The sequence below is a fragment of the Rhipicephalus microplus genome, chromosome 5 (assembly GCF_043290135.1).
Source record: "Rhipicephalus microplus isolate Deutch F79 chromosome 5, USDA_Rmic, whole genome shotgun sequence".
NCBI classification, from domain to species: domain Eukaryota; kingdom Metazoa; phylum Arthropoda; class Arachnida; order Ixodida; family Ixodidae; genus Rhipicephalus; species Rhipicephalus microplus.
Window position 1 is genome coordinate 163,407,237 of NC_134704.1, and position 70,586 is coordinate 163,477,822.

At 46.1% G+C, this 70,586-nt stretch overlaps 25 non-coding genes across 25 annotated transcripts; all 25 read right to left on the minus strand.

Moving 5' to 3' along the window:
• Positions 1-5,537: 5,537 nt before the first annotated feature.
• TRNAW-CCA (transfer RNA tryptophan (anticodon CCA)) lies at positions 5,538-5,609 on the minus strand. Its single transcript has one exon. It is a non-coding gene; the product is annotated as a tRNA-Trp (tRNA).
• Positions 5,610-5,964: 355 nt separating this feature from the next.
• On the minus strand, positions 5,965-6,036 carry TRNAW-CCA (transfer RNA tryptophan (anticodon CCA)). Its single transcript has one exon. It is a non-coding gene; the product is annotated as a tRNA-Trp (tRNA).
• Positions 6,037-7,022: 986 nt separating this feature from the next.
• TRNAW-CCA (transfer RNA tryptophan (anticodon CCA)) lies at positions 7,023-7,094 on the minus strand. Its single transcript has one exon. It is a non-coding gene; the product is annotated as a tRNA-Trp (tRNA).
• Positions 7,095-8,938: 1,844 nt separating this feature from the next.
• On the minus strand, positions 8,939-9,010 carry TRNAW-CCA (transfer RNA tryptophan (anticodon CCA)). Its single transcript has one exon. It is a non-coding gene; the product is annotated as a tRNA-Trp (tRNA).
• A 1,630-nt stretch (positions 9,011-10,640) lies between these two features.
• On the minus strand, positions 10,641-10,712 carry TRNAW-CCA (transfer RNA tryptophan (anticodon CCA)). Its single transcript has one exon. It is a non-coding gene; the product is annotated as a tRNA-Trp (tRNA).
• Positions 10,713-10,861: 149 nt separating this feature from the next.
• Positions 10,862-10,933, minus strand: TRNAW-CCA (transfer RNA tryptophan (anticodon CCA)). Its single transcript has one exon. It is a non-coding gene; the product is annotated as a tRNA-Trp (tRNA).
• Positions 10,934-19,895: 8,962 nt separating this feature from the next.
• On the minus strand, positions 19,896-19,967 carry TRNAW-CCA (transfer RNA tryptophan (anticodon CCA)). Its single transcript has one exon. It is a non-coding gene; the product is annotated as a tRNA-Trp (tRNA).
• A 7,295-nt stretch (positions 19,968-27,262) lies between these two features.
• On the minus strand, positions 27,263-27,334 carry TRNAW-CCA (transfer RNA tryptophan (anticodon CCA)). Its single transcript has one exon. It is a non-coding gene; the product is annotated as a tRNA-Trp (tRNA).
• A 4,690-nt stretch (positions 27,335-32,024) lies between these two features.
• TRNAW-CCA (transfer RNA tryptophan (anticodon CCA)) lies at positions 32,025-32,096 on the minus strand. The gene has a single exon. It is a non-coding gene; the product is annotated as a tRNA-Trp (tRNA).
• A 5,369-nt stretch (positions 32,097-37,465) lies between these two features.
• TRNAW-CCA (transfer RNA tryptophan (anticodon CCA)) lies at positions 37,466-37,537 on the minus strand. Its single transcript has one exon. It is a non-coding gene; the product is annotated as a tRNA-Trp (tRNA).
• A 1,623-nt stretch (positions 37,538-39,160) lies between these two features.
• TRNAW-CCA (transfer RNA tryptophan (anticodon CCA)) lies at positions 39,161-39,232 on the minus strand. The gene has a single exon. It is a non-coding gene; the product is annotated as a tRNA-Trp (tRNA).
• A 3,537-nt stretch (positions 39,233-42,769) lies between these two features.
• TRNAR-ACG (transfer RNA arginine (anticodon ACG)) lies at positions 42,770-42,841 on the minus strand. The gene has a single exon. It is a non-coding gene; the product is annotated as a tRNA-Arg (tRNA).
• Positions 42,842-45,302: 2,461 nt separating this feature from the next.
• On the minus strand, positions 45,303-45,374 carry TRNAW-CCA (transfer RNA tryptophan (anticodon CCA)). Its single transcript has one exon. It is a non-coding gene; the product is annotated as a tRNA-Trp (tRNA).
• Positions 45,375-46,621: 1,247 nt separating this feature from the next.
• Positions 46,622-46,693, minus strand: TRNAW-CCA (transfer RNA tryptophan (anticodon CCA)). Its single transcript has one exon. It is a non-coding gene; the product is annotated as a tRNA-Trp (tRNA).
• A 5,171-nt stretch (positions 46,694-51,864) lies between these two features.
• Positions 51,865-51,936, minus strand: TRNAW-CCA (transfer RNA tryptophan (anticodon CCA)). The gene has a single exon. It is a non-coding gene; the product is annotated as a tRNA-Trp (tRNA).
• Positions 51,937-52,933: 997 nt separating this feature from the next.
• TRNAR-ACG (transfer RNA arginine (anticodon ACG)) lies at positions 52,934-53,005 on the minus strand. The gene has a single exon. It is a non-coding gene; the product is annotated as a tRNA-Arg (tRNA).
• A 2,676-nt stretch (positions 53,006-55,681) lies between these two features.
• TRNAW-CCA (transfer RNA tryptophan (anticodon CCA)) lies at positions 55,682-55,753 on the minus strand. Its single transcript has one exon. It is a non-coding gene; the product is annotated as a tRNA-Trp (tRNA).
• Positions 55,754-58,026: 2,273 nt separating this feature from the next.
• Positions 58,027-58,098, minus strand: TRNAC-ACA (transfer RNA cysteine (anticodon ACA)). The gene has a single exon. It is a non-coding gene; the product is annotated as a tRNA-Cys (tRNA).
• Positions 58,099-59,086: 988 nt separating this feature from the next.
• TRNAW-CCA (transfer RNA tryptophan (anticodon CCA)) lies at positions 59,087-59,158 on the minus strand. Its single transcript has one exon. It is a non-coding gene; the product is annotated as a tRNA-Trp (tRNA).
• Positions 59,159-60,154: 996 nt separating this feature from the next.
• On the minus strand, positions 60,155-60,226 carry TRNAW-CCA (transfer RNA tryptophan (anticodon CCA)). Its single transcript has one exon. It is a non-coding gene; the product is annotated as a tRNA-Trp (tRNA).
• A 1,847-nt stretch (positions 60,227-62,073) lies between these two features.
• Positions 62,074-62,145, minus strand: TRNAC-ACA (transfer RNA cysteine (anticodon ACA)). The gene has a single exon. It is a non-coding gene; the product is annotated as a tRNA-Cys (tRNA).
• Positions 62,146-62,496: 351 nt separating this feature from the next.
• TRNAC-ACA (transfer RNA cysteine (anticodon ACA)) lies at positions 62,497-62,568 on the minus strand. Its single transcript has one exon. It is a non-coding gene; the product is annotated as a tRNA-Cys (tRNA).
• A 3,538-nt stretch (positions 62,569-66,106) lies between these two features.
• TRNAW-CCA (transfer RNA tryptophan (anticodon CCA)) lies at positions 66,107-66,178 on the minus strand. Its single transcript has one exon. It is a non-coding gene; the product is annotated as a tRNA-Trp (tRNA).
• Positions 66,179-67,172: 994 nt separating this feature from the next.
• On the minus strand, positions 67,173-67,244 carry TRNAW-CCA (transfer RNA tryptophan (anticodon CCA)). The gene has a single exon. It is a non-coding gene; the product is annotated as a tRNA-Trp (tRNA).
• A 781-nt stretch (positions 67,245-68,025) lies between these two features.
• On the minus strand, positions 68,026-68,097 carry TRNAC-ACA (transfer RNA cysteine (anticodon ACA)). Its single transcript has one exon. It is a non-coding gene; the product is annotated as a tRNA-Cys (tRNA).
• Between the last annotated feature and the right edge of the window lie 2,489 nt (positions 68,098-70,586).

Here is a 70,586-nt window from a genome sequence, read left to right on the forward strand (position 1 = left end):
GGATATGATGAGAACACGCAACCTTCTGATCTGGAGTCAGACGTGCTAACGTTGCGCCACCGAGTCCGCTTAGGGTAGCCGTTCGCAAACACGCGGTAGCATGTTTTGCGCGGCCTTCTGTCGATGAAGCACAGGTAAAGGGACAAGTCATTGCAGACAGACAAATAAGTAGATAGGCAGATAGATGAAAATAATAAAAAGAGAATTTGACCCAGATGTGATTAGAACAAGCAACCTTCTGCTCTGGAGTCAGACGTGCTAAAGTTGCGCCAGCGAGTCCGGTTAGGGTAGCCGTTCGCACAAACGTGGTAGCATGTTTTGCACGACCTTATGTCGATGAAGCACAGGTAAAGAGACAAGTCATTGTAGGCAGACAAATAAGTAGACAGACAGATAGATGAAAATAATAAAAAGAGAATTTGACCCAGACGTGATTAGAACACGGACCCTTCTGATCGGGAGTCAGACGCGCTACAGTTGCACCACCGAGTGCGCTTTGGGCAGACGTTCGCACACACGTGGTAGCATGTTTTGCACGGCCTTCTGTCGATGAAGCACAGGTAAAGAGACAAGTCATTGTGGACAGGCAAATAAGTAGGTAGACAGATAGATGAAAATAATAGAAAAGAGAACTCGACCTGGACGTGATTCGAACATGCAACTTTCTAAACTGGAGTCAGACGTGCTACCGGGTCGCCACCGACTCCACTTATAGTAGCCATTCGCACACACGCGGTAGCATGTTTTGCTCGCCCTTCTGTCGATGAAGCACAGGAAAAAGGCAATTCATTGTAGACAGACAAATAGGTACACAGACAGATAGATGAAAATAATCAAAAAGCGAATTTGACCCGGACGTGATTCAAACTCGCAACCTTCTGATCTGGAGTCAGGCATGCTACCGTGTCGCCACCACGTCGTTTAGGGTAGTCGTTCACACACACGTGGTAGCATGTTTTGCTCGGCCTTCTGTCAATGAAGCACAGGTAAAGAGACAAGTCATTGTAGACAGACAAATAAGTAGATAGACAGATAGTTGAAAATAATAAAAAAGAGGATTTGACCCAGACGCGATTCGAAGACGCAACCTTCCGATCTGGAGTCAGACGCGCTACTGTTGCGCCACCGAGTCCGTTTAGGGTAGCCGTTCGCACACACGCGGTAGCATGTTTTGCACGGCCTTCAGTCGAGGAAGCACAGGTAAAGAGACAAGTCATTGTAGACAGACGAATAAGTCGATAGACAGATAGTTGAAAAGTATAAAAGAAAGAATTTCACTCAGACGTGATTCGAACACGCAACCTTCTGATCTGGAGTCTAACGCGCTCTCGATGCGCCTCAGAGTCCGCTTAGGGTAGCCGTTCGCACAAACGTGGTAGCATGTTTTGCATGGCCTTCTGTTGATGAAGCACAGGTAAAGAGACAAGTCATTGTGGACAGACAAATGAGTAGATATACAGATAGATGAAAATAATAGAAAAGAGAACTTGACCCAGACGTGATTCGAACACGCAACTTTCTGATCTGGAGTCAGACGTGCTACCGGGTCCCCACCGAGTCCACTTATAGTAGCCGTTCGCACAAACGTGGTAGCATGTTTTGCTCGGCCTTCTGTCGATGAATCCCAAGTAAAAGGAAAAGTCATTGTAGACAGACAAATAAGCAGATATCAAGATAGATAAAAATAATTGAAAGAGAATTTGACCCAAACGTGATTCGAACACACAACCTTCTGATCTGGAGTCAGACGTGGTACCGTTGCGCCACCAAGTCTGCTTATAGGGTTGCCCTTCGCAAACACGCGGTAGCATGTTTTGCTCGGCCTTCTATCGATGAAGCACAGGTGAAGAGAGAAGTCATTGTAGACAGACAAATAAGTAGATAGACAGATAGATGAAAATAATAAAAAAGAGAACTTGACCCGGACATGGTTCGAACACGCAACCTTCTGATATGGAGTCAGACGTGCTACCGTGTCGCCACCGAGTCCACTTAGTGTAGGCGTTTTCACACACGCGGTAGCATGCTTTGCTCGGCCTTCTGTCGATGAAGCACAGGTAAATAGACAAGTCATGAACACAGACAAATAAGTAGAGAGACAGATGAAAATAATAAAAGAGAGAATTTGACCCGGACGTCATTCGAACACGCAACTTTCTTATCTGGTGTCAGACGCGCTACCGGTTCGCCACAGAGTCCGCTTAGGATTGCCGTTCACACACACGTGGTAGAATGTTTTGGTCGGCCTTCTATCGATGAAGCAAAGGTAAAGAGACAAGTCATTGTAGACAGACCAATAAATAGATAGACAGATAGATGAAAATAATAAAAAACAGAATTTGACCCGAACGTGATTCGAAGACGCAACCTTCCGATCTGGAGTCAGACGCGCTACTGTTCCGCCACCGAGTCCGTTTAGGCTAGCCGTTCGAACACACGCGGTAGCATGTTTTGCACGGCCTTCAGTCGAGGAAGCACCGGTAAAGAGACAAGTCATTGTAGACAGACGAATAAGTAGATAGACAGATAGTTGAAAATTATAAAAGAAAGAATTTCACCCAGACGTGATTCGAACACGCAACCTTCTGATCTGGAGGCTGACGCGCTATTGTTGCGCCTCAGAGTCCGCTTAGGGTAGCCGTTCGCACACACGTGGTAGCATGTTTTGCTTTGCCTTCTGTCGATGAAGCACAGGTAAAGAGACAAGTCATTGTAGACAGACAAAAGAGTAGCTAGACAGATAGATGAAAATGATAAAGAAGAGAATTTGACTTGGACGTGATTCGAACCCTTAACCTTCTCATCTAGAGTCAGACGCGCTACCGTTTCGCCACCAAGTCCGCTTAGTGTAGCCGTTCGTACACACGTGGTAGCATGTTTTTCTCGGCCTTCTGTCGATGAACCCCTGGTAAAGAGACAAGTCATTGTAGACAGACAAAAGAGTAGATAGACAGATTGATGAAAATAATAAAAAGAGAATTTGACCCTGACGTGATTCAAACACGCAACCTTCTGAATGGAGTCAGACGTGGTACAGTTGCGCCCTTGAGTCCGCTTAGGGTAGCCGTTCGCACAAACGCGGTAGCATGTTTTGCACGGCCTTCTGTCGACGAAACACAGGTAAAGGGACAAGTCATAGTAGAAGGACAAATAAGTAGATAGACAGATAGATGAAAAAAATAAAAAAGATAATTTACACGGACGTGATTCGAACACTTATACTTCTGATCTGGAGTCAGACGTGCTAATGTTGCGCCACCGAGTCCGCTTTGTGTAGCCGTTCGTACACACGTGGTAGCATGTTTTTCCCGGCCTTCTGTAGATGAATCCTAGGTAAAGAGACAAGTCATTGTAGACAAACAAAGGAGTAGATAGACAAATAGATGAAAATAATAAAAAGAGAATTTGACACGGACGTGATTCGAACACACAACCTTTGATCTGGAGTCAGCCGTGGTACCGTTGCACCACCGAGTTTGCTCAGGGCAGCCGTTTGCACACACGTGGAAGCATGTATTGCTCGGCCTTCTTTCGATGAAGCACTGGTAAAGAGTTAAGTCATTGTAGAAAGAGAAATAAGTAGATAGACAGATAGATGAAAAAAATAAAAAAGAGAACTTGACCCGGACGTGATTGGAACACGCAACTTTCTGATCTGGAGTCAGACATGCTACCGTGTCGCCACAGAGTCCACTTAGTCTAGCCGGTCGCACAAACTTGGTAGCACGATTTGCACGGCCTTATGTCGATGAACCACAGGTAAAGAGACAAGTCATTGTAGACAGACAAATAAGTAGACAGACAGATAGATGAAAATAATAAAAAGAGAATTTGACCCAGACGTGATTAGAACACGCTACCTTCTGATCGGGAGTCAGACGCACTACAGTTGCGCCACCGAGTGCGCTTTGGGCAGACGTTCGCACACACGTGGTAGCATGTTTTGCACGGCCTTCTGTCGATGAAGCACAGGTAAAGAGACAAGTCATTGTGGACAGACAAATAAGTAGATAGACAGATAGCTGAAAACAATAAAAATGAGAAATTGACCCGGACGGGATTCGAACATGCAACCTACTGAACTGGAGTCAGACGCGCTACCGTTGCGCATCCGAGTTTGCTCAGGGCAGCCGTTCGCACACGCGTGGTACCATGTATTGCTCGGCCTTCTGTCGATGAAGCACAGGTAAAGAGACAAGTCACTGTAGAAAGACAAATAAGTAGATAGACATATAGATGAAAATAATAGGAAAGAGAACTTAACCCGGACGTGATTCGAACACGGAACCTTCTGATCTGGAGTCAGACGTGCCACCGGGTAGCCACCGAGTCCACTCATAGTAGCCATTCGCACACACGTGGTAGCATGTTTTGCTCGCCTTTCTGTCGATGAAGCACAGGTAAAAAGACAATTCATTGTAGGCAGACAAATAGGTACATAGACAGATAGATGAAAATAATCAAAAAGCGAATTTGACCCGGACGTGATTCAAACTCGCAACCTTCTGATCTGTAGTCGGACGCGCTACCAGTTTGCCACAGAGTCCGCTTAGGGTGGCCGTTCGCACACATGTGGTAGCACGTTTTGCTCGGCCTTCTATCAATGAACCACAGGTGAAGAGACAAGTCATTGTAGACAGACAAATGGGTAGATAGACAGATAAAAATAACAAAAAAGAGAATTTGACCCGCACATGGCTCGAACACGCAACCTTCTGATTTGGAGTATGACCCGCTAAAGTTGCGCCACCAAGTCCGCTTAGGGTAGCCGTTCGCACACACGCGGTAGCATGTTTTGCACGGCCTTCTATCGACGAAGCACATGTAAAGGAACAAGTCATTGTAGAATGACAAATAAGTAGATAGACAGATAAAAATAACAAAAAAGAGAATTTGACCCAGATGTGATTCGAACACGCAAGCTTCTGACCGGAGTCAGACGTGGTAGCGTTGCGCAACCGAGTCCGCCTATAGGGTAGCCCTTCGCACACAGGCGGTAGCATGTTTTGCTCGGCTTTCTGTCGATGAAGCACAGGTAAAGAGACAAGTCATTGTAGACAGACAAGTAAGTAGATAGACAGATAGATGAAAATAATAAAATAGAGAACTTAACACGGACGTGATTCGAACACGCAAACTTCTGATCTGGAGTCAGACGTGCTACTGTGTAGCCACCGAGTCCACTGAGCGCAGCCGTTCGCACACACGCGGTGGCATGATTTGCTCGGCCTTCTGTCGATGAAGCACAGGTAAAGAGACAAGTTATTTAAGACAGACAAATAAGTAGATAGACAGATAGTTGAAAATAAAAAAAGAAAGACTTTCACCCAGACGTCATTTGAACACGCAACCTTCTTATCTGGAGACTGACGCGCTACCATTGCGCCTGAGAGTTCGCTTAGGGTAGCCGTTCGCACACACGTGGTAGCATGTTTTGCTTGGCCTTCTGTCGGTGAAGCACAGGTAAAGAGACAAGTAATTGTAGAGAGACAAAAGAGTAGATAGACAGATAGACGAAAATAATAAGAAAGAGAATTTGACTTGGACGTGATTCGAACACGCATCCTTCTGATCTGGAGTCAGACGCGCTACCGTTGCGCCACCGAGTCCGCTCAGGGCAGCCGTTCGCACACACGTGGTAACATGTTTATCTCGGCCTTCTGTCGATGAAGCACAGGTAAAGGGACAAGTCATTGTAGAAGGACAAATGAGTAGATAGACAGATAGATGAAAATAATAAAAAGAGAATTTGATCCGGACGTGATTAGAACACGAAACCTTCTGATCTGGAGTCAGACGTGCTAAAGTGGCGCCACCGAGTCCGCTTAGAGTAGCCGCTCGCACACACGCAGTAGCATGTTTTGCTCGGCCTTCTGTCGATGAAGCACAGGTAAAGAGACAAGTCATTGTAGACACACAAAAGAGTAGATAGGCAGATAGATGAAAATTATTAAAAAGAGAATTTGACTTGGACGTGATTAGAACACGCATCCTTCTGATCTGGAGTCAGACGCGCTACCGTTGCGCCACCGAGTCCGCTCAGGGCAGCCGTTCGCACACACGTGGTAACATGTTTATCTCGACCTTCTGTCGATGAAAAACAGGTGAAGAGACAAGTCATTGTAGAATGACAAATAAGTAGATAGACAGATGAAAATAACAAAAAAGAGAATTTGACCCGCACTTGGTTCGAACACGCAACCTTCTCATCTCGAGTCGGACGCGCTACCAGTTGGCCACCGAGTGCGCTTCTAGGGCGTCCCTTCGCACACACGTGGTAGCATCTTTTGCTCGGCCTTCTATCGATGAACCACAGGCGAAGAGACAAGTCATTGTAGACAGAAAAGTGTGTAGATAGACAGATAAAAATAACAAAAAAAATTTCACCCGCACAAGGCTCAAACACGCAACCTTCTGATGGGGAGTATGACGCGCTAAAGTTGCGCCACCAAGTCCGCTTAGGGTATCCGTTCGCACACACGCGGTAGCATGTTTTGCACGGCCTTCTATCGACGAAGCACAGGTAAAGGAACAAGTCATTGTAGAATGACAAATATGTAGATAGACAGATAAAAATAACAAAAAAGAAAATTTGACCCTGACGTGATTCAAACACGCAACCTTCTGAATGGAGTCAGACGTGGTACCGTTGCGCAACCGAGTCCGCCTAAAGGGTAGCCCTTCGCACACCAGCGGTAGCATGTTTTGCTCGGCCTTCTGTCAATGAAGCACAGGTAAAGAGACAAGTCATTGTAGAGAGACAAATAAGTAGATAGACAGATAGATGAAAATAATAAAAAAGAGAACTTAACACGGACGTGATTTGAACAGGCAAACTTCTGATCTTGAGTCAGATGTGCTTCTGTGTCGCCACCGAGTCCACTGAGCGCAGCCGTTCGCACACACGCGGTAGCATGTTTTGCTCGGCCATCTGTCAATGAAGCACAGGTAAAGAGACAAGTCATTGTAGACAGACAAATAAGTAGATAGACAGATAGTTTAAAATGATAAAAAAGAGAATTTGACCCAGACGTGATTCGAACACGCAACCTTCTGATCTGGAGTCAGCCGCGCTACCGTTTCGCCACCGAGTCCGCATAGGGTAGCCGTTCACACACACGCGGTAGCATGTTTTGCACGGCCTTCTGTCGACGAAACACAGGTAAAGGAACAAGTCATAGTAGAAGGACAAATAAGTAGATAAACAGACAAATGAAAATCATAAAAAGAGAATTTGACCCGGATGTGATTAGAACACGCAACCTTCTGATCTGGAGTCACACGTGCTAAAGTTGCACCACCGAGTCCACTTAAGGTAGCCGTTCGCACACATACGGTACCATGTTTCGCTCGGCCTTCTGTCGATGAAACACAGGTAAAGAGGCAAGTCATTGTAGACAGACAAATAAGTAGATAGATAGATAGATAGATGAAAAAATTAAAAAAGAGAACATGACCCGGACGTGATTGGAACACGCAACTTTCTGATCTGGAGTCAGACATGCTACCGTGCCGCCACCGAGTCCACTTAGTCTAGCCGTTCGCACAAACTTGGTAGCATGTTTTGCACGGCCTTATGTCGATGAAGCACAGGTAAAGAGACAAGTCATTGTAGACAGACAAATAAGTAGACAGACAGATAGATGAAAATAATAAAAAGAGAATTTGCCCCAGACGTGATGAGAACACGCAACCTTCTGATCGGGAGTCAGACGCGCTACAGTTGCGCCACCGAGTGCGCTTTGGGCAGACGTTCGCACACACGCGGTAGCATGTTTTGCACGGCCTTCTATTGACAAAGCACAGGTAAAGGAACAAGTCATTGTAGAATGACAAATAAGTAGAAAGACAGATAGTTGAAAATAATTAAGAAGAAAATTTGACCCAGATGTGATTCGAACACGCAACCTTGTGATCTGGAGTCAGACGTGCTACCGTATCGCCATTGAGTCCACTTAGTGTAGGCGTTAGCACACAATCGGTAGCATGTTTTGCTCGGCCTTCTGTCGATGAAGCACAGGTAAAGAGACAAGTCATTGTAGACAGACAAATAAGTAGATAGAAAGATGAAAATGATAAAAAAGAGAACTTGACACGGACGTGATTCGAACGCGCAACCTCCTGATATGAAGTCAGACGTGTTACCGTGTCGCCACCGAGTCCACCTATTGTAGCCGTTTTCACACACGCGGTAGCATGTTCTGCTCGGCCTTCTGTCGATGAAGCACACGTAAAGGGACAAGTCATTGTAGACAGACAAATAGGTAGATAGACAGATAGATGAAAATAATAAAAAAGAGAATTTGACCCGAACGTGATTCGAACACGCAACCATGTGATCTGGAGTCAGACGTGCTACCGTATCGCCACCGAGTCCACTTAGTGTAGGCGTTCGCACACAATCGGTGGCATGTTTTGCTCCGCCTTCTGTCTATGAAGCACAGGTAAAGAAACAAGTCATTGTAGACAGACAAATAGGTAGATAGACAAATGAAAATATTAAAAAAGAGAATTTGACCCGGATGGGATTTAAACTCGCAAGCTTCTCATCTGGAGTCAGACGTGCTACCATGTCGCCACCGCGTCCATTTAGGGTAGCCGTTCGCACACAATCGGTAGCATGTTTTGCTCGGCCTTCTGTCGATGAAGCACAGGTAAAGAGACAAGTCATTGTAGACAGATAAATAAGTAGATAGACAGATCAAAATGATAAAAAAGAGAACTTGAGACGGAAGTGATTCGAACTCGCAACCTTCTGATATGAAGTCAGACGTGTTACCGTGTCGCCACCGAGTCCACTCGTTGTAGCCGTTTTCACACACGCGGTAGCATGTTCTGCTCGGCCTTGTGTCGATGAAGCACAGGTAAAGGGACAAGTCATTGTAGACAGACAAATAAGTAGATAGACAGATAGATGAAAATAATAAAAAAGAGAATTTCACCCGAACGTGATTCGAACACGTAACCTTCTGATCTGGAGTCAGACGCGCTACCGTTGCGCCACCGAGTCCGTTTAGGGTAGCCATTCACACAAACGCGGTAGCATGTTTTGCACGGCCTTCTGTCGACGAAGCACAGGTAAAGGGACAAGTCATTGTAGAAGGACAAATAGGTAGATAGACAGATAGTTGAAAATAATAAAAGAGAATTTGACCCAGACGTGATTCGAACACGCAACCATGTGATCTGGAGTCAGACGTGCTACAGTTGCGTCACCGAGTGCGCTTTGGGCAGACGTTCGCACACACGTGGTAGCATGTTTTGCACGGCCTTCTGTCGACGAAGCACAGGTAAAGAGACAAGTCATTGTGGACAGACAAAAAAGTAGATAGACAGATAGCTGAAAACAATAAAAATGAGAAATTGACCCGGACGTGATTCGAACATGCAACCTACTGAACTGGAGTCAGACGCGCTACCGTTGCGCATCCGAGTTTGCTCAGGGCAGCCGTTCGCACACACGTGGTAGCATGGTTTGCTCGGCCTTCTGTCGATGAAGCACAGGTAAAGAGACAATTCATTGTAGGCAGACAAATAGGTACATAGACAGATAGATGAAAATAATCAAAAAGCGAATTTGACCCGGACGTGATTCAAACACGCAACCTTCTGATCTGGAGTCGGACGCGCTAGCAGTTCGCCACCGAGTCCGCTTAGGGTGGCCGTTCGCACACACGTGGTAGCACGTTTTGCTCGGCCTTCTATCAATGAACCACAGGTGAAGAGACAAGTCATTGTAGATAGACAAATGGGTAGATAGAGAGATAAAAATAACAAAAAAGAGAATTTGACCCGCACATGGCTCGAACACGCAACCTTCTGATCTGGAGTATGACGCGCTAAAGTTGCGCCACCAAGTCCGCTTAGGGTAGTCGTTCGCACACACGCGGTAGCATGTTTTGCACGGCCTTCAATCGACGAAGCACAGGTAAAGGAACAAGTCGTTGTAGAATGAAAATAAGTAGATAGACAGATAAAAATAACAAAAAAGAGAATTTGACCCAGACGTGATTCGAACACGCAACCTTCTGACCGGAGTCAGACGTGGTAGCAATGCGCAACCGAGTCCGCCTATAGGGTAGCCCTTCGCACACACGCGGTAGCATGTTTTGCTCGGCCTTCTGTCGATGAAGCACAGGTATAGAGACAAGTCATTGTAGACAGACAAGTAAGTAGATAGACAGATAGATGAAAATAATAAAAAAGAGAACTTAACACGGACGTGATTCGAACACGCAAACTTCTGATCTGGTGTCAGACGTGCTACTGTGTCGCCACCGAGTCCACTGAGCGCCACCGTTCGCACACACGCGTTAGCATGTTTTGCTCGGCCTTCTGTCGATGAAGCACAGGTAGAGAGACAAGTCATTGTAGACAGACAAATAAGTAGATAGACAGATAGCTGAAAATAATAAAAGAAAGAATTTCACCCAGACGTGATTTGAACACGCAACCTTCTGATCTGGAGACTGACGCGCTACCATTGCGCCTGAGAGTTCGCTTAGGGTAGCCGTTCGCACACACGTGGTAGCATGTTTTGCTTGGCCTTCTGTCGGTGAACCACAGGTAAAGATACAAGCCACTGCAGACAGACAAAAGAGTAGATAGACAGATAGATGAAAATAATAAAAAAAATAATTTGACTTGGACGTGATTCGAACACTTATACTTCTGAACTGGAGTCAGACGCGCTACCGTTGCGCCACCGAGTCCGCTTAGTGTAGCCGTTCGTACACACGTGGTAGCGTGTTTTTCTCGGCCTCCTGCCGATGAATCCCACGTAAAGAGACAAGTCATTGTAGACAGACAAATACGTAGATAGACAGACAGATGAAAATAATAAAAAATAAAAAAGAGAATTTGACCCGAACGTGATCCGAACACGCAACCTTCTGATCTGGAGTCAGACGCGCTACCGTTGCGCCACCGAGTCCGTTTACGGTAGCCGTTCGTACAAACGCGGTAGCATGTTTTGCACGGCCTTCTGTCGACGAAGTACAGGTAAAGGGACAAGTCATTGTAGAAGGACAAATAGGTAGATAGACAGATAGATGAAAATAGTAAAAAAGAGAACTTGACCTAGACGTGATTCGAACCCGCAACCTTCCGATCTGGAGTCAGACGTGCTACTGTGTCGCCACCGAGTCCACTTAGTGTAGCGGTTCACACACACGCGGTAGCATGTTTTGCTCGGCCTTCTGTCGATGCAGAAAAGTAAAGAGACAAGTCATTGTAGAAAAACAAATAAGTATATAGACAGATGAAAATAATAAAAAAGAGAATTTGACCCGAACGCGCTTCGAACACGCAACCTTCTGATCAGGAGTCGGACCCGCTACCGGTTCGCCACCGAGTCCGTTTAGGGCAGGCGTTCGCACACACGCGGTAGCAAGTTTTGCACGGCCTTCTGTCGACGAAGCACAGGTAAAGGGACAAGTCATTGTAGAAGGACAAATAGGTAGATAAACAGATAGATGAAAATCATAAAAAGAGAATGTGACCCGGAGGTGATTAGAACACGCAACCTTCTGATCTGGAGTCAGACGTGCTAAAGTGTCACCACCGAGTCCGCTTAAGGTAGCCGTTCGCACACACGCGGTAGCATGTTTTGCTCAGCCTTCTGTTGATGAAACACAGGTAAAGAGACAAGTCATTGTAGACAGACAAATAAGTAGAAAGACAGATAGTTGAAAATAATAAAAAAAAGAATGTGACCCAGATGTGATTCGAACACGCAACCTTGTGATCTGGAGTCATATGTGCTACCGTATCGCCATCGAGTCCACTTAGTGTAGGCGTTAGCACACAATCGGTAGCATGTTGTGCTAGGCCTTCTGTCGATGAAGCACAGGTAAAGAGACAAGTCATTGTAGACAGACAAATAAGTAGATAGACAGATGAAAATGATAAAAAAGAGAACTTGACACGGACGTGATTCGAACGCGCAGCCTTCTGATATGAAGTCAGACGTGTTACCGTGTCGCCACCCAGTCCACCTATTGTAGCCGTTTTCACACACGCGGTAGCATGTTCTGCTCGGCCTTCTGTCGATGAAGCACACGTAAAGGGACAAGTCATTGTAGACAGACAAATAGGTAGATAGACAGATAGATGAAAATAATAAAAAAGAGAATTTGACCCGAACGTGATTCAAACTCGCAAGCTTCTCATCTGGAGTCAGACATGCTACCATGTCGCCACCGCGTCCATTTAGGGTAGCCGTTCGCACACACGTGGTAGCATGTTTTGTACGGCCTTCTGCCGATGAAGCACAGGCAAAGAGACAAGTCATTGTAGACAGACAAATAAGTAGATAGACAGATAGATGAAAATAATAAAAATGCGAATTTGACCCAGACGTGATTCAAACTCACAACCTTCTGATCTGGAGTCAGACGTGCTACCGTGTCGCCACCGCGTCCGTTTAGGGAAGCCGTTGGCACACACGTGGTAGCATGATTTGCTCGGCCTTCTGTCGATGAGGCACAGCTAAAGAGAAGAGTCATTGTAGACAGACAAATAAGTAGATAGACAGATAGATGAAAATAGTAAGAAAAAGAACTTGACCCGGAAGTGATTCGAACCCGCAACCTTCCGATCTGGAGTCAGACGTGCTACTGTGTCGCCGCCGAGTCCACTTAGTGTAGCGGTTCACACACACGTGGTAGCATGTTCTGCTCGGCCTTCTGTCGATGCAGCACAAGTAAAGAGACAAGTCATTGTAGACAAACAAATAAGTATATAGACAGATGAAAATAATAAAAAAGAGAATTTGACCCGAACGCGATTCGAACACGCAACCTTCTGATCAGGAGTCGGACCCGCTACCTGTTCGCCACCGAGTCCGTTTTGGACAGGCGTTCGCACACACGCGGTAGCATGTTTTGCACGGCCTTCTGTCGACGAAGCACAGGTAAAATGACAAGTCACTGTAGAAGGACAAATGAGTAGATAGGCAGATAGATGAAAATAATATAAAGACAATTCGACCCGGACGTGATTAGAACACGAAACCTTCTGATCTGGAGTCAGACGTGCTAAAGTTGCGCCACCGAGTCCGCTTAGAGTAGCCGTTCGCACACACGTGGTAGCATGTTTTGCTCGGCCTTCTATCGATGAAGCACAGGTGAAGAGACAAGTCATTGAACACAGACAAATGAGTATATGGACGGATAAATGAAAATAATTGAATCTGATCCGGACGTGATTCGAACACGCAACCTTCTTATCTGGAGTCAGACGTGCTAAAGTTGCGCCACCGAGTCCGTTTAGGGTAGCCATTCGCACACACGTGGTAGCATGTTTTGCTTAGCCTTCTATCGATGAAACACAGGTAAGAAGACAAGTCATTGTTGACAAACAAATAGGTAGATAGACAGGTAGATAAAAATAATAAAAAAAAAAGAATTTGACCTGAACGTGATTTGAACACGCAACCTTCTGATCTGGAGTCAGACGTGCTACCGTGTCGCCATCAAGTCCACTTAGGGTAGCCGTTCGCACACACGCGGTAGCATGTTTTGCTCGGCCTTCTGTCGATGAAGCACAGGTAAAGAGACAAGTCATTGTCAACAGACCAATAGGTAGATAGACATGAAAATAATAAACAAGAGAATTTTAGCCGGACATGATTCGAACACGCAACCTTCTGATCTGGAGTTCGACGCGCTACCGTTGCGCCACCGAGTCCACTTAGGGTAGCCGTTCTCACACACACGGTAGCATGTTTCGCTCGGCCTTCTTTCGATGAATCAGAGGTAAATTGATTGATTTGTGGGGTTTACCATTTCAAAACCACCATATGATTACGAGAGACGCCGCAGTGGAGGGCTCCGAAAATTTTGAACACATAGGGTTCTTTACCGTGCACCCAATTCTGAGCGCACGGACCCACAACATTTCTGCCCCCATTGGAAATGCAGCCGCCGCAGCCGGGATTTGATCCCGTGACTGCGGGTTAGCACCCGAGAACCTTAGCCACTAGACCACCACGGCGGGGCGAATCACAGTTAAAGAGACAAGTCATTGTAGACAGACAAATAAGTAGATAGGCAGATAGATGAAAATAATAAAAAGAGAATTTGACCCAGACATGATTCGAACACACAACCTTCTGGTCTGGAGTCAGACGTGGTACCGTTGCGCCACCGAGTCCGCCTTTAGGGTAGCCCTTCGCACACACGCGGTAGCATGTTTTGCTCGGCCTTCTGTCGATGAAGCACAGGTAAAGAGACAAGCCATTGTAGACAGACAAATAAGTAGATAGACAGATAGATGAAAATAATAAAAAATAGAACTTAACACGGATGTGATTCGAACACGCAAACTTCTGATCTGGAGTCAGACGTGCTACCGTGTCGCCACCGCGTTCGTTTAGGGTAGCCGTTCGCACGCACGTGGTAGCATGATTTGTTCGGCCTTATGTCGATGAAGCACAGGTAAAGAGACAAGTCATTGTAGAATGAAAAATAAGTAGATAGACAGATGAAAATAACAAAAAGAGAATTTGAACCGCACGTGGTTCGAACACGCAACCTTCTGATGTGTAGTCAGACGCGCTACCAGTTCGCCACCGAGTGCGCTTAGGGTAGCTGTTGCACACACGTGGTAGCATGTTTTGCCCGGCCTTCGGTCGAAGAAGCACAGGTAAATCGACAACTCATTGTAGACAGACAAATACGTAGATAGACAGATAGATGAAAATAATAAAAAAGCGAATTTGACCCGGGCGTGATTTAAACTCGCAACCTTCTGATCTGGAGTCAGACGTGCTACCGTGTTGCCGCCGCGTCCGTTTAGGGTAGCCGTTCGCACACACGTGGTAGCATGATTTGCTCGGCCTTCTGTAGAAGAAGCACAGCTCAAGAGAACAGTCATTGTAGACAGACAAAAGAGTAGTTAGACAGATAGATGAAAATAGTAAAAAAGAGAACTTGACCCGGACGTGATTCGAACCCGCAACCTTCTGATCTGGAGTCAGACGTGCCACTGTGTCGCCACCGAGTCCACTTAGTGTAGCGGTTCACACACATGCGGTAGCATGTTTTGCTCGGCCTTCTGTCGATGCAGCACAAGTAAAGAGACAAGTCATTGTAGACAAAGAAATAACTATATAGACAAATGAAAATAATAAAAAAGAGAATTTGACCCGAACGCAATTCGAACACGCAACCTTCTGATCAGGAGTCGGACGCGCTACCGGTTCGCCACCGAGTCCGTTTAGGGCAGGCGTTCGCACACACGTGGTAGCATGTTTTGCTCGGCCTTCTATCGATGAAGCACGGGTAAAGAGACAAGTCTTGCAGAAAGACAAACAGGTGGATAGACAGATAGATGAAAATAATAAAAAAGAGAATTTCACTCGAACGTGACTCGAACACGCAACCTTCTAAACTGGAGTCAGACGCGCTACCGTTGCGGCACCGAGTCCATTTAGGGTAGCCATTCGCGCACACTTGGTAGCATGTTTTGCACGGCCTTCTGGCGACAAAGCACAGCTAAAAGGACAAGTCACTGTAGAAGGACAAATGAGTAGATAGTCGGATAGATGAAAATAATAAAACGAAAATTTGACCCGGACGTGATTAGAACACGAAACCTTCTGATCTCGAGTCAGACGTGCTAAAGTTGCGCCACCGAGTCCGCTTAGAGTAGCCGTTCGCACACACGTGGTAGCACGTTTTGCTGGGCCTTCTATCGATGAAGCACAGGTGAAAAGACAAGTCATTGTAGACAGACAAATAAGTATATAGACAGATAGATGAAAATAATAAAAGAGAGAAGTTGACCCGGACGTGATTTGAACACGCAACCTTCTGATCTGGAGTCAGACGTGCTACCGCGTCGCCATCAAGTCCACATAGGGTGGCCGTTCGCACACACGCGGTAGCATGTTTTGCTCGGCCTTCTGTCGATGAAGCACAGGTAAAGAGACAAGTCATTGTCAACAGACCAATAGGTAGATAGACATGAAAATAATAAAAAAGAGACTTTGACCCGGACATGATTCGAACACGCAACCTTCTGATTTGGAGTCCGACGCGCTTCCCTTGCGCCAGCGAGTCCGCTTAGGTAGCCGTTCTCACACACGCGGTAGCATGTTTCGCTCGGCCTTCTTTCGATGAATCACAGGTAAATTGATTGATTTGTGGGGTTTACCATCTCAAAACCACCATATGAATACGAGAGACGCCGCAGTGGAGGGCTCCGGAAATTTTAAACACATAGGGTTCTTTACCGTGCACCGAAATCTGAGCACACGGGCCTACAAGATTTCCGCCTCCATCGAAAATGCAGCCGCCGCAGGCGGAATTTGATCCCGTGACTGCGGGTCAGCACCCGAGAACCTTAGCCACTAGACCACCAAGGCGGGGCGAATCACAGGTAAAGAGACAAGTCATTGTAGACAGACAAACAAGTAGATAGGCAGATAGATGAAAATATTAAAAAGAGAATTTTACCCAGACGTGATTCGAACACACAACCTTCTGGTCTGGAGTCAGACGTGGTACCGTTGCGCCACCGAGTCCGCCTTTAGGGTAGCTCTTCGCACACACGCGGTAGCATGTTTTGCTCGGCCTTCTGTCGATGAAGCACAGGTAAAGAGACAAGTCATTGTAGACAGACAAATAAGTAGATAGACAGATAGATGAAAATAATAAAAAAAAGAATTTGACCAGAACCTGATTCCAACACGCAACCTTCTGATCTGGAGTTGGACGCGCTACCAGTTCGCCACCGAGTGCGCTTAGGGTAGCCGTTGCACACACGTGGTAGCATGTTTTGCTCGGCCTTCTATCGACGAAGCACAGGTAAAGAGAGAAGTCATTGTAGACAGACAAATAGGTGGATAGACAGACAGATGAAAATATTAAAAAAGAAAATTTTACCCGGACGTGATTAGAACACGAAACCTTCTGATCTGGAGTAAGACTTGCTAAAGTTGCGCCACCGAGTCCGCTTAGAGTAGCCGTTCACACACACGTGGCAGCATGTTTTGCTCGGCCTTCTATCGATGAAGCACAGGTGAAGAGACAAGTCATTGTAGACAGACAAATAAGTATATAGGCAGATAGTTGAAAATAATAAAAAGAGAATTTGGCCCAGACGTGATTCGAACACGCAACCTTCTAATCTGGAGTCAGAGGTGCTACCGTGTCGCCACCGAGTCCGTTTAGGGTAGGCGTTCGCACACAAGTGGTAGCATGTTTTGCTCGGCCTTTCATCGATGAAGCACAGGTAAGGAGACAAGTCATTGTAGACAGACAAATAGGTGGATAGACAGATAGATGAAAATATTAAAAAAGGAGAATTTGACCCGAACGTCATTCGAACACGCAACCTTCTAATCTGGAGTCAGACGCGCTAGCGGTTCGCCACCGAGTCCGTTTAGGGCAGGCGTTCGCACACACGTGGTAGCATGTTTTGCTCGGCCTTCTATCGATGAAGCACGGGTAAAGAGACAAGTCTTGCAGAAAGACAAACAGGTGGATAGACAGATAGATGAAAATAATAAAAAAGAGAATTTCACTCGAACGTGACTCGAACACGCAACCTTCTGAACTGGAGTCAGACGCGCTAAATTGCGGCACCGAGTCCATTTAGGGTAGCCATTCGCGCACACTTGGTAGCATGTTTTGCACGGCCTTCTGGCGACAAAGCACAGCTAAAAGGACAAGTCACTGTAGAAGGACAAATGAGTAGATAGTCGGATAAATGAAAATAATAAAAAGAAAATTTGACCCGGACGTGATTAGAACACGAAACCTTCTGATCTCGAGACAGACGTGCTAAAGTTGCGCCACCGAGTCCGCTTAGAGTAGCCGTTCGCACACACGTGGTAGCACGTTTTGCTGCGCCTTCTATCGATGAAGCACAGGTGAAAAGACAAGTCATTGTAGACAGACAAATAAGTATATAGACAGATAGATGAAAATAATAAAAAAGAGAAGTTGACCCGGACGTGATTTGAACACGCAACCTTCTGATCTGGAGTCAGACGTGCTACCGTGTCGCCATCAAGTCCACATAGGGTGGCCGTTCGCACACACGCGGTAGCATGTTTTGCTCGGCCTTGTGTCGATGAAGCACAGGTAAAGAGACAAGTCATTGTCAACAGACCAATAGGTAGATAGACATGAAAATAATAAAAAAGAGACTTTGACCCGGACATGATTCGAACACGCAACCTTCTTATTTGGAGTCCGACGCGCTACCCTTGCGCCAGCGAGTCCGCTTAGGTAGCCGTTCTCACACACGCGGTAGCATGTTTCGCTCGGCATTCTTTCGATGAATCACAGGTAAATTGATTGATTTGTGGGGTTTACCATCTCAAAACCACCATATGAATACGAGAGACGCCGCAGTGGAGGGCTCCGGAAATTTTAAACACATAGGGTTTTTTACCGTGCACCCAAATCCGAGCACACGGGCCTACAAGATTGCCGCCTCCATCGAAAATGCAGCCGCCGCAGGCGGAATTTGATCCCGTGACTGCGGGTCAGCACCCGAGAACCTTAGCCACTAGACCACCACGGCGGGGCGAATCACAGGTAAAGAGACAAGTCATTGTAGACAGAAAAATAAGTAGATAGGCAGATAGATGAAAATATTAAAAAGAGAATTTTACCCAGACGTGATTCGAACACACAACCTTCTGGTCTGGAGTCAGACGTGGTACCGTTGCGCCACCGAGTCCGCCTTTAGGGTAGCTCTTCGCACACACGTGGTAGCATGTTTTGCTCGGCCTTCTGTCGATGAAGCACAGGTAAAGAGACAAGTCATTGTAGACAGACAAATAAGTAGATAGATAGATAGATGAAAATAATAAAAAAGAGAACTTAACATGAACGTGATTCGAACACGCGAACTTCTGATCTGGAGTCAGACGTGCTACTGTGTCGCCACCGAGTCCACTTAGCGCAGCCGTTCGCTCACATGCGGTAGCATGTTTTGCTCGGCCTTCTGTCGATGAAGCACAGGTAAAGAGACAAGTCATTGTAGAATGAAAAATAAGTACATAGATGAAAATAACAAAAAAGAGAATTTGACCCGCACGTGGTTCGAACACCAACCTTCTGATCTGGAGTCGGACGCGCTACCAGTTCGCCACCGAGTGCGCTTAGGGTAGCCGTTGCACACAAGAGGTAGCATGTTTTGCCCGGCCTTCTGTCGACAAAGCACAAGTAAACAGACAAGTCATGGTAGACAAACAAATAAGTATATAGACAGATGGAAATAATAAAAAAGAGAATTTGACCCGAACGTGATTAGTACACGAATTCTACTGATCTGGAGTCAGACGTGCTAAAGTTGCGCCACCGAGTCCGCTTAGAGTAGCCGTTCGCACACACGCGGTAGCATGTTTTGCTCGGCCTTCTATCGATGAAACACAGGTAACGAGACAAGTCATCGTAGACAGACAAATAGGTAGATAGACAGATAGACAAAAATAATAAAAAAAGAATTTGACCAGAACGTGATTCGAACACGCAAACTTCTGATCTGGAGTCAGACGCGCTACCGGTTCGCCAATGAGTCTGTTTAGGGCAGCCGTTCGCACACACGTTGTGGCATGTTTTGCTCGGCCTTCTATTGACGAAGCACAGGTAAAGAGACAAGTCATTGTAGACAGACAAAAAGGTGGATAGACAGATAGATGAAAATATTAAAAAAGAGAATTTGACCCGAACGTGATTCGAACACGCAACCTTCTAATCTGGAGTCAGACGTGCTACCGTGTCGCCCCCGAGTCCGTTTAGGGTAGGCGTTCACACACAAGTGGTAGCTTGTTTCGCTCGGCCTTCTATCGATAAAGCACAGGTAAAAAGACAAGTCATTGTAGAAAGACAAACAGGTGGATAGACAGATAGATGAAAATAATAAAAAAGAGAATTTGACTCGAACGTGATTCGAACACGCACCCTTCTGATCTGGAGTCAGACGCGCTACCGTTGCGGCACCGAGTCCATTTAGGGTAGCCGTTCGCACAGACGCGGTAGCATGTTTTGCACGGCCTTCTGGCGACGAAGCACAGGTAAAAGGACAAGTCACTGTAGAAGGACAAATGAGTAGATAGTCAGATAGATGAAAATAATAAAAAGAGAATTTGATCCGGACGTGATTAGAACACGAAACCTTCTGATCTGGAGTCAGACGTGCTAAAGTTGCGCCACCGAGTCCGCTTAGAGTAGCCGTTCGCACACACGTGGTAGCATGTTTTGCTCGGCCTTTTATCGATGAAGCACAGGTGAAAAGACAAGTCATTGTAGACAGACAAATAAGTATATAGACCGATAGATGAAAATAATAAAAAAAGAGAATTTGACCCGGACTTGATTTGAACACGCAACCTTCTGATCTGCAGTCAGACGTGCTACCGTGTCGCCATCAAGTCCACTTAGGGTAGCCGTTCGCACACACGCGGTAGCATGTTTTGCTCGGCCTTCTGTCGATGAAGCACAAATAAAGAGACAAGTCATTGTCAACAGAACAATAGGTAGATAGACATGAAAATAATAAAAAAGAGAATTTTACCCAGACATAATTCAAACACGCAACCTTCTGATCTGGAGTCCGACGCGCTACCGTTGCGCCGCCGAGTCCGCTTAGGGTAGCCGTTCTCACACACGCGGTAGCATGTTTCGCTCGGCCTTCTTTCGATGAATCACAGGTAAATTGATTGATTTGTGGGGTTTACCATCCCAAAACCACCATATGAGAACGAGAGACGCCGCAGTGGAGGGTTCCGGAAATTTTGAACACATAGGGTTCTTTACCGTGCACCCAAATCTGAGCACACGGGCCTACAACATTTCCGCCTCCATCTAAAATGCAGCCGCCGCAGGCGGGATTTGATGCCGTGACTGCGGGTCAGCACCTGAGAACCTTAGCCACTAGACCACCACGGCGGGGCGAATCACAGGTAAAGAGACAAGTCATTTTAGACAGACAAATAAGTAGATAGGCAGATAGATGAAAATATTAAAAAGAGAATTTGACCCAGAAGTGATTCGAACACACAACCTTCTGGTCTGGAGTCAGACGTGGTAAAGTTGCGCCACCGAGTCCACCTTTAGGGTAGCCCTTCGCACACACGTGGTAGCATGTTTTGCTCGGCCTTCTATCGATGAAACACAGGTAACGAGACAAGTCATTGTAGACAGACAAATAGGTAGATAGACAGATAGATAAAAATAATAAAAAGAGAATTTGACCCACACGTGGTTCGAACACGCAACCTTCTGATCTGGAGTCGGACGCGCTACCAGTTCGCCACCGAGTGCGCTTAGGGTAGCCGTTGCACACACGTGGTAGCATGTTTTGCCCGGCCTTCTGTCGACGAAGCACAGGTAAAGCGACAAGTCATTGTAGAAGGACAAATAAGTAGATAGACGGATAGATGAAAATAATAAAAAAAGAATTTGACCCGGACGTGATTCAAACTCGCATCCTTCTGATCTGGAGTCAGACGTGCTACCGTATTGCCACCGAATCCACTTAGTGTAGGAGTTCGCACACTAGTGGTAGCATGTTTTGCTCGGACTTCTGTCGATGAAGCACAGGTAAAGAGACAAGTAATGTAGACAGACAAATAAATAGATAGACAGATGAAACTAATAAAAAGAGAATTTGACCCGGACGAGATTCGATTACGCAACCTTCTCATCTGGAGTCAGACGTGCTAAAGTTGCGCCACCGAGTCCGCTTAGGGTAGCCGTTCGCACACACGCGGTAGCATGTTTTGCTCGGCCTTCTGTCGATGAAGCGCAGGTAAAGAGACAAGTCATTGTAGACAGACAAATAAGTAGATAGACAGATAGTTGAAAATAGTAAAATAGAGAACTTGACCTTGATGTGATTCAAACCCGCAACCTTTTGATCTGGAGTCAGATGTGCTACTGTGTCGCCCCCGAGTCCACTTAGTGTAGCCGTTCACACACACGCGGTAGCATGTTTTGCTCGGCCTTCTGTCGATGCAGCACAAGAGACAAGTCATTGTAGACAGACAAATAAGTAGAAAGACAGATCATAATAATAAAAAAGAGAATTTGACCCGGACGCAATTCGAACACGCAACCTTCTGATCTGGAGTACGACGCGCTACCGTTGCGCCGCCGAGTCCGCTTAGGGTAGCCATTCTCACACACGCGGTAGCGTGTTTCGCTCGGCCTTCTTTCGATGAATCAGAGGTAAATTGATTGATTTGTGGGGTTTACCATTTCAAAACCACCATATGATTACGAGAGACGCCGCAGTGGAGGGCTCCGAAAATTTTGAACACATAGGGTTCTTTACCGTGCACCCAATTCTGAGCGCACGGGCCCACAACATTTCCGCCTCCATTGTAAATGCAGCCGCCGCAGCCGGGATTTGATCCCGTGACTGCGGGTTAGCACCCGAGAACCTTAGCCACTAGACCACCACGGCGGGGCGAATCACAGTTAAAGAGACAAGTCTTGTAGACAGACAAATAAGTAGATAGGCAGATAGATGAAAATAATAAAAAGAGAATTTGACCCAGACATGATTCGAACACACAACCTTCTGGTCTGGAGTCAGACGTGGTACCGTTGCGCCACCGAGTCCGCCTTTAGGGTAGCCCTTCGCACACACGCGGTAGCATGTTTTGCTCGGCCTTCTGTCGATGAAGCACAGGTAAAGAGACAAGCCATTGTAGACAGACAAATAAGTAGATAGACAGATAGATGAAAATAATAAAAAAAAGAACTTAACACGTACGTGATTCGAACACGCAAACTTCTGATCTGGAGTCAGACGTGCTACCGTGTCGCCACCACGTTCGTTTAGGGTAGCCGTTCGCACACACGTGGTAGCATGATTTGCTCGGCCTTCTGTCGATGAAGCACAGGTAAAGAGACAAGTCATTGTAGAATGAAAAATAAGTAGATAGACAGATGAAAATAACAAAAAGAGAATTTGAACCGCACGTGGTTCGAACACGCAACCTTCTGATCTGTAGTCAGACGCGCTACCAGTTCGCCACCGAGTGCGCTTAGGGTAGCTGTTGCACACACGTGGTAGCATGTTTTGCCCGGCCTTCTGTCGAAGAAGCACAGGTAAATCGACAACTCATTGTAGACAGACAAATAGGTAGATAGACAGATAGATGAAAATAATAAAAAAGCGAATTTTACCCGGGCGTGATTTAAACTCGCAACCTTCTGATCTGGAGTCAGACGTGCTACCGTGTCGCCGCCGCGTCCGTTTAGGGTAGCCGTTCTCACACACGCGGTAGCGTGTTTCGCTCGGCCTTCTTTCGATGAATCAGAGGTAAATTGATTGATTTGTGGGGTTTACCATTTCAAAACCACCATATGATTACGAGAGACGCCGCAGTGGAGGGCTCCGAAAATTTTGAACACATAGGGTTCTTTACCGTGCACCCAATTCTGAGCGCACGGGCCCACAACATTTCCGCCTCCATTGTAAATGCAGCCGCCGCAGCCGGGATTTGATCCCGTGACTGCGGGTTAGCACCCGAGAACCTTAGCCACTAGACCACCACGGCGGGGCGAATCACAGTTAAAGAGACAAGTCTTGTAGACAGACAAATAAGTAGATAGGCAGATAGATGAAAATAATAAAAAGAGAATTTGACCCAGACATGATTCGAACACACAACCTTCTGGTCTGGAGTCAGACGTGGTACCGTTGCGCCACCGAGTCCGCCTTTAGGGTAGCCCTTCGCACACACGCGGTAGCATGTTTTGCTCGGCCTTCTGTCGATGAAGCACAGGTAAAGAGACAAGCCATTGTAGACAGACAAATAAGTAGATAGACAGATAGATGAAAATAATAAAAAAAAGAACTTAACACGTACGTGATTCGAACACGCAAACTTCTGATCTGGAGTCAGACGTGCTACCGTGTCGCCACCACGTTCGTGTAGGGTAGCCGTTCGCACACACGTGGTAGCATGATTTGCTCGGCCTTCTGTCGATGAAGCACAGGTAAAGAGACAAGTCATTGTAGAATGAAAAATAAGTAGATAGACAGATGAAAATAACAAAAAGAGAATTTGAACCGCACGTGGTTCGAACACGCAACCTTCTGATCTGTAGTCAGACGCGCTACCAGTTCGCCACCGAGTGCGCTTAGGGTAGCTGTTGCACACACGTGGTAGCATGTTTTGCCCGGCCTTCTGTCGAAGAAGCACAGGTAAATCGACAACTCATTGTAGACAGACAAATAGGTAGATAGACAGATAGATGAAAATAATAAAAAAGCGAATTTTACCCGGGCGTGATTTAAACTCGCAACCTTCTGATCTGGAGTCAGACGTGCTACCGTGTCGCCGCCGCGTCCGTTTAGGGTAGCCGTTCGCACACACGTGGTAGCATGATTTGCTCGGCCTTCTGTAGAAGAAGCACAGCTCAAGAGAACAGTCATTGTAGACAGACAAAAGAGTAGATAGACAGATAGATGAACATAGTAAAAAAAATAACTTGACCCGGACGTGATTCGAACCCGCAACCTTCTGATCTGGAGTCAGACGTGCCACTATGTCGCCACCGAGTCCACTTAGTGTAGCGGTTCACACACATGCGGTAGCATGTTTTGCTCGGCCTTCTGTCGATGCAGCACAAATAAAGAGACAAGTCATTGTAGACAAACAAATAACTATATAGACAGATGAAAATAATGAAAAAGAGAATTTGACCCGAACGCAATTCGAACACGCAACCTTCTGATCAGGAGTCGGACGCGCTACCGGTTCGCCACCGAGTCCGTTTAGGGCAGGCGTTCGCACACACGTGGTAGCATGTTTTGCTCGGCCTTCTATCGATGAAGCACGGGTAAAGAGACAAGTCTTGCAGAAAGACAAACAGGTGGATAGACAGATAGATGAAAATAATAAAAAAGAGAATTTCACTCGAACGTGATTCGAACACGCTACCTTCTGAACTGGAGTCAGACGCGCTACCGTTGCGGCACCGAGTCCATTTAGGGTAGCCATTCGCGCACACTTGGTAGCATGTTTTGCACGGCCTTCTGGCGACAAAGCACAGCTAAAAGGACAAGTCACTGTAGAAGGACAAATGAGTAGATAGTCGGATAGATGAAAAGAATAAAAAGAAAATTTGACCCGGACGTGATTAGAACACGAAACCTTCTGATCTCGAGTCAGACGTGCTAAAGTTGCGCCACCGAGTCCGCTTAGAGTAGCCGTTCGCACACACGTGGTAGCACGTTTTGCTGGGCCTTCTATCGATGAAGCACAGGTGAAAAGACAAGTCATTGTAGACAGACAAATAAGTATATAGACAGATAGATGAAAATAATAAAAATGAGAAGTTGACCCGGACGTGATTTGAACACGCAACCTTCTGATCTGGAGTCAGACGTGCTACCGTGTCGCCATCAAGTCCACATAGGGTGGCCGTTCGCACACACGCGGTAGCATGTTTTGCTCGGCCTTGTGTCGATGAAGCACAGGTAAAGAGACAAGTCATTGTCAACAGACCAATAGGTAGATAGACATGAAAATAATAAAAAAGAGACTTTGACCTGGACATGATTCGAACACGCAACCTTCTGATTTGGAGTCCGACGCGCTACCCTTGCGCCAGCGAGTCCGCTTAGGTAGCCGTTCTCACACACGCGGTAGCATGTTTCGCTCGGCATTCTTTCGATGAATCACAGGTAAATTGATTGATTTGTGGGGTTTACCATCTCAAAACCACCATATGAATACGAGAGACGCCGCAGTGGAGGGCTCCGGAAATTTTAAACACATAGGGTTCTTTACCGTGCACCCAAATCTGAGCACACGGGCCTACAAGATTTCCGCCTCCATCGAAAATGCAGCCGCCGCAGGCGGAATTTGATCCCGTGACTGCGGGTCAGCACCCGAGAACCTTAGCCACTAGACCACCACGGCGGGGCGAATCACAGGTAAAGAGACAAGTCATTGCAGACAGACAAATAAGTAGATAGGCAGATAGATGAAAATATTAAAAAGAGAATTTTACCCAGACGTGATTCGAACACACAACCTTCTGGTCTGGAGTCAGACGTGGTACCGTTGCGCCACCGAGTCCGCCTTTAGGGTAGCTCTTCGCACACACGTGGTAGCATGTTTTGCTCGGCCTTCTGTCGATGAAGCACAGGTAAAGAGACAAGTCATTGTAGACAGACAAATAAGTAGACAGATAGATAGATGAAAATAATAAAAAAGAGAACTTAACATGAACGTGATTCGAACACGCGAACTTCTGATCTGGAGTCAGACGTGCCACTGTGTCGCCACCGAGTCCACTTAGCGCAGCCGTTCGCTCACATGCGGTAGCATGTTTTGCTCGGCCTTCTGTCGATGAAGCACAGGTAAAGAGACAAGTCATTGTAGAATGAAAAATAAGTACATAGATGAAAATAACAAAAAAGAGAATTTGACCCGCACGTGGTTTGAACACGCAACCTTCTGATCTGGAGTCGGACGCGCTACCAGTTCGCCACCGAGTGCGCTTAGGGTAGCCGTTGCACACAAGTGGTAGCATGTTTTGCCCGGCCTTCTGTCGACAAAGCACAAGTAAACAGACAAGTCATGGTACACAAACAAATAAGTATATAGACAGATGAAAATAATAAAAAAGAGAATTTGACCCGAACGTGATTAGTACACGAATTCTACTGATCTGGAGTCAGACGTGCTAAAGTTGCGCCACCGAGTCCGCTTAGAGTAGCCGTTCGCACACACGCGGTAGCATGTTTTGCTCGGCCTTCTATCGATGAGACACAGGTAACGAGACAAGTCATTGTAGACAGACAAATAGGTAGATAAACAGATAGACAAAAGTAATAAAAAAAGAATTTGACCAGAACGTGATTCGAACACGCAAACTTCTGATCTGGAGTCAGACGCGCTACCGGTTCGCCAATGAGTCCGTTTAGGGCAGGCGTTCGCACACACGTTGTGGCATGTTTTGCTGGGCCTTCTATTGACGAAGCACAGGTAAAGAGACAAGTCATTGTAGACAGACAAAAAGGTGGATAGACAGATAGATGAAAATATTAAAAAAGAGAATTTGACCCGAACGTGATTCGAACACGCAACCTTCTAATCTGGAGTCAGACGTGCTACCGTGTCGCCCCCGAGTCCGTTTAGGGTAGGCGTTCACACACAAGTGGTAGCTTGTTTCGCTCGGCCTTCTATCGATAAAGCACAGGTAAAAAGACAAGTCATTGTAGAAAGACAAACAGGTGGATAGACAGATAGATGAAAATAATAAAAAAGAGAATTTGACTCGAACGTGATTCGAACACGCAACCTTCTGATCTGGAGTCAGACGCGCTACCGTTGCGGCACCGAGTCCATTTAGGGTAGCCGTTCGCACAGACGCGGTAGCATGTTTTGCACGGCCTTCTGGCGATGAAGCACAGGTAAAAGGACAAGTCACTGTAGAAGGACAAATGAGTAGATAGTCAGATAGATGAAAATAATAAAAAGAGAATTTGATCCGGACGTGATTAGAACACGAAACCTTCTGATCTGGAGTCAGACGTGCTAAAGTTGCGCCACCGAGTCCGCTTAGAGGAGCCGTTCGCACACACGTGGTAGCATGTTTTGCTCGGCCTTTTATCAATGAAGCACAGGTGAAAAGACAAGTCATTGTAGACAGACAAATAAGTATATAGACCGATAGATGAAAATAATAAAAAAGAGAATTTGACCCGGACTTGATTTGAACACGCAACCTTCTGATCTGGAGTCAGACGTGCTACCGTGTCGCCATCAAGTCCACTTAGGGTAGCCGTTCGCACACACGCGGTAGCATGTTTTGCTCGGCCTTCTGTCGATGAAGCACAAATAAAGAGACAAGTCATTGTCAACAGAACAATAGGTAGATAGACATGAAAATAATAAAAAAGAGAATTTGACCCAGACATAATTCAAACACGCAACCTTCTGATCTGGAGTCCGACGCGCTACCGTTGCGCCGCCGAGTCCGCTTAGGGTAGCCGTTCTCACACACGCGGTAGCATGTTTCGCTCGGCCTTCTTTCGATGAATCACAGGTAAATTGATTGATTTAAGGGGTTTACCATCCCAAAACCACCATATGAGAACGAGAGACGCCGCAGTGGAGGGCTCCGGAAATTTTGAACACATAGGGTTCTTTACCGTGCACCCAAATCTGAGCACACGGGCCTACAACATTTCCGCCTCCATCGAAATTGCAGCCGCCGCAGGCGGGATTTGATGCCGTGACTGCGGGTCAGCACCTGAGAACCTTAGCCACTAGACCACCATGGCGGGGCGAATCACAGGTAAAGAGACAAGTCATTTTAGACAGACAAATAAGTAGATAGGCAGATAGATGAAAATATTAAAAAGAATATTTGACCCAGAAGTGATTCGAACACACAACCTTCTGGTCTGGAGTCAGACGTGGTACAGTTGCGCCACCGAGTCCACCTTTAGGGTAGCCCTTCGCACACACTTGGTAGCATGTTTTGCTCGGCCTTCTATCGCTGAAACACAGGTAACGAGACAAGTCATTGTAGACAGACAAATAGGTAGATAGACAGATAGATAAAAATAATAAAAAAAAGAATTTGACCAGAACGTCATTCGAACACGCAACCTTCTGATCTGGAGTCAGACGCGCTACCGGTTCGCCACCGAGTCCGTTTAGGGTAGGCGTTCACACACACGTTGTGGCATGTTTTCCTCGGCCTTCTATCGACGAAGCACAGGTGAAAAGACAAGACATTGTAGACAGACAAATAAGTATATAGACAGATAGATGAAAATAATAAAAAAGAGAATTTAACACGGACGTGATTCGAACACGCAAACTTCTGATCTGGAGTCAGACGTGCTACTGTGTCGCCACCGAGTCCACTTAGCGCAGCCGTTCGCCCACATGCGGTAGCATGTTTTGCTCGGCCTTCTGTCGAAGAAGCACAGGTAAAGAGACAAGTCATTGTAGAATGAAAAATAAGTAGATAGACAGATGAAAATAACAAAAAAGAGAATTTGACCCACACGTGGTTCGAACACGCAACCTACTGATCTGGAGTCGGACGCGCTACCAGTTCGCCACCGAGTGCGCTTAGGGTAGCCGTTGCACACACGTGGTAGCATGTTTTGCCCGGCCTTCTGTCGACGAAGCACAGGTAAAGCGACAGGTCATTGTAGAAGGACAAATAAGTAGATAGACGGATAGATGAAAATAATAAAAAAAGAATTTGACCCGGACGTGATTCAAACTCGCGTCCTTCTGATCTGGAGTCAGACGTGCTACCGTATTGCCACCGAATCCACTTAGTGTAGGAGTTCGCACACTAGTGGTAGCATGTTTTGCTCGGACTTCTGTCGATGAAGCACAGGTAAAGAGACAAGTAATGTAGACAGACAAATAAATAGATAGACAGATGAAACTAATAAAAAGAGAATTTGACCCGGACGAGATTCGATTACGCAACCTTCTCATCTGGAGTCAGACGTGCTAAAGTTGCGCCACCGAGTCCGCTTAGGGTAGCCGTTCGCACACACGCGGTAGCATGTTTTGCTCGGCCTTCTGTCGATGAAGCACAGGTAAAGAGACAAGTCATTGTAGACAGACAAATAAGTAGATAGACAGATAGTTGAAAATAGTAAAATAGAGAACTTGACTTTGACGTGATTCGAACCCGCAACCTTTTGATCTGGAGTCAGATGTGCTACTGTGTCGCCCCCGAGTCCACTTAGTGTAGCCGTTCACACACACGCGGTAGCATGTTTTGCTCGGCCTTCTGTCGATGCAGCACAAGTAAAGAGACAAGTCATTGTAGACAGACAAATAAGTAGAAAGACAGATCATAATAATAAAAAAGAGAATTTGACCCGGACGCAATTCGAACACGCAACCTTCTGATCTGGAGTACGACGCGCTACCGTTGCGCCGCCGAGTCCGCTTAGGGTAGCCGTTCTCACACACGCGGTAGCGTGTTTCGCTCGGCCTTCTTTCGATGAATCACAGGTAAATTGATTGATTTGTGGGGTTTACCATCCCAAAACCACCATATGAGAACGAGAGACGCCGCAGTGGAGGGCTCCGGAATTTTTGAACACATAGGGTTCTTTACCGTGCACCCAAATCTGAGCACACGGGCCTACAACATTTCCGCCTCCATCGAAAATGCAGCCGCCGCAGGCGGGATTTGATGCCGTGACTGCGGGTCAGCACCTGAGAACCTTAGCCACTAGACCATTACGGCGGGGCGAATCACAGGTAAAGAGACAAGTAATTGTAGACAGACAAATAAGTAGATAGGCAGATAGATGAAAATATTAAAAAGAGAATTTGACCCAGACGTGATTCGAACACACAACCTTCTGGTCTGGAGTCAGACGTGGTACCGTTGCGCCACCGAGTCCACCTTTAGGGTAGCCCTTCGCACACACGTGGTAGCATGTTCTGCTCGGCCTTCTATCGATGAAACACAGGTAACGAGACAAGTCATTGTAGACAGACAAATAGGTAGATAGACAGATAGATAAAAATAATAAAAAAAGAATTTGACCAGAACGTCAATCGAACACGCAACCTTCTGGTCTGGAGTCAGACGCGCTACCGGTTCGCCACCGAGTCCGTTTAGGGTAGGCGTTCACACACACGTTGTGGCATGTTTTCCTCGGCCTTCTATCGACGAAGCACAGGTAAAGAGAGAAGTCATTGTAGACAGACAAATAGGTGGATAGACAGACAGATGAAAATATTAAAAAAGAGAATTTGACCCGAACGTGATTCGAACAAGCAACCTTCTAATCTAGAGTCAGACGTGCTACCGTGTCGCCACCGAGTCCGTTTAGGGTTGGCGTTCGCACACAAGTGGTAGCTTGTTTCGCTCGGCCTTCTATCGATAAAGCACAGGTAAAAAGACAAGTCATTGTAGAAAGACAAACAGGTGGATAGACAGATAGATGAAAATAATAAAAAAGAGAATTTGACTCGAACTTGATTCGAACACGCAACCTTCTGATCTGGAGTCAGAGGCGCTACCGTTGCGGCACCGAGTCCATTTAGGGTAGCCGTTCGCACAGTCGCGGTAGCATGTTTTGCACGGCCTTCTGGCGACGAAGCACAGGTAAAAGGACAAGTCACTGTAGAAGGAGAAATGAGTAGATAGTCAGATAGATGAAAATAATAAAAAGAGAATTTGATCCGGACGTGATTAGAACACGAAACCTTCTGATCTGGAGTCAGACGTGCTAAAGTTTCGCCACCGAGTCCGCTTAGAGTAGCCGTTCGCACACACGTGGTAGCATGTTTTGCTCGGCCTTTTATCGATGAAGCACAGGTGAAAAGACAAGTCATTGTAGACAGACAAATAAGTATATAGACCGATAGATGAAAATAATAAAAAAAGAGAATTTAACCCGGACTTGATTTGAACACGCAACGATTCTGATCTGGAGTCAGACGTGCTACCGTGTCGCCATCAAGTCCACTTAGGGTAGCCGTTCGCACACACGCGGTAGCATGTTTTGCTCGGCCTTCTGTCGATGAAACACAGGTAACGAGACAAGTCATTGTAGACAGACAAATAGGTAGATAGACAGATAGATAAAAATAATAAAAAAAGAATTTGACGAGAACGTCATTCGAACACGCAACCTTCTGGTCTGGAGTCAGACGCGCTACCGGTTCGCCACCGAGTCCGTTTAGGGTAGGCGTTCACACACACGTTGTGGCATGTTTTCCTCGGCCTTCTATCGACGAAGCACAGGTAAAGAGAGAAGTCATTGTAGACAGACAATTAGGTGGATAGACAGACAGATGAAAATATTAAAAAAGAGAATTTGACCCGAACGTGATTCGAACAAGCAACCTTCTAATCTAGAGTCAGACCTGCTACCGTGTCGCCACCGAGTCCGTTTAGGGTTGGCGTTCGCACACACGTGGTAGCTTGTTTCGCTCGGCCTTCTATCGATAAAGCACAGGTAAAAAGACAAGTCATTGTAGAAAGACAAACAGGTGGATAGACAGATAGATGAAAATAATAAAAAAGAGAATTTGACTCGAACGTGATTCGAACACGCAACCTTCTGATCTGGAGTCAGACGCGCTACCGTTGCGGCACCGAGTCCATTTAGGGTAGCCGTTCGCACAGTCGCGGTAGCATGTTTTGCACGGCCTTCTGGCGACGAAGCACAGGTAAAAGGACAAGTCACTGTAGAAGGAGAAATGAGTAGATAGTCAGATAGATGAAAATAATAAAAAGAGAATTTGATCCGGACGTGATTAGAACATGAAACCTTCTGATCTGGAGTCAGACGTGCTAAAGTTGCGCCACCGAGTCCGCTTAGAGTAGCCGTTCGCACACACGTGGTAGCATGTTTTGCTCGGGCTTTTATCGATGAAGCACAGGTGAAAAGACAAGTCATTGTAGACAGACAAATAAGTATATAGACCGATAGATGAAAATAATAAAAAAAGAGAATTTAACCCGGACTTGATTTGAACACGCAACGATTCTGATCTGGAGTCAGACGTGCTACCGTGTCGCCATCAAGTCCACTTAGGGTAGCCGTTCGCACACACGCGATAGCATGTTTTGCTCGGCCTTCTGTCGATGAAGCACAAATAAAGAGACAAGTCATTGTCAACAGAACAATAGGTAGATAGACATGAAAATAATAAAAAAGAGAATTTGACCCGGACATAATTCGAACACGCAACCTTCTGATCTGGAGTCCGACGCGCTTCCGTTGCGCCGCCGAGTCCGCTCAGGGTAGCCGTTCTCACACACGCGGTAGCATGTTTCGCTCGGCCTTCTTTCGATGAATCACAGGTAAATTGATTGATTTGTGGGGTTTACCATCCCAAAACCACCATATGAGAACGAGAGACGCCGCAGTGGAGGGCTCCGGAAATTTTGAACACATAGGGTTCTTTACCGTGCACCCAAATCTGAGCACACGGGCCTACAACATTTCCGCCTCCATCGAAAATGCAGCCGCCGCAGGTGGGATTTGATGCCGTGACTGCGGGTCAGCACCTGAGAACCTTAGCCACTAGACCACCACGGCGGGGCGAATCATAGGTAAAGAGACAAGTCATTGTAGACAGACAAATAAGTAGATAGGCAGATAGATGAAAATATTAAAAAGAGAATTTGACCCAGACGTGATTCGAACACACAACCTTCTGGTCTGGAGTCAGACGTGGTACAGTTGCGCCACCGAGTCCACCTTTAGGGTAGCCCTTCGCACACACGTGGTAGCAAGTTTTGCTCGGCCTTCTATCGATGAAACACAGGTAACGAGACAAGTCATTGTAGACAGACAAATATGTAGATAGACAGATAGATAAAAATAATAAAAAAAGAATTTGACCAGAACGTCATTCGAACACGCAACCTTCTGGTCTGGAGTCAGACGCGCTACCGGTTCGCCACCGAGTCCGTTTAGGGTAGGCGTTCACACACACGTTGTGGCATGTTTTCCTCGGCCTTCTATCGACGAAGCACAGGTAAAGAGAGAAGTCATTGTAGACAGACAAATAGGTGGATAGACAGACAGATGAAAATATTAAAAAAAGAGAATTTGACCCGAACGTGATTCGAACAAGCAACCTTCTAATCTAGAGTCAGACGTGCTACCGTGTCGCCACCGAGTCCGTTTAGGGTTGGCGTTCGCACACAAGTGGTAGCTTGTTTCGCTCGGCCTTCTATCGATAAAGCACAGGTAAAAAGACAAGTCATTGTAGAAAGACAAACAGGTGGATAGACAGATAGATGAAAATAATAAAAAAGAGAATTTGACTCGAACGTGATTCGAACACGCAACCTTCTGATCTGGAGTCAGGCGTGCTACCGTTGCGGCACCGAGTCCATTTAGGGTAGCCGTTCGCACAGTCGCGGTAGCATGTTTTGCACGGCCTTCTGGCGACGAAGCAAAGGTAAAAGGACAAGTCACTGTAGAAGGAGAAATGAGTAGATAGTCAGATAGATGAAAATAATAAAAAGAGAATTTGATCCGGACGTGATTAGAACACGAAACCTTCTGATCTGGAGTCAGACGTGCTAAAGTTGCGCCACCGAGTCCGCTTAGAGTAGCCGTTCGCACACACGTGGTAGCATGTTTTGCTCGGCCTTTTATCGATGAAGCACAGGTGAAAAGACAAGTCATGGTAGACAGACAAATAAGTATATAGACCGATAGATGAAAATAATAAAAAAAAGAGAATTTAACCCGGACTTGATTTGAACAAGCAACGATTCTGATCTGGAGTCAGACGTGCTACCGTGTCGCCATCAAGTCCACTTAGGGTAGCCGTTCGCACACACGCGGTAGCATGTTTTGCTCGGCCTTCTGTCGATGAAGCACAAATAAAGAGACAAGTCATTGTCAACAGAACAATAGGTAGATAGACATGAAAATAATAAAAAAGAGAATTTGACCCGGACATAATTCGAACACGCAACCTTCTGATCTGGAGTCCGACGCGCTTCCGTTGCGCCGCCGAGTCCGCTCAGGGTAGCCGTTCTCACACACGCGGTAGCATGTTTCGCTCGGCCTTCTTTCGATGAATCACAGGTAAATTGATTGATTTGTGGGGTTTACCATCCCAAAACCACCATATGAGAACGAGAGACGCCGACGTGGAGGGCTCCGGAAATTTTGAACACATAGGGTTCTTTACCGTGCACCCAAATCTGAGCACACGGGCCTACAACATTTCCGCCTCCATCGAAAATGCAGCCGCCGCAGGTGGGATTTGATGCCGTGACTGCGGGTCAGCACCTGAGAACCTTAGCCACTAGACCACCACGGCGGGGCGAATCATAGGTAAAGATACAAGTCATTGTAGACAGACAAATAAGTAGATAGGCAGATAGATGAAAATATTAAAAAGAGAATTTGACCCAGACGTGATTCGAACACACAACCTTCTGGTCTGGAGTCAGACGTGGTACAGTTGCGCCACCGAGTCCACCTTTAGGGTAGCCCTTCGCACACACTTGGTAGCATGTTTTGCTCGGCCTTCTATCGATGAAACACAGGTAACGAGACAAGTCATTGTAGACAGACAAATAGGTAGATAGACAGATAGATCAAAATAATAAAAAAGAATTTGACCAGAACGTCATTCGAACACGCAACCTTCTGATCTGGAGTCAGACGCGCTACCGGTTCGCCACCGAGTCCGTTTAGGGTAGGCGTTCACACACACGTTGTGGCATGTTTTCCTCGGCCTTCTATCGACGAAGCACAGGTGAAAAGACAAGTCATTGTAGACAGACAAATAAGTATATAGACAGATAGATGAAAATAATAACAAAGAGAACTTAACACGGACGTGATTCGAACACGCAAACTTCTGATCTGGAGTCAGACGTGCTACTGTGTCGCCACCGAGTCCACTTAGCGCAGCCGTTCGCCCACATGCGGTAGCATGTTTTGCTCGGCCTTCTGTCGAAGAAGCACTGGTAAAGAGACAAGTCATTGTAGAATGAAAAATAAGTAGATAGACAGATAAAAATAACAAAAAAGAGATTTTGACCCACACGTGGTTTGAACACGCAACCTTCTGATCTGGAGTCGGACGCGCTACCAGTTCGCCACCGAGTGCGCTTAGGGTAGCCGTTGCACACACGTGGTAGCATGTTTTGCCCGGCCTTCTGTCGACGAAGCACAGGTAAAGCGACAAGTCATTGTAGAAAGACAAATAAGTAGATAGACGGATAGATGAAAATAATAAAAACAGAATTTGACCCGGACGTGATTCAAACTCGCATCCTTCTGATCTGGAGTCAGACGTGCTACCGTATTGCCACCGAATCCACTTAGTGTAGGAGTTCGCACACTAGTGGTAGCATGTTTTGCTCGGACTTCTGTCGATGAAGCACAGGTAAAGAGACAAGTAATGTAGACAGACAAATAAATAGATAGACAGATGAAACTAATAAAAAGAGAATTTGACCCGGACGAGATTCGATTACGCAACCTTCTCATCTGGAGTCAGACGTGCTAAAGTTGCGCCACCGAGTTCCGCTTAGGGTAGCCGTTCGCACACACGCGGTAGCATGTTTTGCTCGGCCTTCTGTCGATGAAGCACAGGTAAAGAGACAAGTCATTGTAGACAGACAAATAAGTAGATAGACAGATAGTTGAAAATAGTAAAATAGAGAACTTGACCTTGACGTGATTCGAACCCGCAACCTCTTGATCTGGAGTCAGATGTGCTACTGTGTCGCCCCCGAGTCCACTTAGTGTTGCCGTTCACACACACGCTACAGCATGTTTTGCTCGGCCTTCTGTCGATGCAGCACAAGTAAAGAGACAAGCCATTGTAGACAGAAGAATAAGTAGAAAGACAGATCATAATAATAAAAAAGAGAATTTGACCCGGACGCAATTCGAACACGCAACCTTCTGATCTGGAGTCCGACGCGCTACCGTTGCGCCGCCGAGTCCGCTTAGGGTAGCCGTTCTCACACACGCGGTAGCATGTTTCGCTCGGCCTTCTTTCGATGAATCACAGGTAAATTGATTGATTTGTGGGGTTTACCATCCCAAAACCACCATATGAGAACGAGAGACGCCGCAGTGGAGGGCTCCGGAAATTTTGAACACATAGGGTTCTTTACCGTACACCCAAATCTGAGCACACGGGCCTACAACATTTCCGCCTCCATCGAAAATGCAGCCGCCGCAGGCGGGATTTGATGCCGTGACTGCGGGTCAGCACCTGAGAACCTTAGCCACTAGACCACCACGGCGGGGCGAATCACAGGTAAAGAGACAAGTCATTGTAGACAGACAAATAAGTAGATAGGCAGATAGATGAAAATATTAAAAAGAGAATTTGACCCAGACGTGATTCGAACACACAACCTTCTGGTCTGGAGTCAGACGTGGTACCGTTGCGCCAACGAGTCCACCTTTAGGGTAGCCCTTCGCACACACGTGGTAGCATGTTTTGCTCGGCCTTCTATCGATGAAACACAGGTAACGAGACAAGTCATTGTAGACAGACAAATAGGTAGATAGACAGATAGATAAAAATAATAAAAAAAGAGTTTTACCAGAACGTCATTCGAACACGCAACCTTCTGATCTGTAGTCAGACGCGCCACCGGTTCGCCACCGAGTCCGTTTAGGGTAGGCGTTCACACTCACGTTGTGGCATGTTTTCCTCGGCCTTCTATCGACGAAGCACAGGTAAAGAGAGAAGTCATTGTAGACAGACAAATAGGTGGATAGACAGACAGATGAAAATATTAAAAAAGAGAATTTGACCCGAACGTGATTCGAACAAGCAACCTTCTAATCTAGAGTCAGACGTGCTACCGTGTCGCCACCGAGTCCGTTTAGGGTTGGCGTTCGCACACAAGTGGTAGCTTGTTTCGCTCGGCCTTCTATCGATAAAGCACAGGTAAAGAGACAAGTCATTGTAGAAAGACAAACAGGTGGATAGACAGATAGATGAAAAAAAATAAAAAAGAGAATTTGACTCGAACGTGATTCGAACACGCAACCTTCTGATCTGGAGTCAGACGCGCTACCATTGCGGCACCGAGTCCATTTAGGGTAGCCGTTCGCACACACGCGGTAGCATGTTTTGCACGGCCTTCTGGCGACGAAGCACAGGTAAAAGGACAAGTCACTGTAGAAGGACAAATGAGTAGATAGTCATATAGATGAAAATAATAAAAAGAGAATTTGACCCGGACGTGATTAGAACATGAAACCTTCTGATCTGGAGTGAGACGTGCTAAAGTTGCGCCACCGAGTCCGCTTAGAGTAGCCGTTCGCACACAAGTGGTAGCATGTTTCGCTCGGCCTTCTATCGATGAAGCACAGGTGAAAAGACAAGTCATTGTAGACAGACAAATAAGTATATAGACAGATAGATGAAAATAATAAAAAAGAGAACTTAACACGGACGTGATTCGAACACGCAAACTTCTGATCTGGAGTCAGACGTGCTACTCTGTCGCCACCGAGTCCACTTAGCGCAGTCGTTCGCACACATGCGGTAGCATGTTTTGCTCGGCCTTCTGGCGAAGAAGCACAGGTAAAGAGACAAGTCATTGTAGAATGAAAAATGAGTAGATAGACAGATGAAAATAACAAAAATGAGAATTTGACCCACACGTGGTTCGAACACGCAACCTTCTGATCTGGAGTCGGACGCGCTACCAGTTCGCCACCGAGTGCGCTTAGGGTAGCCGCTGCACACACGTGGTAGCATGTTTTGCCCGCCCTTCTGTCGGCGAAGCACAGGTAAAGCGACAAGTCATTGTAGAAGGACAAATCAGTAGATAGACGGATAGATGAAAATAATAAAAAAAGAATTTGACCCGGACGTGATTCAAACTCGCATCCTTCTGATCTGGAGTCAGACGTGCTACCGTATTGCCACCGAATCCACTTAGTGTAGGAGTTCGCACACTAGTGGTAGCATGTTTTGCTCGGACTTCTGTCGATGAAGCACAGGTAAAGAGACAAGTAATGTAGACAGACAAATAAATAGATAGACAGATGAAACTAATAAAAAGAGAATTTGACCCGGACGAGATTCGATTACGCAACCTTCTCATCTGGAGTCAGACGTGCTAAAGTTGCGCCACCGAGTCCGCTTAGGGTAGCCGTTCGCACACACGCGGTAGCATGTTTTGCTCGGCCTTCTGTCGATGAAGCACAGGTAAAGAGACAAGTCATTGTAGACAGACAAATAAGTAGATAGACAGATAGTTGAAAATAGTAAAATAGAGAGCTTGACCTTTACGTGATTCGAACCCGCAACCTTTTGGTCTGGAGTCAGATGTGCTACTGTGTCGCCCCCGAGTCCACTTAGTGTAGCCGTTCACACACACGCGGTAGCATGTTTTGCTCGGCCTTCTGTCGATGCAGCACAAGTAAAGAGACAAGTTATTGTAGACAGACAAATAAGTAGAAAGACAGATCATAATAATAAAAAAGAGAATTTGACCCGGACGCAATTCGAACACGCAACGTTCTGATCAGGAGTCAGACGCGCTACCGGTTCGCCACCGAGTCCGTTTAGGCTAGGCGTTCGCACACACGTGGTAGCAAGTTTTGCTCGGCCTTTTATCGACGAAGCACAGGTAAAGAGACAAGTCATATTAGACAGACAAAGAGCTGAATAGACAGATAGATGAAAATATTAAAAAAGAAAGTTTGACCCGAACGTGATTCGAACACGCAACCTTCTGATCTGGAGTCAGACGCACTACCGTTGCGGCACCGAGTCCATTTAGGGTGGCTGTTCGCACACACGCGGTAGCATGTTTTGCACGGCCTTCTGTCGACGAAGCACAGGTAAAGGGACAAGTAATTGTAGAAGGACAAATGAGTAGATAGACAGATAGATTAAAATAATAAAGAGAATTTGACCCGGACGTGATTAGAATACAAAACCTTCTGATCTGGAGTCAGACGTGCTAAAGTTACGCCACCGAGTCCGCTTAGAGTAGCCGTTAGCACACAAGCGGTAGCGTGTTTTGCTCGGCCTTCTGTCGATGAAGCACAGGTAAAGGGACAAGTCATTGCAGACAGACAAATAAGTAGATACACAGATAGATGAAAATAATAAATAGAGATTTTGACCCGGACGTGATTAGAACACGCAACCTTCTGATCGGAAGTCAGACGTGCTAAATTTGCACCACCGTGTCCGTTTAGGGTAGGCGTTCGCATACACGGTGTAGCATGTTTTGCTCGGCCTTCTTTTGACGAAGCACAGGTAAAGAGACAAGTCATTGTAGACAGACAAATAAGTAGATAGACAGATGAAAATAATAAAGAAGCGAATTTGACCCAGACGGGATTCAAACTCGCAAGCTTCTGATCTGGAGTCAGACGTGGTACCGTGTCGCCACCGCATCCACTTAGGGTAGCCGTTCGCACACACAAGGTAGCATGATTTGCTCGGCCTTCTGTCGATGAAGCACAGCTAAAGAGAACAGTAATTGTAAACAGACAAATAAGTAAATAGACAGAAAGATTAAAATAGTAAAAAAGAGAACTTGACCCGGACGTGATTCGAACCCGCAACCTTCTGATCTGCAGTCAGACGTGCTACTGTGTCGCCACCGAGTCCACTTAGTGTAGTGGTTCACACACACGCGGTAGCATGTTTTGCTCGGCCTTCTGTCGATGTAGCAGAAGTAAAGAGACAGGTCATTGTAGACAAACCAATAAGTATATAGACAGTTGAAAATAATAAAAATGAGAATTTGACCCGGACGCGATTCGAACACGCAACCTTCTGATCTGAAGTCAGACGCGCTACGGTTGCGGCACCGAGTTCATTTAGGGTGGCCGTTCGCACACACGTGGTAGCATGTTTGGCACGGCCTTCAGTCGACGAAGCACAGCTAACGAGAAGAGTCACTGTAGACAGACAAATAAGTAGATAGACAACTGAAAATAACAAAAAAGAGAATTTGACCCGCACGTGATTCGATTACGCAACCTTGTGTTTTGGAGTCAGACGTGCTAAAGTGTAGCCACCGAGTCCGCTTAGGGTAGCCGTTCGCACACACGCGGTAGCATGCTTTGCTCGGCCTTCTGTCGATGAAGTCAGGTAAAGAGACAAGTCATTGTAGACAGACAAATAAGTAGATAGGCAGATAGTTGAAAATATTAAAACAGAGAATTTGACCCAGACGTGATTCAAACACGCAACCTTCTGATCTGGAGTCAGACGCGCCGCCGTTGCGCCTCCGAGTCCGCTTAGAGGTAGCTGTTCGCACACACGTGGTAGCATGTTTTTCTCGGCCTTCTGTCGATGAAACCCAAGTAAAGAGACAAGTCATTCTAGACAGACAAATAGGTAGATATTTAGATAGATGAAAATAATAAAAAGAGAATTTGACCCTAACGTGATTCGAACACAAAACCGTCTGACCTGGAGTCAGACGTGGTACCATTGCATCACCGATTCCGCTAAGAGCAGCCGTTCGCACACACGCGGTAGTATGTTTTGCTCGGCCTCCTGTTGATGAAACACAGCTAAAGAGACAAGTCATTGTAGACAGACAAATAAGTAGATAGACAGATAGATGAAAATAGTAAAGAAGAGAACTTGACCCGGACGTGATTCGAACCCGCAAACTTCTGATCTGGAGTCAGATGTGCTACTGTGTCGCCACCGAGTCCACTTATTGTAGCGGTTCACACACACGCGGTAGCATGTTTTGCTCGGCCTTCTGTCGATGCAGCACAAGTAAAGAGACATGTCATTGTAGACAAACAAATAAGTATATAGACAGATGAGAATGATAAAAATAGAATTTGACCCGGACGCGACTCGATCACGCAACCTTCTGATCAGGAGGCGGACGCGCTACCGTTGCGCCCCCGAGTTCATTTAGGGTGGCCGTTCGCACACACGCGGTAGCATGTTTGGCACGGCCTTCTGTCGACGAAGCACAGCTAAAGAGAAGAGTCACTGTAGACAGACAAATAAGTAGATAGACAGATAGATGACAATAATAAAAAAGAGAACTTGACCCAGACGTGATTCGAACACGCAACCTTCTAATCTGGAGTCAGAGGTGCTACCATGTCGCCACCGAGTCCGCTTAGGGTAGGCGTTCGCACACATGTTGTAGCATGTTTTGCTCGGTCTTCTGTCGATGAAGCACAGGTAAAGGGACAAGTCATTGCAGACAGACAAAGAAGTAGATAGACAAATAGATGAAAATAATAAAAAGAGAATTTGACCCGGGCGTGATTAGAACACGCAACCTTCTGATCTGGAGTCTGACGTGCTAAAGTTGCGCCACCGAGTCCGCTTAGGGTAGCCGTTCGCACACACGTGGTAGCATGTATTGCTCGGCCTTCTATCGATGAAACACAGGTAACGAGACAAGTCATTGTAGACAGACAAATAAGTAGATAGACAGATAGATGAAAATAATAAAAAGAGAATATGACCCGAACATGATTCGAACACGCAAACTTCTGACCTGGAGTCAGACGTGCTACTGTGTCGCCACCGAGTCCACTTAGCGCAGCCATTCGCACACTAGTGGTAGCATGTTTTGCTCGGACTTCTGTCGATGAAGCACAGGTAAAGAGACAAGTAATGTAGACAGACAAATGAACAGATAGACAGATGAAACTAATAAAAAGAGAATTTGACCCGGACGTGATTCGATTAAGCAATCTTCTGATTTGGAGTCAGACGCGCTACCGTTGCGCCACCGAGTCCGCTTAGGGTAGCAGTTCGCACACACGTGGTAGCATGTTTTGCTCGGCCTTCTATCGATGAAGCAAAGGTAAAGAGACAAGTCATTGTAGACAGACAAATAAGTAGATAGACAGACAGATGAAAATAATAAAAAAGAGAATTTGACCCGGACGTGATTAGAACACGCAACCTTCTGATCTGGATTCAGACGTGCTAAAGTTGCGCCACCGATTCCGCTTAGAGCAGCCTTTCGCACACACGCGTTAGTATGTTTTGCTCGGCCTCCTGTTGATGAAACACAGGTAAAGAGACAAGTCATTGTAGACAGACAAATAGGTATATAGACAGATAGATGAAACTAATAAAAAAAGAGAATTTGACCCGGACGTGATTTGAACACGCAACCTTCTGATCTGGAGTCCGACGCGCTACCGGTTCGCCACCGCGTCCGTATAGGGTAGGCGTTCGCACACACGTTGTGGCATGTTTTGCTCGGCCTTCTATCGACGAAGCACAGGTAAAGAGACAAGTCATTGTAGACAGACAAATAGGTGGATAGACGGATAGATGAAAATATTAAAAAAGAGAATTTGACCCGAACGTGATTCGATCACGCAACCTTCTGATCCGTAGTCAAACGCGCTACCGTTGCGCCACCGAGTTCATTTAGGGTGGCCGTTCGCACACACGCGGTAGCATGTTTGGCACGGCCTTCTGTCGAAGAAGCACAGCTAAAGAGAAGAGTCACTGTAGACAGACAAATAAGTAGATAGACAGATAGATGACATTAGTGAAAAAGAGAACTTTACCCGGGCGTGATTCGAACACGCAACCTTCTAATTTGGTGTCAGACGTGCTACCGTTTCGCCAACGAGTCCGTTTAGGGTAGGCGTTCGCACACAAGCGGTAGCATGTTTTGCTCGGCCTTCTATCGATGAAGCACAGGTAAAGAGACAAGTCATTGTAGAAGGACAAATAGGTAGATAGACAGATAGTTGAAAATAAGAAAAAGAGAATTTGACCTAGACGTGATTCGAACACGCAACCATGTGATCTGGAGTCAGACGTGCTACCGTATCGCCACCGAGTCCACTTAGTGTAGCGGTTCACACACACGCGGTAGCATGTTTTGCTCGGCCTTCTGTCGATGCAGCACAAGTAAAGAGACAAGTCATTGTAGACAAACAAATAAGTATATAGACATATGAAAATAATAAAAAAGAGAATTTGAACCGGACGCGATTCGAACACGCAACCTTCTGATAAGGAGTCGGACGCGCTACCGGCTCGCCACCGAGTCCGTTTAGGGTAGGCGTTCGCGCACACGGTGTGCCATGTTTTGCTCGGCCTTCTATCGACGAAGCACAGGTAAAGAGACAAGTCATTGTAGACAGATAGATGAAAATATTAAAAAAGAGAATTTGACCTGAACGTGATTCGAACAAGCAACCTTCTGACCCGTAGTCAGACGCGCTACCGTTGCGCCACGGAGTTCATTGAGGGTGGCCGTTCGCACACACGTGGTAGCATGTTTGGCACGGCCTTCTGTCGACGAAGCACAGCTAAACAGAAGAGTCACTGTAGACAGACAAATAAGTAGATAGACAGATAGATGACAATAGTAAAAAAGAGAACTTGACCCGGACGTGCTTTGAACACGTGACCTTCTAATTTGGAGTCAGACGTGCTACCGTGTCGCCACCGCGTCCGTTTCGGGTAGGCGTTCGCACACAAGTGGTAGCATGTTTTGCTCGGCCTTCTATGGATGAAGCACAGGTAAAGAGACAAGTCATTGTAGACAGACAAATAAGTAGATAGACAGATGAAAATAATAAAGAAGCGAATTTGACACGGACGCGATTCGAACACGCAACCTTCTGATCAGGAGTCCGACGCGCTACCGGTTCGCCACCGAGTCCGTTTAGGGTAGGCGTTCGCACACACGTGGTAGCATGTTTTCTCGTCCTTCTATCGACGAAGCACCGGTAAAAAGACAAGTCATTGTAGACAGAAAAATAGGTGGATAGACAGATAGATGAAAATAATAAAAAAGAGAATTTGGCCCGAACGTGATTCGAACACGCAACCTCCTGATCTGGAGTCAGACGTGCTAAAGTTGCGCCACCGAGTCCGCTTAGAGTAGCCGTTCGCACACACGCGGTAGCATGTTTTGCTTGGCCTTCTGTCGATGAAGCACAGGTAAAGGGACAAGTCATTGCAGACAGACAAATAAGTAGATACACAGATAGATGAAAATAATGAAAAGAGAATTTGGTCCGGACGTGATTAGAACACGCCACCTTCTGAGCTGTAGTCGGACGTGCTAAAGTTGCGCCACCGAGTCCTCTTAGGGTAGCCGCTCGCACACACGTGGCAGCATGTTTTGCTCAACCTTCTATCGAAGAAACACAGTTAACGAGACAAGTCATTGTAGACAGACAAATAGGTAGATAGACAGATAGATAAAAGTAATAAAAAAAAGAATTTGACCCGAACGTGAATCGAACAAGCAACCTTCCGATCTGGAGTCACACGCACTACCGGTTCGCCACCGAGTCCGTATAGGGTAGGCGTTCGCACACACGTTGTGGCATGTTCTGCTCGGCCTTCTATCGACGGTGCACAGGTAAAGAGAAAAGTCATTGTAGACAGACAAATAGGTGGATAGACAGATAGATGAAAATATTAAAAAAGAATTTGTGTCGAAAGTGATTCAAACACGCAACCTTCTGATCCGTAGTCAGACGCGCTACCGTTGCGCCACCGAGTTCATTTATGGTGGCCGTTCTCACACACGTGGTAGCATGTTTGGCACGGCCTTCTGTCGACAAAACACAGCTAAAGAGAAGAGTCACTGTAGGCAGACAAATAAGTAGATAGACAGATAGATGAAAATATTAAAAAGAGAATTTGACCCGGACGTGATTAGAACACGAAACCTTCTGATCTGTAGTCAGACGTGCTAAAGTTGCGCCACCGAGTCCGCTTAGAGTAGCCGTTCGCATACACGTGGTAGCATGTTTTGCTCGGCCTTCTGTCGATGAAGCACAGGTAAAGGGACGAGTCATTGTAGACAGACAAATAGTTAGATAGACAGATAGATATAAATAAGAAAAAAAGAATTTGACCCGAACGTGATTCGAACACGCAACCTTCTGATCTGGAATCAGACGCGCTACCGGTTCGCCACCGAGTCCGTTTAGGGTAGGCGTTCACACACACGTTGTGGCATGTTTTGCTCGGCCTTCTATCGACGAAGCACAGGTAAAGAGACAAGTCATTGTAGACAAACAAATAGGTGGATAGACAGATAGTTGAAATTATTAAAAAAGAGAATTTGACCCGAACGTGATTCGAACACGCAACCTTCTGTTCTGGAGTCAGACGTGCTAAAGTTGAGCCACCGAGTCCGCGTAGAGGTAGCTGTTCGCACACACGTGGTAGCATGTTTTGCTCGGCCTTCTGTCGATAAACCCAAGTAAAAAGACAAGTCATTCTAGACAGACAATTAGGTAGATATTCAGATAGATGAAAATAAAAAAAAGAGAATTTGACCCTAAGGTGATTCGAACACAAAACCTTCTGTCCTGGAGTCAGACGTGCTACCGTGTCGCCATCAAGTCCACTTACGGCAGCCGTTTGCACACACGCGGTAGCATGTTTTGCTCGGCCTTATTTCGATGAATCACAGGTAAATTGATTGATTTGTGGGGTTTACCATTCCAAAACCACCATATTATCATGAGAGACGCCGCAGTGGAGGGCTCCGGAAATTTTTAACACATAGGGTTCTTTACCGTGCACCCAAATTTTAGCACACGGGCCTACAACATTTCCGCCTCTATCGGAAATGCAGCCGCCGCAGCCGGGATTTGACCCCGTGACTGCGGGTCAGCACCCGAGTACCTTAGCCACTAGACCACCACGGCGGGGCGAATCACATGTAAAGAGACAATTCATTGTAGACAGACAAATAAGTAGATAGGTAGATAGATGAAAATAATAAAAAGAGAATTTGACCCAGACGTGATTAGAACACGCAACCATGTGATCTGGAGGCAGACGTGCTACCGTATCGCCACCGAGTCCACTTAGTGTAGGCGTTCGCACACAATCGGTAGCATGTTTTGCTCGGCCTTCTTTTGATGAAGCACAGGTAAAGAGACAAGTCATTGTAGACAGACAAATAAGTATATAGACAGATAGATGACATTAGTAAAAAAGAGAACTTCACCCTGACGTGATTCGAACACGCAACCTTCTGATCTGCAGTCAGACGTGCTACCGTGTCGCCATCGAGTCCGTTTGGGGTAGGCGTTCGCACACAAGTGGTAGAATGTTTTGCTCGGCCTTCTATCGATGAAGCACAGGTAAATAGAAGAGTCATTGTAGAGAGACAAATAAGTAGATAGACAGATAGATGAAAATAACAAAAAGAGAATATGACCCGAACGTGATTCGAACACGCAACCTTCTGATCTGGAGTCAGACGTGCTAAAGTTGCACCACCGAGTCCGCTTAAGGTAGCCGTTCGCACACACGCGGTAGCGTGTTTTGCTCGGCCTTCTGTCGAAGAAGCACCGGTAAAGAGAAGAGTCATTGTAGAGAGACAAATAAGTAGATAGACAGATAGTTCAAAATAATAAAAAGTGAATTTGACCCAAACGTGATTCGAACACGCAACCTTCTGATCTGGAGTCAGACGTGGTACCGTTGCGCCACCAAGTCCGCTTATAGGGTTGCCCTTCGCACATACGCGGTAGCATGTTTTGCTCGGCCTTCTGTCGATAAGTCACAGATAAAGAGACAAGTCATTGTAGAAAGACAAATAAGTAGATAGACATATAAATGAAAATAATTAAAAAAGTGAACTTGATTCGGACGTGATTCGAACCCGCAACCTTCTGATCTGGAGTCAGACGTGCTACTGTGTAGCCACCGAGTCCACTTAGTGTAGCGGTTCACACACACGCGGTAGCATGTTTTGCTCGGCCTTCTGTCGATGCAGCAGAAGTAAAGAGACAAGTCATTGTAGACAAACAAATAAGTATATTGACAGATGAAAATAATAAAAAAGAGAATTTGACCCGGACGCGACTCGAACACGCAACCTTCTGATCAGGAGTCGGACGCGCTACCGGTTCCCCACCGTGTCCGTTTAGGGTAGGCGTTCGCATACACGGTGTAGCATGTTTTGCTCGGCCTTCTTTTGACGAACACAGGTAAAGAGACAAGTCATTGTAGACAGACAAATAAGTAGATAGACAGATGAAAATAATAAAGAAGCGAATTTGACCCGGACGGGATTCAAACTCGCAAGCTTCTGATCTGGAGTCAGACGTGGTACCGTGTCGCCACCGCATCCACTTAGGGTAGCCGTTCGCACACACAAGGTAGCATGATTTGCTCGGCCTTCTGTCGATGAAGCACAGCTAAAGAGAAGAGTAATTGTAAACAGACAAATAAGTAAATAGACAGAAAGATTAAAATAGTAAAAAAGAGAACTTGACCCGGACGTGATTCAAATTCGCATCCTTCTGATCTGGAGTCCGACGTGCTACCGTGTCGCCACCGCGTCCGTTTAGGGTAGCCGTTCGCACACACGTGGTAGCATGATTTGCTCGGCCTTCTGTCGATGAAGCACAGCTAAAGAGAAGAGTAATTGAAAACAGACAAATAAGTAAATGGACAGAAAGAATAAAATAGTGAAAAAGAGAACTTTACCCGGACGTGATTCGAACCCGCAACCTTCTGATCTGGAGTCAGACGTGCTACTGTGTCGCCACCGAGTCCACTTAGTGTAGCGGTTCACACACACGCGGTAGCATGTTTTGCTCGGCCTTCTGTCGATGTAGCAGAAGTAAAGAGACAGGTCATTGTAGACAAACAAATAAGTATATAGACAGATGAAAATAATAAAAAAGAGAATTTGACCCGGACGCGATTCGAACACGCAACCTTCTGATCTGAAGTCAGACGCGCTACCGTTGCGGCACCGAGTTCATTTAGGGTGGCCGTTCGCACACACGCGGTAGCATGTTTGGCACGGCCTTCAGTCGACGAAGCACAGCTAAAGAGAAGAGTCACTGTAGACAGACAAATAAGTAGATAGACAAATGAAAATAACAAAAAAGAGAATTTGACCCGCACGTGACTCGATTACGCAACCTTGTGTTTTGGAGTCAGACGTGCTAAAGTGTAGCCACCGAGTCCGCTTAGGGTAGCCGTTCGCACACACGCGGTAGCATGCTTTGCTCGGCCTTCTGTCGATGAAGTCAGGTAAAGAGACAAGTCATTGTAGACAGACAAATAAGTAGATAGGCAGATAGTTGAAAATATTAAAACAGAGAATTTGACCCAGACGTGATTCAAACACGCAACCTTCTGATCTGGAGTCAGACGCGCCGCCGTTGCGCCTCCGAGTCCGCTTAGAGGTAGCTGTTCGCACACACGTGGTAGCATGTTTTTCTCGGCCTTCTGTCGATGAAGCCCAAGTAAAGAGACAAGTCATTCTAGACAGACAAATAGGTAGATATTTAGATAGATGAAAATAATAAAAAGAGAATTTGACCCTAACGTGATTCGAACACAAAACCGTCTGACCTGGAGTCAGACGTGGTACCATTGCATCACCGATTCCGCTAAGAGCAGCCGTTCGCACACACGCGGTAGTATGTTTTGCTCGGCCTCCTGTTGATGAAACACAGGTAAAGAGACAAGTCATTGTAGACAGACAAATAAGTAGATAGACAGATAGATGAAAATAGTAAAGAAGAGAACTTGACCCGGACGTGATTCGAACCCGCAACCTTCTGATCTGGAGTCAGACGTGCTACTGTGTCGCCACCGAGTCCACTTATTGTAGCGGTTCACACACACGCGGTAGCATGTTTTGCTCGGCCTTCTGTCGATGCAGCACAAGTAAAGAGACATGTCATTGTAGACAAACAAATAAGTATATAGACAGATGAGAATGAAAAAAAGAGAATTTGACCCGGACGCGATTCGAACACGCAACCTTCTGATCAGGAGGCGGACGCGCTACCGTTGCGCCCCCGAGTTCATTTAGGGTGGCCGTTCGCACACACGCGGTAGCATGTTTGGCACGGCCTTCTGTCGACGAAGCACAGCTAAAGAGAAGAGTCACTGTAGACAGACAAATAAGTAGATAGACAGATAGATGACAATAATAAAAAAGAGAACTTGACCCGGACGTGATTCGAACACGCAACCTTCTAATCTGGAGTCAGACGTGCTACCATGTCGCCACCGAGTCCGCTTAGGGTAGGCGTTCGCACACATGTTGTAGCATGTTTTGCTCGGTCTTCTGTCGATGAAGCACAGGTAAAGGGACAAGTCATTGCAGACAGACAAAGAAGTCGATAGACAGATAGATGAAAATAATAAAAAGAGAATTTGACCCGGGCGTGATTAGAACACGCAACCTTCTGATCTGGAGTCAGAGCGTGCTAAAGTTGCGCCACCGAGTCCGCTTAGGGTAGTCGTTCGCACACACGTGGCAGCATGTTTTGCTCAACCTTCTATCGAAGAAACACAGTTAACGAGACAAGTCATTGTAGACAGACAAATAGGTAGATAGACAGATAGATAAAAGTAATAAAAAAAAGAATTTGACCCGAACGTGAATCGAACACGCAACCTTCTAATCTGGAGTCACACGCACTACCGGTTCGCCACCGAGTCCGTATAGGGTAGGCGTTCGCACACACGTTGTGGCATGTTTTGCTCGGCCTTCTATCGACGAAGCACAGGTAAAGAGACAAGTCATTGTAGACAGACAAATAGGTGGATAGACAGATAGATGAAAATAATAAAAAAAGAATTTGTGTCGAAAGTGATTCAAACACGCAACCTTCTGATCCGTAGTCAGACGCGCTACCGTTGCGCCACCGAGTTCATTTATGGTGGCCGTTCGCACACACGTGGTAGCATGTTTGGCACGGCCTTCTGTCGACGAAACACAGCTAAAGAGAAGAGTCACTGTAGGCAGACAAATAAGTAGATAGACAGATAGATGAAAATATTAAAAAGAGAATTTGACCCGGACGTGATTTGAACACGAAACCTTCTGATCTGGAGTCAGACGTGCTAAAGTTGCGCCACCTAGTCCGCTTAGAGTAGCCGTTCGCACACACGTGGTAGCATGTTTTGCTTCGCCTTCTATCGATGAAGCACAGGTGAAGAGACAAGTCACTGTAGAGAGACAAATAAGTAGATAGACAGATAAATGAAAATAATAAAAAGAGAATTTGACCCGGACGTGATTAGAACACGGAACCTTCTGATCTGGAGTCAGACGTGCTAAAGTTGCGCCACCGAGTCCGCTTAGAGTAGCCGTTCGCATACACGTGGTAGCATGTTTTGCTCGGCCTTCTGTCGATGAAGCACAGGTAAAGGGACGAGTTATTTTAGACAGACAAATAGGTGGATAGAAAGATAGAAGAAAATATTAAAAAAAATGTTTGACCCGAACGTCCTTCGAACACGCAACCTTCCGATCTGTAGTCAGACGCGCTACCGTGCTCCAGCGAGTTCATTTAGGGTGGCCGTTCGCACACACGCGGTAGCATGTTTGGCATGGCCTTCTGTCGACGAAGCACAGCTAAAGAGATGAGTCACTGAAGACAGACAAATAAGTAGATAGACAGATAGATGAAAATAATAAAAAGAGAATTTGACCCGGACGTGATTAGAACACGAAACCTTCTGATCTGGAGTCAGACGTGCTAAAGTGTCGCCACCGAGTGCGCTTAGAGTATCCGTTCGCACACACGTGGTAGCATGTTTTGCTCGGCCTTCTATCGATGAAGCACAGGTGAAGAGACAACTCATTGTAGACAGACAAATAAATAGATAGATAGATGAAAATAATAAAAAAAGAAAATTTGACCCGGACGTGATTCGAACACGCAACCTTCTGATCTGGAGTCAGACGTGCTACCGTGTCGCCATCAAGTCCACTTACGGCAGCCGTTCGCACACACGCGGTAGCATGTTTTGCTCGGCCTTATTTCGATGAATCACAGGTAAATTGATTGATTTGTGGGGTTTACCATTCCAAAACCACCATATTATCATGAGAGACCATTGCACCACCGATTCCGCTAAGAGCAGCCGTTCGCACACACGCGGTAGTATGTTTTGCTCGGCCTCCTGTTGATGAAACACAGGTAAAGAGACAATTCATTGTAGACAGACAAATAGGTAGATAGACAGATAGATGAAAATAGTAAAGAAGAGAACTTGACCCGGACTTGATTCGAACCCGCAAACTTCTGACCTGGAGTCAGACGTGCTACTGTGTCGCCACCGAGTCCACTTAGCGCAGCCATTCGCACACTAGTGGTAGCATGTTTTGCTCGGACTTCTGTAGATGAAGCACAGGCAAAGAGACAAGTAATGTAGACAAACAAATAAATAGATAGACAGATGAAACTAATAAAAAGAGAATTTGACCCGTACGTGATTCGATTACGCAACTTTCTGATCTGGAGTCCGACGCGCTACCGTTGCGCCACCGAGTCCGCTTAGGGTAGCCGTTCGCACACACGCGGTAGCATGTTTTGCACGGCCTTCTGTCGACGAAGCACAGGTAAAGGGACAAGTCATTGTAGACAGACAAATAGTTAGATAGACAGATATATATAAATAAGAAAAAAAGAATTTGACCCGAACGTGATTCGAACACGCAACCTTCTGATCTGGAATCAGACGCGCTACCGGTTCGCCACCGAGTCCGTTTAGGGTAGGCGTTCACACACACGTTGTGGCATGTTTTGCTCGGCCTTCTGTCGATGAAGCACAGCTAAAGAGAAGAGTCATTGTAGACAGACAAATAAGTAGATAGACAGATAGATGAAAATAGTAAAAAAGAGAACTTGACCCGGACGTGATTCGAACCCGCCATCTTCTGATCTGAAGTCAGACGTGCTACTGTGTCGCCACCGAGTCCACTTATTGTGGCGGTTCACACACACGCGGTAGCATGTTTTGCTCGGCCTTCTGTCGATGCAGCACAAGTAAAGAGACAAGTCATTGTAGACAAACAAATAAGTATATAGACAGATGAAAATAATAAAAAAAGAGAATTTGACCCGGACGCGATTCGAACACGCAACCTTCTGATCAGGAGGTGGACGTGCTACCGTTGCGCCACCGAGTTCATTTAGGGTAGGCGTTCGCACACAAGTGGTAGCATGTTTTGCTCGGCCTTCTGTCGATGAAGCACTGGTAAAGGGACAAGTCATTGCAGCCAGACAAATAAGTAGATAGACAGACAGATGAAAATAATAAAAAAGAGAATTTGACCCGGACGTGATTAGAACACGCAACCTTCTGATCTGGAGTCAGACGTGCTAAAGTTGCGCCACCGATTCCGCTTAGAGCAGCCTTTCGCACACACGCGTTAGTATGTTTTGCTCGGCCTCCTGTTGATGAAACACAGGTAAAGAGACAAGTCATTGTAGACAGACAAATAGGTATATAGACAGATAGATGAAAATAATAAAAAAAGAGAATTTGACCCGGACGTGATTTGAACACGCAACCTTCTGATCTGGTGTCCGACGCGCTACCGGTTCGCCACCGAGTCCGTATAGGGTAGGCGTTCGCACACACGTTGTGGCATGTTTTGCTCGGCCGTTCTATCGACTAAGCACAGGTAAAGAGACAAGTCATTGTAGACAGACAAATAGGTGGATAGACGGATAGATGAAAATATTAAAAAAGAGAATTTGACCCGAACGTGATTCGATCACGCAACCTTCTGATCCGTAGTCAAACGCGCTACCGTTGCGCCACCGAGTTCATTTAGGGTGGCCGTTCGCACACACGCGGTAGCATGTTTGGCACGGCCTTCTGTCGAAGAAGCACAGCTAAAGAGAAGAGTCACTGTAGACAGACAAATAAGTAGATAGACAGATAGATGACATTAGTGAAAAAGAGAACTTTACCCGGGCGTGATTCGAACACGCAACCTTCTAATTTGGTGTCAGACGTGCTACCGTTTCGCCAACGAGTCCGTTTAGGGTAGGCGTTCGCACACAAGCGGTAGCATGTTTTGCTCGGCCTTCTATCGATGAAGCACAGGTAAAGAGACAAGTCATTGTAGAAGCACAAATAGGTAGATAGACAGATAGTTGAAAATAAGAAAAAGAGAATTTGACCTAGACGTGATTCGAACACGCAACCATGTGATCTGGAGTCAGACGTGCTACCGTATCGCCACCGAGTCCACTTAGTGTAGCGGTTCACACACACGCGGTAGCATGTTTTGCTCGGCCTTCTGTCGATGCATCACAAGTAAAGAGACAAGTCATTGTAGACAAACAAATAAGTATATAGACATATGAAAATAATAAAAAAGAGAATTTGAACCGGACGCGATTCGAACACGCAACCTTCTGATAAGGAGTCGGACGCGCTACCGGCTCGCCACCGAGTCCGTTTAGGGTTGGCGTTCGCACACACGGTGTGCCATGTTTTGCTCGGCCTTCTATCGACGAAGCACAGGTAAAGAGACAAGTCATTGTAGACAGATAGATGAAAATATTAAAAAAGAGAATTTGACCTGAACGTGATTCGAACAAGCAACCTTCTGACCCGTAGTCAGACGCGCTACCGTTGCGCCACGGAGTTCAATGAGGGTGGCCGTTCGCACACACGTGGTAGCATGTTTGGCACGGCCTTCTGTCGACGAAGCACAGCTAAACAGAAGAGTCACTGTAGACAGAGAAATAAGTAGATAGACAGATAGATGACAATAGTAAAAAAGAGAACTTGACCCGGACGTGCTTTGAACACGTGACCTTCTAATTTGGAGTCAGACGTGCTACCGTGTCGCCACCGCGTCCGTTTCGGGTAGGCGTTCGCACACAAGTGGTAGCATGTTTTGCTCGGCCTTCTATGGATGAAGCACAGGTAAAGAGACAAGTCATTGTAGACAGACAAATAAGTAGATAGACAGATGAAAATAATAAAAAAGCGAATTTGACACGGACGCGATTCGAACACGCAACCTTCTGGTCAGGAGTCCGACGCGCTACCGGTTCGCCACCGAGTCCGTTTAGGGTAGGCGTTCGCACACACGTGGTAGCAAGTTTTCTCGTCCTTCTATCGACGAAGCACAGGTAAAAAGACAAGTCATTGTAGACAGACAAATATGTGGATAGACAGATAGATGAAAATAATAAGAAAGAGAATTTGGCCCGAACGTGATTCGAACACGCAAACTTCTGATCTGGAGTCAGACGTGCTAAAGTTGCGCCACCGAGTCCGCTTAGAGTAGCCGTTCGCACACACGCGGTAGCATGTTTTGCTTGGCCTTCTGTCGATGAAGCACAGGTAAAGGGACAAGTCATTGCAGACAGACAAATAAGTAGATACACAGATAGATGAAAATAATGAAAAGAGAATTCGATCCGGACGTGATTAGAACACGCAACCTTATGAGCTGTAGTCAGACGTGCTAAAGTTGCGCCACCGAGTCCTCTTAGGGTAGCCGCTCGCACACACGTGGCAGCATGTTTTGCTCAACCTTCTATCGAAGAAACACAGTTAACAAGACAAGTCATTGTAGACAGACAAATAGGTAGATAGACAGATAGATAAAAGTAATAAAAAAAAGAATTTGACCCGAACGTGAATCGAACAAGCAACCTTCCGATCTGGAGTCACACGCACTACCAGTTCGCCACCGAGTCCGTATAGGGTAGGCGTTCGCACACACGTTGTGGCATGTTCTGCTCGGCCTTCTATCGACGAAGCACAGGTAAAGAGACAAGTCATTGTAGACAGACAAATAGCTGGATAGACAGATAGATGAAAATAATAAAAAAAGAATTTGTGTCGAAAGTGATTCAAACACGCAACCTTCTGATCCGTAGTCAGACGCGCTACCGTTGCGCCACCGAGTTCATTTATGGTGGCCGTTCGCACACACGTGGTAGCATGTTTGGCACGGCCTTCTGTCGACGAAACACAGCTAAAGAGAAGAGTCACTGTAGGCAGACAAATACGTAGATAGACAGATAGATTAAAATATCAAAAAAGAGAATTTGACCCGGACGAGATTAGAACACGAAACCTTCTTATCTGGAGTCAGACGTGCTAAAGTTGCGCCACCTAGTCCGCTTAGAGTAGCCGTTCGCACACACGTGGTAGCATGTTTTGCTTGGCCTTCTATCGATGAAGCACAGGTGAAGAGACAAGTCACTGTAGAGAGACAAATAAGTAGATAGACAGATAGATGAAAATAATAAAAAGAGAATTTGACCCGGACGTGATTAGAACACGGAACCTTCTGATCTGGAGTTAGACGTGCTAAAGTTGCGCCACCGAGTCCGCTTAGAGTAGCCGTTCGCATACACGTGGTAGCATGTTTTGCTCGGCCTTCTGTCGATGAAGCACAGGTGAAGGGACGAGTCATTGTAGACAGACAAATAGTTAGATAGACAGATAGATATAAATAAGAAAAAAAGAATTTGACCCGAACGTGATTCGAACACGCAACCTTCTGATCTGGAATCAGACGCGCTACCGGTTCGCCACCGAGTCCGTTTAGGGTAGGCGTTCACACACACGTTGTGGCATGTTTTGCTCGGCCTTCTATCGACGAAGCACAGGTAAAGAGACAAGTCATTGTAGACAAACAAATAGGTGGATAGACAGATAGTTGAAAATATTAAAAAAAAAGAATTTGACCAGAACGTGATTCGAACACGCAACCTTCTGTTCTGGAGTCAGACGTGCTAAAGTTGAGCCACCGAGTCCGCGTAGAGGTAGCTGTTCGCACACACGTGGTAGCATGTTTTGCTCGGCCTTCTGTCGATAAACCCAAGTAAAGAGACAAGTCATTCTAGACAGACAAATAGGTAGATATTCAGATAGATGAAAATAATAAAAAGAGAATTTGACCCTAAGGTGATTCGAACACAAAACCTTCTGTCCTGGAGTCAGACGTGGTACCATTGCACCACCGATTCCGCTAAGAGCAGCCGTTCGCACACACGCGGTAGTATGTTTTGCTCGGCCTCCTGTTGATGAAACACAGGTAAAGAGACAATTCATTGTAGACAGACAAATAAGTAGATAGACAGATAGATGAAAATAGTAAAGAAGAGAACTTGACCCGGACTTGATTCGAACCCGCAAACTTCTGACCTGGAGTCAGACGTGCTACTGTGTCGCCACCGAGTCCACTTAGCGCAGCCATTCGCACACTAGTGGTAGCATGTTTTGCTCGGACTTCTGTCGATGAAGCACAGGCAAAGAGACAAGTAATGTAGACAAACAAATAAATAGATAGACAGATGAAACTAATAAAAAGAGAATTTGACCCGGACGTGATTCGATTACGCAACCTTCTGATCTGGAGTCAGACGTGCTAAAGTTGCGCCACCGATTCCGCTTAGAGCAGCCGTTCGCACCCACGCGGTAGTATGTTTTGCTCGGCCTCCTGTTGATGAAACACAGGTAAAGAGACAAGTCATTGTAGACAGACAAATAAGTAGATAGACAGATAGTTGAAAATAATAAAAAAGAGAATTTGACCCAGACGTGATTCGAACACGCAACCATGTGATCTGGAGTCAGACGTGCTACCGTATCGCCGCCGAGTCCACTTAGTGTAGGCGTTCGCACACAATCGGTAGCATGTTTTGCTCGGCCTTCTGCCGATGAAGCACAGGTAAAGAAACAAGTCATTGTAGACAGACAAATAGGTAGATAGACAGAGAGCTGAAAATAATAAAAAAGCGAATTTGACCCGGACGTGATTCAAACTCGCATCCTTCTGATCTGGAGTCAGACGTGCTACCGTGTCGCCACCGCGTCCGTTTAGGGTAGCCGTTCGCACACACGTGGTGGCATGATTTGCTCAGCCTTCTGTCGATGAAGCACAGCTAAAGAGAAGAGTCATTGTAGACAGACAAATAAGTAGATAGGCAGATAGATGAAAATAGTAAAAAAGAGAACTTGACCCGGACGTGATTCGAACCCGCCACCTTCTGATCTGAAGTCAGACGTGCTACTGTGTCGCCACCGAGTCCACTTATTGTGGCGGTTCACACACACGCGGTAGCATGTTTTGCTCGGCCTTCTGTCGATGCAGCACAAGTAAAGAGACAAGTCATTGTAGACAAACAAATAAGTATATAGACAGATGAAAATAATAAAAAAAGAGAATTTGACTCGGACGCGATTCGAACACGCAACCTTCTGATCAGGAGGTGGACGCGCTACCGTTGCGCCACCGAGTTCATTTAGGGTGGCCGTTCGCACACAATCGGTAGCATGTTTTGCTCGGCCTTCTGCCGATGAAGCACAGGTAAAGAAACAAGTCATTGTAGACAGACAAATAGGTAGATAGACAGAGAGCTGAAAATAATAAAAAAGCGAATTTGACCCGGACGTGATTCAAACTCGCAACCTTCTAATCTGGAGTCAGACGTGCTACTGTGTCACCACCGAGTCCGCTTAGGGTAGGCGTTCGCACACAAGTGGTAGCATGTTTTGCTCGGCCTTCTGTCGATGAAGCACTGGTAAAGGGACAAGTCATTGCAGCCAGACAAATAAGTAGATAGACAGATAAATGAAAATTTTTAAAAGAGAATTTTGACCCAGGCGTGATTAGAACACGCAACCTTCTGATCTGGAATCAGATGCGCTACCGGTTCGCCACCGAGTCCGTTTAGGGTAGGCGTTCACACACACGTTGTGGCATGTTTTGCTCAGCCTTCTATCTACGAAGCACAGGTAAAGAGACAAGTCATTGTAGACAAACAAATAGGTGGATAGACAGATAGATGAAAATAATAATAAAGAGAGTTTGACCCGAAGGTGATTCGAACACGCAACCTTCTGATCTGTAGTCAGACGCGCTACCGTTGCGCCACCGGGTTCATTTAGGGTGGCCGTTCGCACACACGCGGTAGCATGTTTGGCACGGCCACCTGTCGACGAAGCACAGCTAAATAGAAGAGTCACTGTAGACAGACAAATAAGTAGATAGACAGATAGATGAAAATAATAAAAAAGAGAACTTGACCCAGACGTGATTCGAACGCGCAACCTTCTAATCTGGAGTCAGACGTGCTACCGTGTTGCCACCGAATCCACTTAGTGTAGGCGTTCGCACACTATTGGTAGGATGTTTTGCTCGGACTTCTGTCGATGAAGCACAGGTAAAGAGACAAGTAATGTAGACAGACAAATAATTAGATAGACAGATGAAACTAATAAAAAGAGAATTTGACCCGGATGTGATTCGATTACGCAACCTTCTGATCTGGAGTCAGACGTGCTAAAGTTGCGCCACTGAGTACCCTTAGGGTAGCCGTTCGCACACACGCGGTAGCATGTTTTGCTCGGCCTTCTGTCGATGAAGCACAGGCAAAGAGGCAAGTCATTGTAGACAGACAAATAAATAGATATACAGAAAGTTGAAAATAATAAAACAGAGAATTTGACCATGACGTGATTCAAACACGCAACCTTCTGATCTGGAGTCAGACGCGTTGCCGTTGCGCTTCCGAGTCCACTTAGGGTAGCCGTTCGAACACCCGTAGTAGCATGTTTTGCTCGGCCTTCTGTCGATGAAGCACAGGTAAAGAGACAAGTCATTGTAGACAGACAAATAGGTAGATATTCAGATAGATGAAAATAATAAAATGAGAATTTGACCCTAACGTGATTCGAACACAAAACCTTCTGACCTGGAGTCAGACGTGGTACCATTGCACCACCGAGTCCGCTTACAGGGTCCCTTAACACACGCGGTAACATGTTTTGCTCGACCTTCTGTCGATGAAGCACAGGTAAAGAGAAAAGTAATGTAGACAGATAAATAAGTAGATAGGCAGATAGATGAAAATAATAAAAAAGAGAATTTGACCCAAACGTGATTCGAACACGCAACCTTCTGATCTGGAGTCTAACGCGCTACCCTTGCGCCACTGAGTCCGTTTTGGGTAGCCGTTCGCACAAACGCGGTAGCATGTTTTGCACGGCCTTCTGTCGACGAAGCACAGGTGAAGGGACAAGTCATTGTAGAAGGACAAATAGGTAGATAAACAGATAGATGAAAATCATAAAAAGAGAGTTTGACCTGGGCGTGATTAGAACACGCAACCTTCTGATCTGGAGTCAGACGTGCTAAAGTTGCACCGCCGAGTTCGCATAAGGTAGCCGTTCGCACACACGCGGTAGCATGTTTTGCTCGGCCTTCTGTCGATGAAACACAGGTAAAGAGACAAGTCATTGTAGACAGACAAATAAGTAGATAGACAGATAGTTGAAAATAATAAAAAAGGGAATTTCACCCAGACGTGGTTCGAACACGCAATCATGTGATCTGGAGTAAGACGTGCTACCGTATCGCCACCGAGTCCGCTTAGGGTAGGCGTTCGCACACAAGTGGTAGCATGTTTTGCTCGGCCTTCTGTCGATGAAGCACAGGTAAAGGGACAACTCATTGCAGACAGACAAATAAGTAGATAGACAGATAGATGAAAATAATAAAAAGAGAATTTGACCCGGGCGTGATTAGAACACGCAACCTTCTGATCTGGAGTCAGACGCGTTGCCGTTGCGCTTCCGAGTCCGCTTAGGGTAGCCGTTCGTACACACGTGGTAGCATGTTTTGCTTGGCCTTCTATCGATGAAGCAAAGGTAAAGAGACAAGTCATTGGAGACAGACAAATAGGTAGATAGACAGACAGATGAAAATAATAAAAAAGAGAATTTGACCCGGACGTGATTAGAACACGCAACCTTTTGATCTGGAGTCAGACGTGCTAAAGTTGCGCCACCGAGTCCGCTTAGGGTAGCCGTTCGAACACACGTGGTAGCATGTTTTGCTCGGCCTTCTGTCGATGAAGCGCAGGTAAAGAGACAAGTCATTGTAGACAGACAAATAAGTAGATAGACAGATAGTTGAAAATGATAAAAGAGAGAATTTGACCCAGACGTGATTTGAACACGCAACCTTCTGATCTGGAGTCAGACGCGCTACCGTTGCGGCACCGAGTCCATTTAGGGTGGCCGTTCACACACACGCGGTAGCATGTTTTGCACGGCCTTCTGGCGACGAAGCACAGGTAAAGGGACAAGTCACTCTAGAAGGACAAATGAGTAGATAGACAGATAGATGAAAATAATAAGAAGAGAATTTGACCCGGACGTGACTAGAACACGAAACCTTCTGATCTGGAGACAGACGTGCTAAAGTTGCGCAACCGAGTCCGCTAAGAGTAGCCGTTCGCACACACGTGGTTGCACGTTTTGCTTGGCCTTCTATCGATGAAGCACAGGTGAAGAGACAAGTCATTGTAGACAGACAAATAAGTAGATAGACAGACAGATGAAAATAATAAAAAAGAGAATATGACCCGGACGTGATTTGAACACGCAACCTTCTGATCTGGAGTTCGCCGCGGTACCGTTGCGCCACCGAGTCCGCTTAGGGTGGCCGTTCGCACACACGCGGTAGCATGTTTTGCACGGCCTTCTGGCGACGAAGCACAGGTAAAGGAACAAGTCACTGTAGAAGGACAAATGAGTAGATAGACAGATAGATGAAAATAATAAGAAGAGAATTTGACCCGGACGTGACTAGAACACGAAACCTTCTGATCTGGAGTCAGACGTGCTAAAGTTGCGCAACCGAGTCCGCTAAGAGTAGCCGTTCGAACACACGTGGTTGCACGTTTTGCTTGGCCTTCTATCGATGAAGCACAGGTGAAGAGACAAGTCATTCTACACAGACAAATAGGTAGATATTCAGATAGATGAAAATAATAAAAAATAATTTGACCCTAACGTGATTCGAACACAAAACCTTCTGATCTGGAGTCAGACGTGGTACCATTGCACCACCGAGTCTGCTTATAGGGCCCCTTCGCACACACGCAGTAACATGTTTTGCTCGGCCTTCGGTCGATGAAGCACAGGTAAAGAGACAAGTCATTGTAGACAGAAAAATTAGTAGATAGACAGATAGATGAAAATAATAAATAGGATAACTTGAACCGAACGTGATTCGAACGCGCAACCTTCTGATATGAAGTCAGACTAGTTACCGTGTCGCCACCGAGTCGACTTAGTGTAGCCGTTTTCACACACGCGATAGCGTGTTCTGCTCGGCCTTGTGTCGATGAAGCACAGGTAAAGAGAGAAGTAATGTAGACAGATAAATAAGTAGATAGGCAGATAGATGAAAATAATAAAAAAGAGAATTTGACCCGAACGTGATTCGAACATGCAACCTTCTGATCTGGAGTCAGACGTGCTAAAGTTGCGCCACCGAGTCCGCTTAGAGTAGCCGTTCGCACACACGCGGTAGCATGTTTTGCTCGGCCTTCTGTCGATGAAGCACAGGTAAAGGGACAAGTCATTGCAGACAGACAAATAAGTAGATAGACAGATAGATGAAAATAATAAAAAGAGAATTTGACCCGGGCGTGATTGGAACACGCAACCTTCTGATCTGGAGTCAGACGTGCTAAAGTTGCGCCACCGAGTCCGCTTAGGGTAGCCGTTCGCACACACGTGGTAGCATGTTTTGCTCGGCCTTCTATTCAAGAAACACAGGTAACGAGACAAGTTATTGTAGACAGAAAAATAGGTAGATAGACAGATAGATAAAAATAATAAAAAAAAGAATTTGACCCGAACGTGATTCGAACACGCAACCTTCTGAACTGGAGTCAGACGCACTACCGGTTCGCCACCAAGTCCGCTTAGGGCAGGCGTTCCCACACGCGTTGTGGCATGTTTTGCTCGGCCTTCTATCGACGAAGCACAGGTAAAGAGACAAGTCATTGTAGACAGACAAATAGGTAGATAGACAGATAGATGAAAATAATAAAAAGAGAATTTGACCCGAACGTGATTCGAACACGCAACCTTCTGATCTGTAGTAAGATGCGCTACCGTTGCGCCACCGAGTCCGCTTAAGAAGGCTGTTCGCACATCGCGGTAGCATGTTTGGCACGGCCTTCTGTCGACGAAGCACAGCTAAAGAGAAGAGTCACTGTAGACAGACAAATAAGTAGACAGATAGTTGAAAATAATAAAACAGAGAATTTGACCATGACGTGATTCAAACACGCAACCTTCTGATCTGGAGTCAGACGCGTTGCCGTTGCGCTTCCGAGTCCGCTTAGGGTAGCCGTTCGCACACCCGTGGTAGGATGTTTTGCTCAGCCTTCTATCTACGAAGCACAGGTAAAGAGACAAGTCATTGTAGACAAACAAATAGGTGGATAGACAGATAGATGAAAATAATAATAAAGAGAATTTGACCCGAACGTGATTCGAACACGCAACCTTCTGATCTGTAGTCAGACGCGCTACCGTTGCGCCACCGAGTTCATTTAGGGTGGCCGTTCGCACACACGCGGTAGCATGTTTGGCACTGCCTTCTGTCGACGAAGCACAGCTAAAGAGAAGAGTCACTGTAGACAGACAAATAAGTAGATAGACAGATAGATGAAAATAATAAAAAAGAGAACTTGACCCAGACGTGATTCGAACGCGCAACCTTCTAATCTGGAGTCAGACGTGCTACTGTGTCGCCACCGAGTCCACTTAGTGTAGCCGTTTTCACACACGCGGTAGCGTGTTCTGCTCGGCCTTGTGTCGATGAAGCACATGTAGAGAGAGAAGTAATGTAGACAGATAAATAAGTAGATAGACAGATAGATGAAAATAATAAAAAAGAGAACCTAACACGGACGTGATTCGGACACGCAAACTTCTGATCTGGAGTCAGACGTGCTACTGTGTCGCCACCGAGTCCACTTAGCGCAGCCGTTCGCACACATGCGGTAGCATGTTTTGCGCGGCCTTCTGTCGATGAAGCACAGGTAAAGAGACAAGTCATTGTAGAATGAAAAATAGGTAGATAGTCAGATGAAAATAACAAAAAAGAGAATTTCACCCGCACGTGGTTCGAACACGCAACCTTCTGATCTGGAGTCGGACGCGCTACCAGTTCGCCACCGAGTGCGCTTAGGGTAGCCGTTGCACACACGTGGTAGCATGTTTTGCCCGGCCTTCTGTCGACGAAGCACAGGTAAAGCGACAAGTCATTGTAGAAGGACAAATAGAAAGATAGACGGATAGATGAAAATATTAAAAAGAGAATTTGACCCGGACGTGATTCAAACTCGCGTCCTTCTGATCTGGAGTCAGACGTGCTACCGTATTGCCACCGAATCCACTTAGTGTAGGCGTTCGCACACTATTGGTAGCATGTTTTGCTCGGACTTCTGTCAATGAAGCACAGGTAAAGAGACAAGTAATGTAGACAGACAAATAAATAGATAGACAGATGAAACTAATAAAAAGAGAATTTGACCCGGATGTGATTCGATTACGCAACCTTCTGATCTGGAGTCAGACGTGCTAAAGTTGCGCCACTGAGTCCGCTTAGGGTAGCCGTTCGCACACCCGCGGTAGCATGTTTTGCTCGGCCTTCTGTCGATGAAGCACAGGCAAAGAGGCAAGTCATTGTAGACAGACAAATAAATAGATAGACAGAAAGTTGAAAATAATAAAACAGAGAATTTGACCATCACGTGATTCAAACACGCAACCTTCTGATCTGGAGTCAGACGCGTTGCCGTTGCGCTTCCGAGTCCACTTAGGGTAGCCGTTCGAACAACCGTGGTAGCATGTTTTGCTCGGCCTTCTGTCGATGAAGCACAGGTAAAGAGACAAGTCATTGTAGACAGACAAATAGGTAGATATTCAGATAGATGAAAATAATAAAATGAGAATTTGACCCTAACGTGATTCGAACACAAAACCTTCTGACCTGGAGTCAGACGTGGTACCATTGCACCACCAAGTCCGCTTACAGGGTCCCTTAACACACGCGGTAACATGTTTTGCTCGACCTTCTGTCGATGAAGCACAGGTAAAGAGAAAAGTAATGTAGACAGATAAATAAGTAGATAGGCAGATAGATGAAAATAATAAAAAAGAGAATTTGACCCGAACGTGATTCGAACACGCAACCTTCTGATCTGGAGTCTAACGCGCTGCCCTTGCGCCACTGAGTCCGTTTTGGGTAGCCGTTCGCACACACGCGGTAGCATGTTTTGCTCGGCCTTCTGTCGATGAAACACAGGTAACGAGACAAGTCATTGTAGACAGACAAATAAGTAGATATACAGATAGATGAAAATAATAAAAAAGAGAACCTAACACGGACGTGATTCGAACACGCAAACTTCTGATCTGGAGTCAGACGTGCTACTGTGTCGCCACCGATTCCACTTAGCGCAGCCATTCGCACACATGCGGTAGCATGTTTTGCTCGGCCTTCTGTCGATAAAGCACAGGTAAAGAGACAAGTCATTGTAGAATATAAAATAGGTAGATAGTCAGATGAAAATAACAAAAAAGAAAATTTGACCCGCACGTGGTTCGAACACGCAACCTTCTGATTTGGAGTCGGACGCGCTACCAGTTTGCCACCGAGTGCGCTTCGGGTAGCCGTTGCACACACGTGGTAGCATGTTCTGCCCGGCCTTCTGTCGACGAAGCACAGGTAAAGCGACAAGTCATTGTAGAAGGACAAATAAGTAGATAGACGGATAGATGAGAATAATAAAAAGAGAATTTGACCCGGACGTGATTCAAACTCGCATCCTTCTGATCTGGAGTCAGACGTGCTACCGTATTGCCACCGAATCCACTTAGTGTAGGCGTTCGCACACTAGTGGTAGCATGTTTTGCTCGGACTTCTGTCGATGAAGCACAGGTAAAGACACAAGTAATGTAGACAGACAAATAAGTAGATAGACAGATAGATGAAAATAATAAAAAAGAGAACCTAACACGGACGTGATTCGAACACGCAAACTTCTGATCTGGAGTCAGACGTGCTACTGTGTCACCACCGATTCCACTTAGCGCAGCCATTCGCACACATGCGGTAGCATGTTTTGCTCGGCCTTCTGTCGATAAAGCACAGGTAAAGAGACAAGTCATTGTAGAATATAAAATAGGTAGATAGTCAGATGAAAATAACAAAAAAGAAAATTTGACCCGCACGTGGTTCGAACACGCAACCTTCTGATTTGGAGTCGGACGCGCTACCAGTTTGCCACCGAGTGCGCTTCGGGTAGCCGTTGCACACACGTGGTAGCATGTTTTGCCCGGCCTTCTGTCGACGAAGCACAGGTAAAGCGACAAGTCATTGTAGACAGACAAATAAGTAGACAGACAGATAGATGAAACTAATAAAAAAGAGGATTTGAACCGAACGTGATTCGAACACGCAACCTTCTGATCTGGAGTCAGACGCGTTGCCGTTGCCCTTCCGAGTCCGCTTAGCGTAGCCGTTCGCACACCCGTGGTAGGATGTTTTGCTCGGCCTTCTGTCGATGAAGCACAGGTAAAGAGACAAGTCATTGTAGACAGACAAAAGTGTAAATAGACAGATAGATGAAAACAATAGAAAAGAGAATTTGACTTCGACCTGATTCGAACACGCATCCTTCTGATTTGGAGTCAGACGCGCTACCGTTGCACCACCGAGTCCGCTTAGGGTAGCCGTTCGTACACACGTGGTAGCATGTTTTGCTTGGCCTTCTATCGATGAAGCAAAGGTAAAGAGACAAGTCATTGTAGACAGACAAATAGGTAGATAGACAGACAGATGAAAATAATAAAAAAAGAGAATTTGACCCGGACGTTATTAGAACACGCAACCTTTTGATCTGGAGTCAGACGTGCTAAAGTTTCGCCACCGAGTCTGCTTAGGGTAGCCGTTCGAACACACGTGGTAGCATGTTTTGCTCGGCCTTCTGTCGATGAAGCGCCGGTAAAGAGACAAGTCATTGTAGACAGACAAATAAGTAGATAGACAGATAGTTGAAAATGATAAAAGAGAGAATTTGACCCAGACGTGATTTGAACACGCAACCTTCTGATCTGGAGTCAGACGCGCTACCGTTGCGGCAACGAGTCCATTTAGGGTGGCCGTTCACACACACGCGGTAGCATGTTTTGCACGGCCTTCTGGCGACGAAGCACAGGTAAAGGGACAAGTCACTGTAGAAGGACAAATGAGTAGATAGACAGATAAATGAAAATAATAAGAAGAGAATTTGACCCGGACGTGACTAGAACACGAAACCTTCTGATCTGGAGACAGACGTGCTAAAGTTGCGCAACCGAGTCCGCTAAGAGTAGCCGTTCGCACACACGTGGTTGCACGTTTTGCTTGGCCTTCTATCGATGAAGCACAGGTGAAGAGACAAGTCATTCTAGACAGACAAATAAGTAGATAGACAGATTAATGAAAATAATAAAAAAGAGAATATGACCCGGACGTGATTTGAACACGCAACCTTCTGATCTGGAGTTCGCCGCAGTACCGTTGCGCCACCGAGTCCGCTTAGGGTGGCCGTTCGCACACACGCGGTAGCATGTTTTGCACGGCCTTCTGGCGACGAAGTACAGGTAAAGGGACAAGTCACTGTAGAAGGACAAATGAGCAGATAGACAGATAGATGAAAATAATAAGAAGAGAATTTGACCCGGACGTGACTAGAACACGAAACCTTCAGATCTGGAGTCAGACTTGCTAAAGTTGCGCAACCGAGTCTGCTAAGAGTAGCCGTTCGCACACACGTGGTTTCACGTTTTGCTTGGCCTTCTATCGATGAAACACAGGTGAAGAGACAAGTCATTCTACACAGGCAAATAGGTAGATATTCAGATAGATGAAAATAATAAAAAAAGAATTTGACCCTAACGTGATTCGAACACAAAACCTTCTCATCTGGAGTCAGACGTGGTACCATTGCACCACCGAGTCTGCTTATAGGGTCCCTTCGCACACACGCGGTGACATGTTTTGCTCGGCCTTCGGTCGATGAAGCACAGGTAAAGAGAGAAGTAATGTAGACAGATAAATAAGTAGATAGGCAGATAGATGAAAATAATAAAAAAGAGAATTTGACCCGAACGTGATTCGAACACGCAACCTTCTGATCTGGAGTCAGGCGCGCTACCCTTGCGCCACCGAGTCCGTTTAGGGTAGCCGTTCGCACACACGCGGTAGCATGTTTTGCACGGCCTTGTGTCGACGAAGCACAGGTAAAGGGACAAGTCATTGTAGAAGGACAAATAGGTAGATAAACAGATAGATGAATATAATAAAAAGAGAATTTGACCCGGACGTGATAAGAACACGCAACCTTCTGATCTGGAGTCAGACGTGCTAAAGTTGCGCCACCGAGTCCGCTTAGAGTAGCCGTTCGCACACACGCGGTAGCATGTTTTGCTCGGCCTTCTGTCGATGAAGCACAGGTAAAGGGACAAGTCATTGCAGACAGACAAATAAGTAGATAGACAGATAGATGAAAATAATAAAAAGAGAATTTGACCCGGGCGTGATTGGAACACGCAACCTTCTGATCTGGAGTCAGACGTGCTAAAGTTGCGCCACCGAGTCCGCTTAGGGTAGCCGTTTGCACACACGTGGTAGCATAATTTGCTCGGCCTTCTATTCAAGAAACACAGGTAAAGAGACAAGTTATTGTAGACAGAAAAATAGGTAGATAGACAGAGAGATAAAAATAATAAAAAAAAGAATTTGACCCGAACGTGATTCGAACACGCAACCTTCTGAACTGGAGTCAGACGCGCTACCGGTTCGCCACCAAGTCCGTTTAGGGCAGGCGTTCCCACACACGTTGTGGCATGTTTTGCTCGGCCTTCTATCGACGAAGCACAGGTAAAGAGACAAGTCATTGTAGACAGACAAATAGGTGGATAGACAGATAGATGAAAATAATAAAAAGAGAATTTGACCCGAACGTGATTCGAACACGCAACCTTCTGATCTGTAGTAAGATGCGCTACCGTTGCGCCACCGAGTCCACTTAAGAAGGCTGTTCGCACATCGCGGTAGCATGTTTGGCACGGCCTTCTGTCGACGAAGCACCGCTAAAGAGAAGAGTCACTGTAGACAGACAAATAAGTAGACAGATACTTGAAAATAATAAAAAGGGGAATTTGACCCAGACGTGGTTCGAACACGCAACCATGTGATCTGGAGTAACACGTGCTACCGTATCGCCACCGAGTCCACTTAGTGACGGCGTTCGCACACAAGCGGTAGCATGTTTTGCTCGGCCTTCTGTCGATGAAGCACTGGTAAAGAGACAAGTCGTTGTAGACAAACAAATACGTAGATAGACAGATGAAAATAATGAAAAAGAGAATTTTACCCGGAAGTCATTCGAACACGCAACCTTCTGATATAAAGTCAGACGTGCTACCGTGTCGCCACCGAGTCCACTCAGTGTAGCCGTTTTCACACATGCGGTAGCATGTTCTGCTCGGCCTTGTGTCGATGAAGCACAGGTAAACGGAGAAGTCATTGTAGACAGACAAATAAGTAGACAGACAGATAGATGAAACTAATAAAAAAGAGGATTTGAACCGAACGTGATTCGAACACGCAACCTTCTGATCTGGAGTAAGACGCGCTACCATCGCGCCACCTAGTCCGTTTGGGGTAGCCGTTGCACACACGTGGTAGCATGTTTTGCCCGGCCTTCTGTCGACGAAGCACAGGTAAAGCGACAAGTCATTGTAGAAGAACAAATAAGTAGATAGACGGATAGATGAAAATATTAAAAAGAGAATTTGACCCGGACGTGATTCAAACTCGCATCCTTCTGATCTGGAGTCAGACGTGCTACCGTATTGCCACCGAATCCACTTAGTGTAGGCGTTCGCACACTATTGGTAGCATGTTTTGCTCGGACTTCTGTCGATGAAGCACAGGTAAAGAGACAAGTAATGTAGACAGACAAATAAATAGATAGACAGATGAAACTAATAAAAAGAGAATTTGACCCGGATGTGATTCGATTACGCAACCTTCTGATCTGGAGTCAGACGTGCTAAAGTTGCGCCACTGAGTCCGCTTAGGGTAGCCGTTCGCACACACGCGGTAGCATGTTTTGCTCGGCCTTCTGTCGATGAAGCACAGGCAAAGAGGCAAGTCATTGTAGACAGACAAATAAATAGATAGACAGAAAGTTGAAAATAATAAAACAGAGAATTTGACCATGACGTGATTCAAACACGCAACCTTCTGATCTGGAGTCAGACGCGTTGCCGTTTCGCTTCCGAGTCCACTTAGGGTAGCCGTTCGAACAACCGTGGTAGCATGTTTTGCTCGGCCTTCTGTCGATGAAGCACAGGTAAAGAGACAAGTCATTGTAGACAGACAAATAGGTAGATATTCAGATAGATGAAAATAATAAAATGAGAATTTGACCCTAACGTGATTCGAACACAAAACCTTCTGACCTGGAGTCAGACGTGGTACCATTGCACCACCGAGTCCGCTTACAGGGTCCCTTAACACACGCGGTAACATGTTTTGCTCGACCTTCTGTCGATGAAGCACAGGTAAAGAGAAAAGTAATGTAGACAGATAAATAAGTAGATAGGCAGATAGATGAAAATAATAAAAAAGAGAATTTGACCCGAACGTGATTCGAACACGCAACCTTCTGATCTGGAGTCTAACGCGCAACCCATGCGCCACTGAGTCCGTTTTGGGTAGCCGTTCGCACAAACGCGGTAGCATGTTTTGCACGGCCTTCTGTCGACGAAGCACAGGTGAAAGGACAAGTCATTGTAGAAGGACAAATAGGTAGATAAACAGATAGATGAAAATCATAAAAAGAGAATTTGACCTGGACGTGATTAGAACACGCAACCTTCTGATCTGGAGTCAGACGTGCTAAAGTTGCACCGCCGAGTTCGCATAAGGTAGCCGTTCGCACACACGCGGTAGCATGTTTTGCTCGGCCTTCTGTCGATGATACACAGGTAACGAGACAAGTCATTGTAGACAGACAAATAAGTAGATAGACAGATAGATGAAAATAATAAAAAAGAGAACCTAACACGGACGTGATTCGAACACGCAAACTTCTGATCTGGAGTCAGACGTGCTACTGTGTCGCCACCGATTCCACTTAGCGCAGCCATTCGCACACATGCGGTAGCATGTTTTGCTCGGCCTTCTGTCGATAAAGCACAGGTAAAGAGACAAGTCATTGTAGAATATAAAATAGGTAGATAGTCAGATGAAAATAACAAAAAAGAAAATTTGACCCGCACGTGGTTCGAACACGCAACCTTCTGATTTGGAGTCGGACGCGCTACCAGTTTGCCACCGAGTGCGCTTCGAGTAGCCCTTGCACACACGTGGTAGCATGTTTTGCCCGGCCTTCTGTCGACGAAGCACAGGTAAAGCGACAAGTCATTGTAGAAGGACAAATAAGTAGATAGACGGATAGATGAGAATAATAAAAAGAGAATTTGACCCGGACGTGATTCAAAC